This window comes from Ovis aries, chromosome 5, assembly GCF_016772045.2.
Source record: "Ovis aries strain OAR_USU_Benz2616 breed Rambouillet chromosome 5, ARS-UI_Ramb_v3.0, whole genome shotgun sequence".
Classification (NCBI taxonomy): domain Eukaryota; kingdom Metazoa; phylum Chordata; class Mammalia; order Artiodactyla; family Bovidae; genus Ovis; species Ovis aries.
The window spans coordinates 70918734-70990822 of record NC_056058.1 but is presented as its reverse complement, the minus strand read 5'-3'; the positions used below and the strand labels follow the sequence as shown (position 1 = coordinate 70990822).

General features: G+C 38.0%; 1 protein-coding gene and 1 non-coding gene across 4 annotated transcripts; one reads left to right on the top strand and one right to left on the bottom strand.

Annotated features, from left to right (window-relative positions):
- The first annotated feature begins 5171 nt into the window (after positions 1-5171).
- On the top strand, positions 5172-5243 carry TRNAF-GAA (transfer RNA phenylalanine (anticodon GAA)). The gene has a single exon. It is a non-coding gene; the product is annotated as a tRNA-Phe (tRNA).
- Positions 5244-31997: 26754 nt separating this feature from the next.
- Positions 31998-49240, bottom strand: GABRA6 (gamma-aminobutyric acid type A receptor subunit alpha6). 3 transcript variants are annotated; one of them, XM_004009039.6, is made up of 9 exons: positions 48807-49238; positions 48491-48609; positions 47841-47908; positions 45681-45901; positions 45513-45595; positions 45060-45203; positions 44500-44652; positions 43000-43259; positions 31998-33058 (listed from the first exon to the last, which is right to left on the bottom strand). In XM_004009039.6, the coding sequence occupies exons 1-9, from the start codon at positions 48842-48844 to the stop codon at positions 32783-32785; spliced, it is 1362 nt and encodes a 453-aa protein (XP_004009088.1). In that variant the 5' UTR covers positions 48845-49238; the 3' UTR covers positions 31998-32782. The 3 variants fall into 3 exon arrangements, with proteins under 3 accessions (XP_004009088.1, XP_042106642.1, XP_042106643.1); XM_042250708.2 differs by lacking the exon at positions 45060-45203 and having other exon boundaries at positions 48807-49240; XM_042250709.1 differs by lacking the exon at positions 48491-48609 and having other exon boundaries at positions 48807-48924.
- Between the last annotated feature and the right edge of the window lie 22849 nt (positions 49241-72089).

Below are 72089 nucleotides of genomic sequence, written 5' to 3'. Positions count from 1 at the left end.
TTTCTTTGTTTTCCTATTGATTTTATACTCCTCATTTTGTTCATATAACCTTCTGTTCCATAAAGATTGAATACATAGAGATTTTAAATCCTTTAAAATTGTATTCTTGAGAGTCGTTAGTTATCTTGATTCCTTGAATGTAGTGTAAGAAAATCCTTATTGTATACCTAATTTCAGTATTGATATATACATGTAGATATGCCCCTATAATATTTTCAGGAAAAAGATCATGCTTTTTCTTATTCTTTCTTTATAAATAAATATATATATATAAATGTATGTATATATATGTACATATGCATTTTTGAGGAATTTAGAAGGAATTACCTTTGTCTGAAGGTAAAAAATTGATTTTTTTCTACAAAGATGTTATTTATACAATAATCATACATATTGATTTCAGAGCATGAAGTACTATTGATTTTTTATAGTAGTAGGAATAATTTTACCTTGAGGCAACCACATTCTTTTAATCAATTTGTGTTTATGAACACAAAGAAAAAATTATAAGATAGCCATCAACAGAAGTTCAATCTGAAGTCTAAGGAAGAAGATGGATTAACCTGTAAGGGACTAATATTTACACTCTCCTTACAGAACTTCATTTACATGGCAAATTATAATAATTAGCACTGTATTCCATAAATATTTGAATGTTGTATTGATAGTCTGTATTAAATATTTTTTAAAAAAGAAAACCAAGTTGTGGTAAGCACTTGCTAATCCTTGCTACTAAATCTTTAAAATTCTTCTGATGCAGCACAAAGTTTTCTTTCCTCATGTATGTACAATCTATGTACAAAACAACCCAATGAGAGTCAAACACGTTCCTATTTATTCCACTGAAATGAGAAAATAAAATCCTTTAGATGATATCTTTAAGCTTTTGTTACTAGTGTAGGGTTTCCCTAGTGGGTCAGATGGTAAAGAATTCACCTATGACACAGGAGACCAGGTCCCTGGGTCAAGAAGATCCTCTGGAGAAGGAAATGGCAACTCCCTCCAGTATTCTTGCCTGGAGAATCCCATGGACAGAGGAGCCTGGTGGGCTACAGTGCATGGGATCACAAGAGCAGGACACAACTGAGTGACTAACACTTTCACTTTCAGTTCACCAGTGCAGAAGTTTATAACTACACGAAGGATAAATTTTGCCCTGACAAACTAAGTAGGCTTGTTAATAAGCTTTATCCTATCTGCACATAATTTCCTATGTCAGAGATTTCACAGAGAAATCCAGAATGCATAATGAAGCACAAGTGATATTATGTATTTTAAGTTCAGGAATAGAACTGTCAGTTCTCATTTATGCCTGTAAAACGTAACTGCATTTCTGGACTGTTTTAGCTTCAGCAGTTGCCGCAAGTATCATTCACACACAACTACATTGACACACATTCATTAAATCGGTGAATATATTGAGGAAAATGATGTTCTAGTGATTGTGGATACTTGTGACTATAGCAGTGATGAGAATTCTGCAGAGTTCATAATTCAAACTAGGGAAGATATTGTTTAGTCTTTAAGTCATGGTCGACTCTTTGTGACTCAATGGACTACGGCCGGCCAGGCTCCCCTGTCCATGGAATCTCTCAGGCAAAAATACTGGAGTGGGTTGCCATTTCCTTCTCCAGGAGATCTCCCCAAGCCAGGGACTGAACCTACATCACCTGCGTTGCAGGCAGATTCTTTACCACTGAGCCAAAGGGAAAAGTCCTTTATGTTACAGAGATCCTGCTCTATGCTTGAGAGTAAAGTCACAAATGTTATTGATCACTATATCTTGCGTATACTTTGTGTATGGTAGATGCTGGATTCATGCTTGTTGGATGAATCCATTGATGGATGTATAAGGCTGCTATACAGACAAGCTATTAAGAGGATATCACTTTATCTTGGATTATCCACTGGCTACTAATTTAACGAGTTATTCTTGGGGAACTATACACATGAAAATTAAAACTCTTTCTCTTGGATAATAATTTTGAATATACAGGGATAATACTTTTCTCTTCTCTTTACCTCCCCACTACAAGCAGGTGCTTCCTTGAATTGGAGGAGATGGATAATGTGATTTAATAAAAGTATATATACAGTTTGTGAAAAAAGAAAAAGTATATATACAAACTAAAAAAAAAAGTGTTTGAGGGGTTGGTTGACAGCAAGAAAAATGCAAGTTAACCGTGATGTATGGCCAGTATGCCATTTTAGGCTTAATTAACAGAATATGAAATGACATAATGAATCTTCATACTAGATTATAACCTTTTTGAGCATTTATTTTCGGTTCTGAGCCCACTCTTAAAAAAAGATGGCACCTACCTGCTGGAGCAAGACAGAGGGAGACTGCAAAGATGCTCATCCCCAGATAGAATTCTAGTTTCTAAAATGCTATTATGCACCTGGTAAAAACTCATGTGCGTGCATGGTAAAAACTTGCATACGTGGTTTTCTCTAAGTATCTTCGGTCGTGTCCAACTCTTGGCAACTCTATGGACTGTAACTTACTAAATATTTAATTACACTAGCACCTATTGATAATTGTAATCCCGACAGAGATTTCATGCAGGATGGCTGTGTTGAAAATGTTCCATTGTCTTAATTCCTTATCAGTACCTTCAGATTTTTCAGTGATTGTATTTTAATCACATGAATTCAACATTTTTCTTTCTTTCTTTCTTTTTTTTTTTTTGCTGAGAGAAGAGAAAGAAGGAGTAGGGATGTGCAGAGAGACAGGAGGGAGAGAATAAGGGTAGAAGGTGGGGGAGAATGAGAGAGAGAAAAGGAAAAAAGGAGAAAAACATAATGTAAAAAGGATAAAATTTTTTTAAGCTTTATTTTTCTGGGCTCCAAAATCACTGCAGATGGTGATGGCAGCCATGAAATTAAAAGACATTTACTCCTTGGAAGGAAAGTTATGACCAACCTAGACAGCATATTAAAAAGCAGAGACATTACTTTGCCAACAAAGGTCCATCTAGTCAAGGCTATGGTTTTTCCAGTGGTCGTGTATGGATGTGAGAGTTGGACTATAAAGAAAGCTGAGTGTCGAAGAATTGATGCTTTTGAACTGTGGTATTGGAGAAGACTCTTGAGAGTCCCTTGGACTCCAAGGAAATCCAACCAGTCCATCCTAAAGGGGATCACTCCTGGGTGTTCTTTGGATGGACTGATGTTGAAGCTGAAACTCCAATACTTTGGCCACCTGAAGCAAAGAGCTGACTCACTTGAAAAGACCCTGATGCTGGGAAAGATTGACGGCAGGAAGAGAAGGGGACGACAGAGGATGAGATGGTTGGATGGCATCACCAACTCAATGGACATGGGTTTGAGTGGACTCCGCGAGTTGATGATGGACAGGGAGGCCTGGCATGCTGCAATTCATGGGGTTGCAAAGAGTCAGACACAACAGCGACTGAACTGAAGTGAAAAAGGATAAATTATGTTAGTGGCCATTTCTCACTTGAGTATATGGGCTGGAGTGATCTTGAAATGACAGATGTGAATTTCCCATTTTCTCATTCATTTTCTATTACCCAGAATGTATCTTGTGATCTGGGCTTCTAGTATTTACAGACATGTAATTTTCACCACATGATTCTTTTAGTATGTATTGAACAATACTGGACATGCTATCTATTTTATTTTCTACGGGCATTTTCAAGAATTAAAACCTATTTTTGGTAGCATATAATTCTTACCTTACATACTGGCTTTGAAAGCAAATCCCATATGCTATATTTCTCCATTGCATATATCCTAATTTCAGAAATGTTAAATGGGTAACATTTTGTATCACAGATACAGGAAAGTTGTTTTTTTTTTTAAATTAAAGTAGCTGCACAGTAACAAAAGTTACTTTCAGAATTGGCACTTCTCAAAAGGATAAAAGCTAAGATAGCTCTAGTTTTTTTTTGACAAATAAATGTTTATCTTGAAAAAATAATATCTCTTTCTGTCCTGCCCACATTATGATGCCTCCCAGAAGTCTTTTTTAAAAATATGTTTATCCCTCCTTTGTTTGAAAAGAATGTTTGGAAAAGAACAGCATCTTACTAGAATTGTATCAGAATGATAAGCAATAGTTGCTGGGGTTGCAATAGGGAAATCTATATACAAGTAAAAATGGAAAGTCAATTTTTTAAATATTTAATTAAATTATTAAGATACAGGCACTAACTGAGTTTCACATGTTTTTAACTTTAGTCATCATACATAAGGGATGCATACAGCAAACATCTACAAGTCTGACCAATATTTTTAAAGATGTGTGGGGTATTGGGATTGAGCAATTTGATTTCATTTTTTCCTTTTTACACATAACTTAATCTATGGTTGAGAAAGGTGGTTCTTAATAGTTATGGATAATCATATTTAATAAAATGATGAAAACTAAGGTTATCAGCAGAAAAAACAACTTCGTGTCCTGAATTACAATTTTATTATATCTTCAAAGATGGAAATGAAATGTTCACATTATCTCCATGGTAGGACTAGATACTGTAATTTGTATGTGTGTGTGTCTGAGTATGTATTGCAATAGATTTACAGATAAACATACCACTCTTTAGTATTAATAAGAAAAAGACTACTAGAAACTAGAAACATGATGAAGGGAAAATCAACATTTCGGCTAAAAATTAAATTCAGCTCTCTTCGCTAGCATCTTACTGATTATGAAGCTTTCACTTTTATTTGTTTTTCAAGCCATCAAGAAAAGCGTGTTCATGATATTATACTTACTGAATGCCATTACCTGGATGTTAATAAAGCTGCCTTTAAGAGATATGAAATGATAGAAATTCTGGGTGGTTGTTTTTTTACTACCCTTTTGCATTTACGTAGAGATTTTGGTCAATAAAATGTTCAGTCAATTATTAAGGTCAATGCAAATATGAAATGTGGAAAGGTTTTCTCCTTCAGCTCTTCTAGGAAAAATTCTACCCACTGTGAAATCTTTACCCTAGGAATCTCATTATCTCTGAGACTAAAGAGTGGATTAATTTAAGTCATTATTTTGAAATAGTAGATAGCAGTTGAATAAGCAGTATTAACAATTAGAATAGTTCTATCAAGTCCTTGAATATATAAGCTATATATAAGAAAGTAGGAAAAACAACTAGACCATTCAGGTATGACCTAAATCAAATCCCTTATGATTACATGGGGCTTCCCTGGTGGCTCAGAGGATAAAGTGTCTGCCTGAAATGCAGGAGACCCAGGTTCGATCCCTGGGTTGGGAAGATCCCTTGGAGAAGGAAATGGCAACCCACTCCAGTATTCTTGCCTGGAGAATTCCATGGACAGAAGAGCCTGGTGGGCTACAGTCCACGGGGTCGCGAAGAGTTGGAAACGACTGAGCTAGTTCACTCACTCACTATGATTATACAGTGGAAATGAGAAATAGATTTAAGGGTCTAGAACTGATAGAGTGCCTGATGAACTATGGAATGAGGTTCATGACATTGCACAGGAGACAGAGATGAAGACCATCCCGATGGAAAAGAAATGCAAAAAAGCAAAATGGCTGCCTGGGGAGGCCTTACAAATAGCTGTGAAAGAAGAGAAGCAAAAAGCAAAGGAGAAAAGGAAAGATATAAGCATCTGAATTCAGAGTTCCAAAGAATAGCAAGGAGAGATAAGAAAGCCTTCCTCAGTGATCACTGCAGAGAAATAGAGGAAAACAACAGAATGGGAAAGACTAGAGATCGCTTCAAGAAAATTAGAGATACCAAGGGAATATTTCATGCAAACATGGGATCGATAAAGGACAGAAACAGTCTGGACCTAACAGAAGCAGAAGGTATTAAGAAGAGGTGGCAAGAATACACAGAACTGTACAGAAAAGATCTTCAAGACCAAGATAATCATGATGGTGTGATCACTCACCTAGAGCCAGACATCTGGAATGTGAAGTCAAGTGGGCCTTAGAAAGCATTACTATGAACAAAGCTAGTGGAGGTGATGGAATTCCAGTTGAGCTATTTCAACTCCTGAAAGATGATGCTGTGAAAGTGCGGCACTCAATATGTCAGCAAATTTGGAAAACTCAGCAGTGGCCACAGGACTGGAAAAGATCAGTTTTCATTCCAATCCCAAAGAAAGGCAATGCCAAAGAATGCTCAAACTACTGCACAATTGCACTCATCTTACACGCTAGTAAAGTAATGCTCAAAATTCTCCACGCCAGGCTTCAGCAATATGTGAACCGTGAACTTCCAGATGTTCAAGCTGGTTTTAGAAAAGGCAGAGGAACCAGAGATCAAATGGCCAACATATGCTGGATCATGGAAAAAGCAAGAGAGTTCCAGAAAACATCTCTTTCTGCTTTACTGACTATGCCAAAGCCTTTGACTGTGTGGATCACAATAAACTGTGGAAAATTCTTCAGGAGATGGGAATACCAGACCACCTGACCTGCCTCTTGAGAAACCTATATGCAGGTCAAGAAGCAACACTTAGAACTGGACATGGAACAACAGACTGGTTCCAAATAGGAAAAGGAGTATGTCAAGGCTGTATATTGTCACCCTGCTTATTTAACTTATATGCAGAGTACATCATGAGAAACGCTGGACTGGAAAAAGCACAAGCTGGAATCAAGATTTCCGGGAGAAGTATCAATAACCTCAGATATGCAGATGACACCACCTTTATGGCAGAAAGTGAAGAGGAGCTAAAAGCCTCTTGATGAAAGTGAAAGAGGAGAGTGAAAACGTTGGCTTAAAGCTCAACATTCAGAAAACGAAGATCATGGCATCTGGTCCCATCGCTTCATGGAAAATAGATGGGGAAACAGCAGAAACAGTGTCAGACTTTATTATTTTGGGCTCCAAAATCACTGCAGATGGTGACTGCAGCTGTGAAATTAAAAGACGCTTACTCCTTGGAAGAAAGGTTATGACCAACCTAGACAGCATATTCAAAAGCAGAGACATTACTTTGCCAACAAAGGTTCATCTAGTCAAGGCTATGGTTTTTCCTGTGGTCATGTATGGATGTGAGAGTTGGATTGTGAAGAAAGCTGAGCGCTGAAGAATTGATGCTTTTGAACTGTGGTGTTGGAGAAGACTCTGAGAGTCCCGTGGACTGCAAGGAGATCCAACCAGTCCATTCTGGGGGAGATCAGCCCCAGGATTTCTTTGGAAGGAATGATGCTGAAGCTGAAACTCCAGTACTTTGGCCATCTTATGCGAAGAGTTGACTCATTGGGAAAGACTTTGATACTGGGAGGGATTGGGGGCAGGAGGAGAAGGGGACGACCGAGGATGAGATGGCTGGATGGCATCACTGACTCGATGGACATGAATCTGAGTGAACTCCGGAAGTTGGTGATGGACAGGGAGGCCTGGCGTGCTGCGATTCACTGGACGTGGAGTTGGACACAACTGAGTGACTGAACTGAACTGAACGGATCCACATAATGCCTCTCAAGAAAATAAAATAACAAACTTTAAGATGCCTGCAATATAAATAGAAAAGGAAGATTGGAACATCATATCTATAGATAACAGATTTTTTCTCAAATGTCCCTTGTTTTAAACTATAGTTTAAACTACTTCATCATTTCTTTCAGTATTTTCGGCAATTTTAAGATTTTATCCAACCGCACAGTGTATAATCTCGAAAATATATAAATAAATAAAAGCGGCATAAACTCTTTTAAAGCTTTTATCTTCCCTCCCCAGTTTTCTACTATGGCCCAAGAAACACATCAAAAAAGCTTTGAACAATAGCTCTAAATCTGTCTCATACTGCCATAAACGGAGTTTCACATAAATTATTACCTCGGTTTAGGTTTACAGAAGACATAGAGTAACTATCACACTATAAATTTATCTATGAAGAAATACCCCGTAAGAGTTTTTAAAATGTAAAGGAAGGATGAGATAATATGTGTTCCCTTTCTTTCTTCAAAGAAACCTTAAAATGTTTCCAGTATTTGGGAGATAAGAAAAATCTTGTATAAAGGGAGCTCTCTGAAGTTTTACCTTTCTAGCATGTTCATGTTGTTGTCAGTAAAATGGAGATTTGAGTGAAAATTTTCCTTCTATTCAAATAAAACCAATTCCCAGACTAGAGCTTATTGAACCTTAAAAAGTAATACTCCCTCCCCGTGTATGTTTAACAAAAGATCTGGGAAATACTGCCATAAGTTATTATAGTTTGAGACATATTATCATATTTTATATATTTGCTATTCAGTTATAATGTCATCAATTAGAATGCTATAAAGTTAACCAAACTTTGAGAGACACAAAGTTCAGTTCTACACAAATCCCTACTGACTCCCTATGGAAACTTCAGAAAATCACTTGACCACTTGTGCCCTCGATTTTCTTATCCATAAAATGAGAATAATGCTACTGTGAATTTCACTGAGGTTCTAAGAGGATCAACTCAAAAAATCAATTTCAAGTGCTTAGAAATGTTTAAAACATGAGGACAGTGATAAAATATTATCAATAAAATGATGAGCAGAGTGAAATAACATGCAATGAATAAACCCACAAGTAGAGGTCTATGTTATTTCACTTTCATCATTAAACTTAGGAAAATTTTCCATTTTTTCTTACGTTTCATTGACATCAGGTACATGTACATTGAAATATATCAAAAAGAGATCTTTAAATTTGTTTAAATATGAACATTTTAACAGACACCACCCTTACGGCAGAAAGCGAAGGAGAACTAAAGAGCCTCTTGATGAAAGTGAAAGAGGAGAGTGAAAAAGTTGGCTTAAAACTCAACATTCACAAAACTAAGATCATGGCATCTGGTCTCATCACTTCATGGCAAACAAATAGGGAAACAATGGAAACAGTGACAGACCTTGTTTTGGGGGCTGCAAAACCACTGCAGATGGTGACTGCAGCCATGAAATTAAAAGATGCTTGCTCCTTAGAAGAAAAGTTATGATCAACCTAGACAGCATATTCAAAAGCAGAGACATTTCTTTGCCAACAAAGGTCCATCTAGTCAAAGCTTTGGTTTTTCCAGCAGTCACATATGGATGTGAGAGTTGGACTATAAAGAAAGCTGAGCGCTGAAGCATTGATGCTTTTGAACCGTGGTATTGGAGAAGAATCTTTAGAGTCCCTTGGACTGCAAGGAGATCCAACCAGTCCATCCTAAAGGAAATCAGTCCTGAATATTCATTGGAAGGACTGATGCTGAAGCTGAAACTCCAATACTTTGGCCACCTTATGCGAAGAATTGACTCATTTGAAAAGACCCTGATGCTCAGAATGATTGAAGGCGGTAGGAGAAGGGGACGACAGAGGATGAGATGGTTGGATGGCATTACCGACTCAATGGACATGATTTTGAGTAAGCTCTAGGAGTTGGTGATGGACAGGGAAGCCTGGCATACTGCAATCCATGGGGTTGCAAAGAATTGGACACGACTGAGTTACTGAACTGAACAGTATTATCTTCCAATCCATGGGCATGGATGTCTTTCCATTTGTGTGGTTTTTTTTTTTTTTTAATCAATATATTATAGTTTCAGGATATAGGTCTGTCACCTCTTTGGTTAAGTTTATTTCTAAGTATTTTTTTCCTTTTTATACTATTGTAAATGGAATTATTTTCTTAATTTCCTTTTCAGATATATCATTGTTAGTGTATGGAAATACAACTGATTTTTGGTAGGTTGATTTTGTGTTCTGCAACTTTGCAACATAAATGTCTATTAATAAATGGATAAAGAATATGGTATGTACATACACTATAATATTATTTGGCCTTAAGAACAACATGTATGAACTGGAAGATATGGTGCAATAAGTGTGAAAGGTCAGTCACAGAAGGGCAAATAGCTGCATAATTCTGTATATATGAGTTAAAAGAAATATTCAAACTTACAGAAGCAGATAATAGAATAGTGGTTGCCAGGAGATGGGAAGAGAGGGAAATAAGGTGTTCAGTGGGTATAAAGTTATAGTTATAAAAGGTAAATACGTTCTAGAGATCTGCTGCACAACAGAGTGCCTAGAGGTGACAGTTCGGTACTGTGCACTTAAGAATTGTTAAGTGGGGAGGTCTCATGTTAAGTGTTCTTATCCAACAAAGAATAAATAAAGAAAAGGGACACTAGAAAACTTTTGGAGGCAATGGATATGTTTATAAAGTTGACTATAGTGATGATGGGCTGGAGGCTCAATCAGTAAAGAATTCGCCAGCAGTGCAGGAGAGCTGGATTCAATCCCTGGGTTGGGAAGATCCCCTGTAGTAGAGCATGGCGACCCACTCCAGTATTCTTGCCTGGAGAATCCCCAAGAACAGAGGGCCCTGGTGAGCTGTAGCCCATGGGGTCACAAAGAGTAGGACACACCAAGTGACTAAGCACACGGTGATACGGTGATGATATCACTGTTGTATGCATGTATCTAAACTCATCAAGTTGTATATATTAAATATGTGTAGTATTTTGGCATCCAGATTATACCTAAAAGATGCAAAAAGCATTTTAAGTTAAACTAAAGTACACGCACAGACACAGAGAAATATACACACACAAATATACTAAAGGATAAACTGTGGATCTGTTGAATGATGCAAACATAAATAAACCACTATTGCAAATTATTGATGTTAAATTCCAAACCTCCTTCCAAATAATCTGAGAATATCATTTATTTTCAAAAAGGAAGAAGAGTAAAATAAATTAAAAGGAGCTTTTAACGAAACTTGTAGGAAAAGTCATTTTATTGTTCATTCCTTTTCCTACAGAAGCAAATAATTTGAATTGGGTAGATATGAGCTTATAGCCATGATTGTTTGAAAGCAATAGTCTGCACCGCATTATTTAGGCTTGTTTGCTGACTTTGTTAGTTTAAAATTAGTCCTTTTTAAATTATTTGAACTTCATGGGCTTACCTTGTGATAAATAGACTCCATAGATAAATCTTTGATTGATTTAAAAAGGAGATTAGATAGGCACAATTACAATGTTTCACAGGAATCTAGGATTTATATAAAACAAAAAGGAAATAAAGTTGCCACTTAAAAAATGGAGATACATTTTCATTCATTGATTGACCCTCCTAAAAGCAGTTTAAACATTTATCTTCTAAAGGTGACATCATTGTAAATATGAAATATGGACTTCAATTTCTTTCATTATTTAAAGGAGAAATAGTTGATATCACTGATGTTCTGAGCTCCAAGCAGTGAGTTAGCTACATCAGTTATAACCTGAGGACATTTCCTTTTCCCAAGGAACTATATTCTCTATTTTTCTACCAGAGTCCGGAGTGGTTTTTACATTGCTGAGGGTAGAATCACGATTGGCAACCTCTTGTTGTAATTCTAATTATGAACTGTTCTGATAAGGAGCTATCAGCTGAGCAATCTCCATGCTGTAGATAAGCAGTCAAGTCAGTTAGCTGTCACACATATCTCACCACTAATCTAAATGGTATTTGTTTTTGGATGTTGGAAACAGTATCTGATCCAGAAAAAAAATTCTCCTTATGTATTGTAAGGGAGACATAACCTGATGCCTCTATGTGTGTCCGTACCCAAAATGCCCACAGACAGAAGAGAGAAACATTGAACAATAGAAGAGAGAGAGATTGTATTCAAGTCAGGGGTGTATTAAGCAATAGCATTAGACGGGGCAAATCACTTTCCTATTCCTGCTTTCAATTGTTGTTGTTGTTGTTGTTTTTAAATATAAAATGGAGATGTCAGACTAATTGCTCTCTGTCCTTCCCTCCTGCATGATCATTCCATAATGGGTCTAAAACATCACTGAATCCTTTGAGATGCAGCTGCCAAACAGCAGAAATTTGATTTCTTACAGGGTTGTTTTGAAGCATCAAGTTGCACAAAGTATTAACTAAAGTCTGCCTCTTCTTATCCTTTACATAACCTCTTAAAAGAGAGTGTGCCTCTGGCATTGGGTGATTTTTATGCTTTCAATTTTCCAATAAAATTGAAATTTAAGTCAAGAAAGGGTAGAAATTGGAGATAACTGCGGTGAAATCAGATTAATAATTTTGAGTACTAAGGTGTTTTTTTTTTTTTTCCCAAAAACTACTCTCTAGCCATGATCCAATTAATCGTCACAGTATCTTCTTGAGGGACTTAAGCAGATGAATAAAGATGCCCCTTTTTACTTTAAGAATTGCCTTCCCCAGGTTTTTAACACTAATTACCTCTTTACTTAGAGAATGATGAAGTACTCCATTAACACATATGTTCTTTTCATGTGGCCAAAAATATATTCCTACAGATTTATTTTATGGGTTTGATGACTCTGTGCAATCCCACAGATGGCAGCCTACCAGGCTCCCCCGTCCCTGGGATTCTCCAGGCAAGAACACTGGAGTGGGTTGCCATTTCTCTCTCCAATGCAGGAAAGTGAAAAGTCAAAGTGAAGTCACTCAATCGTGTCCGACTCTTAGCAACCCCCTGGACTGCAGCCTACCAGGCTCCTCTGTCCATGGGAGTTTCCAGGCAAGAGTACTGGAGTGGGATGCCATGCAGTGGTTGCCGTTTCCTCCTCTAGGAGATCTGCCCAACCTAAGGATCAAAACCAAGTCTCCTGTGTCTCCTACATTGGCAGGCAGATTCCTTACTACTAGCACCACTTGGGAAACCCAAATTCATAGATAATTGTACACATACACAACACTGTAGCTCAGATGGTAAAGCATCTGTCTACAATGCGGGAGACCTGGGTTCAATCCCTGTGTTGGGAAGATCCCCTGGAGAAGGAAATGGCAATCCACTCCAGGATTATTGCCTGGAAAATCCCATGGACAGAGGAGCCTGGTAGGCTACAGTCCACGGGGTCGCGAAGAGTCAGACATGACTGAGCGACTTCACTTCACTTCACACATACGGTAGTGTTTCTTTCTCCAAGTGACTTTAAGATGACCTGCTAATTAATTTCAAAATGGCCTGATTTAAATATGTTTTTGCTAGTAACAGTGAGAAAAGAGCCAAAAGTTGGAGAATTACTAGAAAGACAAAAGGATAGGAATAATGCACAGACTGGATAATTGACCCACTTGACATGTCTGTGGGACAGTGTCAAGAGCACTCCACCCTCATTTATCCTAAATGTTGATTCTCAATCTCTAAGGTACACTTGTAGCAGGTAAAGAGAATCCATAGTTCACAGAGGAGAAAGCTCAGTTAAGAGAACTGCTACAAACTGGATGGTATATGCAAATACATTATAAGGGCATAAGACCTTTCTCATAACCTAGCTCATGAGAGACAAACAACAAGCATCCTGGTTCAGACACAAGACACACCTGAATTCAAATTCTGGCTCTGCTTTTTTTGCTAACTAAACAAGTTATGGGAGCTCTTCCCTTGTCTATAGAATATGGAGAAAAAATCATAGAAGATTTTATAAAAATGAACTATGTAGCATACTCCATGACCCACAGTAATCCTTTCAGGTAGGCAAAGCTGATTTTTGGCCCATTAGAGATGAAAATTGATTCATGGACCTAACATTCCGGGTTCCTATGCGATATTGCTCTTTACAGCATAAGACTTTACTTCTATCACCAGTCACATCCACACCTGGATGTTGTTTTTGCTTTGGCTCTGTCTCTTCATTCTCTCTGGAGTTATTTCTCCACTGATCTCCAGTAGCATACTGGGCACCTACTGACCTGGGAAGTTCATGTTTCAGTGTCCTATCTTTTTGCCTTTCATACTGTTCATGGGGTTCTCAAGGCAAGAATACTGAAGTGGCCATTCCCTGCTCCAGTGGACCACATTCTGTCAGAACTCTCCACCATGATCCATCCATCTTGTGTGGCCCTACATGGCACAGTTCATAGTTTCATTGAGTTACACAGAGCTGTGGTCCATGTGATTAGACCAGTTAGTTTTCTGTGATTGTTGATTTCAGTCTCTCTGCCATCTGATGAAGAAGGATAAGAGGCTTATTATGGAAGCTTCCTGATGGGAGAGACTGACTGAGGGATAAAGGGAGTCTTGTTCTGATGGGCAGGGCCATGCTCAGTAAACTTTAATCCAATTTTCTGTTGAAGGGTGGGGCTGTGCTCCCTCCCTGTTATTTGACCTGAGGCCAAACTATGGTGGAGGTAATAAAGATAATGGAAATCTCTTTCAAAAGGTCCCCTGCATTGGAGAAATGTCTATTTAGTTCTTTGGCCCATTTTTTGATTGGGTCGTTTATTTTTCTGGAATTGAGCTGCATAAGTTGCTTGTAGATTTTTGAGATTAGTTGTTTGTCAGTTGCTTCATTTGCTATTATTTTCTCCCATTCAGAAGGCTGTCTTTTCACCTTGCTTATATTTTCCTTTGTTGTGCAGAAGCTTTTAATTTTAATTAGATCCCATTTGTTTATTTTTGCTTTTATTTCCAGAATTCTGGGAGGTGGATCATAGAGGATCCTGCTGTGATTTATGTCTGAGAGTGTTTTGCCTATGTTCTCCTCTAGGAGTTTTATAGTTTCTGATCTTACATTTAGATCTTTAATCCATTTTGAGTTTATTTTTGTGTACGGTGTTAGAAAGTGATCAATACAGTATACTAACACATATATATGGAATTTAGGAAGATGGCAATGACGACCCTGTATGCAAGACAGGGAAAGAGACACAGATGTGTATAACGGACTTTTGGACTCAGAGGGAGAGGGAGAGGGTGGGATGATTTGGGAGAATGACATTCTAACATGTATACTATCATGTGAATTGAATCGCCAGTCTATGTCTGATGCAGGATGCAGCATGCTTGGGGCTGGTGCATGGGGATGACCCAGAAAGATGTTATGGGGAGGGAGGTGGGAGGGGGGTTCATGTTTGGGAATGCATGTAAGAATTAAAGATTTTAAAATTTAAAAAATAAAAAACTAAAATTAAAAAAAAAAAAGAGAGAATAATGTTTGCTGTAGGCTTATCATATAAAGCCTTTACTATGTTGAGGTAGGTTCCTTCTATGCCCATTTTTTGAAGAGTTTTAATCATAAATGGGTGCTGAATTTTGTCAAAGTCTTTTTCTGCAGATAATGATATGATCATATGGTTTTTATCTTTCAGTTTGTTAGTATGGTATATTCCTTTGATTGATTTGCATATATGGAAGAATCCTTGCATTCCTGGAATAAACTCAATTTGATCATGTAAAAAAAAAAAAAAAAAAAGGTCCCCTGCAGCACTGCTGCACTCAGTGTCCCCAACTCTGAAGCAGGCCACTGCCGACCCATGCCTCCAGCATAGATTCCTGGTCACTCACAGGCAAGTCTGGGTCAGTCTCTTGTGGGGTCATTGCTCCTTTCTCTTGGATCGTGGTGCATACAAGGTTATGTGCAGCAAATTAAAATGGACTGGAACGGGTGAATTTAACTCAGATGACCATTATATCCACTACTGTGGGCAAGAATCCCTTAAAAGAAATGGAGTAGCCATCACAGTCAACAAAAGAGTCCAAAATGCAGTACTTGGATGCAATCTCAAAAATGACAGAATGATCTCTGTTCATTTCCAAGGCAAACCATTCAATATCTCAGTAATCCAAAACTATGCTCCGACCAACAATGCTGAAGAAGCTGAGGTTGAACAGTTCTATGAAGACCTACAAGACTTTCTAGAACCAACACCCAAAAATGATGTCCTTTTCATTATAGGGGACTGAAATTCAAACCGGCAAAACTGGCCTTGGAGTACCGAATGAAGCAGGGCAAGATTTAACAGAGTTTTGCCAAGAGAACACACTGGTCATAGCAAACACCCTCTTCCAACAACACAAGAGAAGACTGTACACATGGACATCACCAGATGGTCAGTACCAAAATCAGATTGATTAGAAGCTCTATACAGTCAGCTAAAACAAGACCTGTGGGAGCTGACTGTGGCTCAGATCATGAACTCCTTATTGCCAAATTCAGACTTCAATTGAAGAAAGTAGGGAAAACCACTAGACCATTCAGGTATGACCTAAATCAAATCCCCATACAATGGAAGTGACAAATAGATTTGAGGGATTAGATCTGATAGACAGGGTGCCTGAAGAACTATGGATGGAGTTTTGGGACATTGTACAGGAGACAGGGATCAAGACCATCCTCAAGAAAAAGAAATCCAAAAAGGCAAAATGGTTGTCTGAGAAGCCCTTACAAACATCTGAGAAAAGATGAGAAGTGAAAGGCAAAGGAGAAAAGCAAAGATACACCCATTTGAATGCAGAGTTCCAAAGAATAGCAAGGAGAGAGAAGAAAGCCTTTCTCAGTGCAAAGAAATAGAGGAAAACAATAGAATGGGAAAGACTAGAGAGCTCTTCAACAAAAGTAGAGATACCAAGGGAACATTTCATGCAAAGAGGGGCACAATAAAGGACAGAAATGGTATGGACCTAACAGAAGCAGAAGATATTAAGAAGAGGTGGCAAGAATACACAGAAGAACTATACAAAAAGATCTTCACAACCCAGATAATCATGATGGTGTGATCACTCACCTAGAGCGAGACATCTGGAATGTGAAGTCAAGTGGGCTTTAGGAAGCATCATTACAAACAAAGCTAGTGGAGGTGATGAAATTCCAATCGAGCTCTTTCAAATCCTGAAAGATGATACTGTGAAAGTGCTGCACTCAATATGCCAGCAAATTTAGATAACTCAGCAGTGGCCACAGGACTGGAAAAGGTCAGTTTTCATTCCAACCCCAATACTGAACAATTGCGCTTGTCTCACATGCTAGTAAAGTAATGCTCAAAATTCTCCAATCCAGGCTTCAACAGTCCATGGACCATAAAATTTCAGATGTTCAAGCTGGATTTAGAAAAGGCAGAGGAACCAGAGATCAAATTGCCTACATCTGTTGGATCATCAAAAAAGCAAGAGAGTTCCAGAAATTCATCTACTTCTGCTTTATTGACTGTACCAATGCCTTTGACTGTGTGGATCACAATAACCTGTGGAAAATTCTTCAAGAGATGGGAATACCAGCCTACCTGACCTGCCTCCTGAGAAATTTGTATTCAGGTCAAGAAGCACCAGTTAGAACTGGACATGGAAAAACAGACTGGTTCCAAATTGGGAAAGGAGTATGTCAAAGATGTATATTGTCACCCTGCTTATTTAACTTATATGCAGATTGCATCATGAGAAATGATGGGCTGGATGAAGCACAAGCTTGAATCAAGATTTCCAAGAGAAATATCAATAACCTCAGATATGCAGATGACATCACCCTTATGGCAGAAACCTTATGGCAAAAGAAGCGTCTTAATGAAAGTGAAAGGAGAACGTGAAAAAGTTGTCTTAAAGTTCAACATTCAGAAAACTCAGATCATGGCACCCAGTCCCATCACTTCATGGCAAATAGATGGAGAAACAGTGGAAATAGTGGCTGACTTTATTTTTGGGGGCTCCAAAATCACTGCAGATGGTGACTGCAGCCATGAAATTAAAAGATGCTTGCTCCTTGGAAGAAAAGCTATGACCAATCTAGACAACTTATTAAAAAGCAGAGACATTACTTTGCCAACAAAGGTCCGTCTAGTCAAAGCTATGGTTTTTCAGGGAGTCATATATGGATGTGAGAGTTGGACTATAAAGAAAGCTGAGCACCGAAGAATTGATGCTTTTGAACTGTGGTGTTGGAGAAGACTCTCAAGAGTCCCTTGGACTGCAAGGAGATCAAACCAGTCAATCCTAAAGGAAATCAGTCCTGAATGTTTACTGAAAGGACTGATGCTAAAGCTGAAACTCCAGTGCTTTGGCCACCTAATGCAACTCATTTGAAAAGACCCTAATGTTGGGAAAGATTGAAGGCAGGAGGAGAAGGGGATGACAGAGGATGAGATGGTTGGATGGCATCACCAACTCAATGGACATGAGTTTGGGAAACTCTGGGAGTTGGTGATGGACAGGGAGGCCTGGCATGCTACAGTCCGTGGGCTCACAGAGTTGGACACGACTTGAGTGACTGAAATGAACTGAACTGAGAGATGAAAAAAATTACAACCTAGAGAATCATGGAAAAAGCAAGAGAGTTCCAGAAAAACATCTATTTCTGCTTTATTGACTATGCCAAAGCCTTTGACTGTGTGGATCACAATAAACTACAGAAAATTCTGAAAGAGATGGGAATACCAGACCACCTGACCTGCCTCTTGAGAAATCCGTATGCAGGTCAGGAAGAAACACTTAGAACTGGACATGGAACAACAGACTGGTTCCAAATAGGAAAAGGAGTACATCAAGGCTGTATATTGTCACCCTGCTTATTTAACTTCTATGCAGAGTACATCATGAGAAATGCTGGGTTGGAAGAAACACAAGCTGGAATCAAGATTACTGGGAGAAATATCAGTAACCTCAGATATGCAGATGACACCACCCTTATGGCAGAAAGTGAAGAGGAACTAAAAGGCCTCTTGATGAAAGTGAAAGAGGAGAGTGAAAAAGTTGGCTTAAAGCTCAACATTCAGAAAACGAAGATCATGGCATCTGGTCCCATCACTTCATGGGAAATAGATGGGGAGACAGTAGAAACAGTGTCAGACTTTATTTTTTTGGGCTCCAAAATCACTGCAGATGGTGACTGCAGCCATGAAATTAAAAGACGCTGACTCCTTGGAAGAAAAGTTATGACCAACCTAGATAGTATATTCAAAAGCAGAGACATTACTTTGCCGACTAAGGTCCATCTAGTCAAGGCTATGGTTTTCCCTGTGGTCATGTATAAATGTGAGAGTTGGACTGTGAAGAAGGCTGAGCGCCGAAGAATTGATGCTTTTGAACTGTGGTGTTGGAGAAGACTCTTGAGAGTCCCTTGGACTGCAAGGAGATCCAACCAGTCCATTCTGAAGATCAGCCCTGGGATTTCTTTTTTTTTTTTCTGGCTGTCCAAATTCAGATTTCATCAGTTGTCCTTTTTTTTTTTTAATTTTTAATTTTTACTTTATTTTACTTTTACAATACTGTATTGGTTTTGCCATACATTGACATGAATCTACCACAGGTGTACATGTGATCCCAAACATGAACCCTCCTCCCACCTCCCTCCCCACAACCTCCCTCTGGGTCATCCCCGTGCACCAGCCCCAAGCACGCTGTATCCTGCATTGGACATAGACTGGTGATTTGATTCTTACATGATAGTATACATGTTTCAATGCCATTCTCCCAAATCATCCCACCCTCTCCCTCTCCCTCTGAGAAGGAGATCAGCCCTGGGATTTCTTTGGAAGGAATGATGCTAAAGCTGAAGCTCCAGTACTTTGGCCACCTCATGTGAAGAGTTGATTCATTGGAAAAGACTCTGATGCTGGGAGGGATTGGAGGCAGGAGGAGAAGAGGACGACCGAGGATGAGATGGCTGGATGGCATCACTGACTCGATGGACGTGAGTCTGAGTGAACTCTTGGAGTTGGTGATGGACACGGAGGCCTGGCGTGCTGTGATTCATGGGGTAGCAAAGAGTCGGACATGACTGAGCGACTGAACTGAACTGACTGAACTGAAGAGAAATAAATGACATGGATTCAAAAATTTATGGAGCCTCTAAAAGGAGTGCTTTATTCTCCTTTGATTTATGGAGCACTAAGAGGGGCTTCCTGGGTGGCCCTAGTGGTAAATAACCCGCCTGCCAATGCAGGAGACCATCAGAAGTACGGATTCAGTCTCTGGGTCTGGAGCATCCTTTGGCGTAGGAAATGGCAACCCACTCCACTATTCCTGACTGGAGAGTTCCATGGACAGAGGAGCCTGGAGGGCTTCATACAGTGCATGGGGTTGTAAAGAGTCTGATACAACCTATCATCTGAGCATGCATGCACTGCACTAGGAACTGCGGAATTGAAATAGAGCCTCAATATAGCCTTCAGGTGTTTCCAATTATCAGTAGGCTTGTTAAGTAATGGTTCTGAGGCAGCTAATAGTATCTCATGTGTTTTTTACAGATGCTGTTTTACATACATAATCTTTTGATCTTCACAGCAACCTTTTAAACTAAGAACTATTATTATCACCAGTTTTAGATGATAAAATTAAGTGTATGATCAGGTCACCCAAGATGGCTGTTCTGTTTCTCTCTTACATTCCCTGCTTGACCAGTCTCTGCTTCAGCTCCTTCCTACTCACATGACCTACCCACCTACGTGTTCACCCCCATCCCAGGCAGAGATCATTCTAACTTCTAGATCAGACATCTCACCAAAGGGGTGGGTGAGGGGCCTGCACCTCTCCTGGTCTCCCTGGTAACAGATGAGTCCACGTGATGTCAATTACCCTTGTTACTTCTAACCTCCCCCTCCCCCTGGAACCAAAGACTGATGCAAGACCTACCCATGTTTGCTACACATGGTGGGGTATCACTTTAGGACCTTGCTTCAGAACAGTAAGTTCCCCTATCCTTTAAACAACTGATGTTTCTGTCGCTGATTCTGGGCCCGACACTTTCTTCCATTTGGAAGCTGGGCAGGCCCTGCAGGCCTGTGTGGTGCAGCCCAACCATTGGCAGAGCAGCCAGGAGATGGAGGAGACTCTCTCTGGCACTGAGATGTCTGGAAATAAGGACAGTGGATTGAAAGTTTTGAAGCTTCAAATACATGGGGCCCTAAATTTGCAGGGTGATTTTATGTGGCTGAACTCGTATGTGGGGCCCTTTTTTGACTGCCCCAGATAAATAGGGGCCACCCAGGGACTATGAGGAACTGAGACAACCCTAAGGCTGTTGGGGAAATAATTGGCTGTCTTTCCAATGGGGAAAAAAGAAGGCCACAGTTTTGGGCTGTCTGTTGCTTTTTGTATTGAGAAAGGCCATAAGGGGCTGAGCTGACAACTCAGGTGAAGGTGAGCTTGAATGCTGATTGTGGTTCCTCTGGAACTGAGACGTGAATATGAGTGAATGACTTATAGCTTGTTGCTGTTATTTGTGTAAACTGTATTGGCAATTGGGAAACTGGAAAAAAAAAATCCCTGACATTCTAAAACTGGGTTTTGCTTATGCCCTCGGAGGAAGTTAGCTTTCTATATAGCTGCTAAGTCACTTCAGTCGTATCCGACTCTGTGCGACCCCATGGACTGCAGCCTACCAGGCTCCTTCGTCCATGGGATTTTCCAGACAAGAGTACTGGAGTGGGGTGCCATTGCCTTCTCCTTTCTATATAGAAGGAACTGGTATTTCTTTTTTCATGCCTTTCAGATGTAAATGAGATAAGAGATTGTAGGTAAACTCTATAGGAATAACTATGTTTGGGGAATAGCTATCTAAAATAGTCTTTCCAGCTTTTGGTAACTTGAAAACAAACTGAGTTAAATCAAGAGAATTCATTGACTGTCTCAGTTCAGTTCAGTTCAGTCACTCAGTCGTGTCCAACTCTTTGCCACCCCATGAATTGCAGCACGCCAGACCTCCCTGTCCATCACCATCACCCGGAGTTCACTCAGACTCATGTCCATTGAGTCAGTGATGCCATCCATCCATCTCATCCTCTGTCAGCCCCTTCTCCTCCTGCCCCCAATCCCTCCCAGCATCAGAGTCTTTTCCAATGAGTCAACTCTTTGCATGAGGTGGCCAAAGTACTGGAGTTTCAGCTTTAGCATCATTCCTTCCAAAGAAATCCCAAGGTTGATCTCCTTCAGAATAGACTGGTTGGATCTCCTTGCAGTCCAAGGGACTCTCAAGAGTCTTCTCCAACACCACAGTTCAAAAGCATCAATTCTTCGGTGCTCAGCCTTCTTCACAGTCCAACTCTCACATCCATGCATGACCCCTGGAAAAACCATAGCTTGACTAGATGGACCTTAGTCATTTCAAATACGGTAAAATACTGGAACATTAATTACTGAGTGGGTCTAAGTTTACCTACTTTTGCCTTGTTTGGAGAAGAAGACTAAGCATAAGATTTCCAATCAGGAAATGCTGATATGACAAACATTTATAATTACTTGTTGCTTGGTTTTTACCAGAGATTAGGATTTTAAGAGTTAAAATTATAATCAGTCATAATTCTGGTTATTGTAACCAAGTTTCTTTGTCAATTACATTTAAGTGTTTAACTGTGACTTTTTAAAAGTTTGTTTTTTATAAACAGTTGTTGTACCTGATGCTTTTGTAAAAGTGCTTCATCTTTAAGAAGGTACATAGAAAGGAACTTTTAGCAAGTTAAGTATAATAAGTTTCATATTGTGTCATTCAACTGGGTAAGAAATTAAAGAATCCTAGTGGAAAACCTAATGGCTTCATAAAAGGCTTAAAAAAGAGAATTGTTTAGAGTAAACTGGTGAATATGGTTATAATTTTTAAGGTCTTATCTGGATTACTGGTTTTGATCTGTGTTTTCCAAATAGGAAAGCTGTTCCACTTCAGTTAGTTTAGACTTACAGCAATTTGGTAAATTACACTTGTGAGTAGATTTGAAAAATTTCGTTCTCTCTGCCTGGTCCCTCAAGGAAATGAGACACTTGGGTTCCAAGCAGGCTTATCAGGTGACTAGGAAAGACTATCTCCTGTTCTACTGCAGGAATCTTGATTTGGGGGTACATCTAGATGAGAGAAATACACTGATGCAGAGCCAGATGGCAGGTGCTTGGCATGGCTTTACTGACCTTCAGAGGTCTTTTGAGAAGTCAGTGTCAGGTTCCTTCTGAGGAATCCTACCAGAATCAATATGGAGGAGCGTATGTAGTCAATTGACCAGAATTATTTTGCAAATGAATTAGTCTTGATTTGGCTGTGTTTTGTGGAGATAAGGGAAATTTACAGAGAAAAATACTATGTTTCAGTGAATATTAAATTCCATTCCTGTTAATTGAGGTCTGTGTTTCTGAAAGTTATTGTGTTAGCCTCACTTTTGTCCCGATAATGAGGATGGAAAGACAATTATCTAGTGAAGCTGTCACAGAGTATAACTACTCAGGATGTATGACTACTTGCTTTCAGTCTGTTGCTAAAAGCACATGTACAGTGTTTGTGTAATATTTTGGTATAAGTGATAAAATGTATAGCCTATGTTTTCTCTTTAACATATCTCTGAACTGATTCACAATATCTGATCAGTTTCCCCTCAGTATGGATAACTAGGCCAATATGAAGGAGGCCTAGCACAGAGGGACATGATCTGGACCCAGGGCAGACAGGCAGCATTCACACTGGCTTCCTGTGAATATTGATCTATTGAAAGATTTGCAATCAGAAGGGGAAATTATTGGAAAATCTTCACATATAGAGGTATCGGGAAGGCATTCTGTCTTATCACGGTTTAACTTAAACTTTATTGACCAGAGTGGCCTGTTTTTTCCCTACTGAGCAGATTTTCTACATCTGTTTTGGTCATTGTGAGGGGAAATGCATCTCAAAGTCAAACTGGTATAGCTGTGGTTCAGACATCCAAGATAAAACTCAGTGGCCATTGTAAATGTGATTATGGACATGTTCCTATATTACTGAAAACTTGAGTTTTTCTGAACCATGGAAGACCAGGACAAAAACCAAAGGTATTATCTCAGAATGCCAGTAATGCTTGTATTTTGCTTTGTGGTCATGATTTTCTCTGTATTGTGCCTATTAGATGTCTTACATTTCATCATTAGCCTGAGTGAAGGAAATCTGTTTGAGGACTGGGAAGCAGCGGCAACCTTACTATAAAATGAGTCTAATTGTAGGGTCTACAGTGAAATGCCACTGTAGGCTTCATCTAGATTTCCATGAAAATGAGCCCAGCTAATGTGATTCTGTGTGGGTGACTAACAGTGGGGGCAAAGACTCTTGCCATATTCCGTTCCCATATACCATTAAGTCAGAAGGGCCCCCATTGTTAAATGGTACTGTACAACTAATTCCCGATAAACACCCCAGAGCTATGCTGTGTGGAATGGAATAAACTGGCTTCTGGACACACATGAGTCCAATTATTGGGATTAACTTCTTTTTGTTAGGAAAGACTAAATGGATCCACCCCTAATGGCACTCAACATAACGTGGAGTGAGCAGACTGGCACTTTGACTACTGGTTAGGCCACCGAAATGCTTCATTTAGAGCTAGGGCCTTCCCTTCTCCATGAGGATGGCTCTGGGTTTGTGAAAATCAGGGTGACCTACCTTTCTCTTAACTGGATAGGATGCTGCCACCACTGACTCCCTCTCCATTGACTCACTGAGTGCTTGGTTCCAAAATTTGCCCAAATCCTGGTGAATGACTGTTCTGAGCATGCTAGGTAACTTACTCCTGATACTCTTTAGCTTCTGGAATCTGTATTGTATGTGTGGTCTCTGGTTGCAGTGCCGTTCTCCATACCTGACTCCAGGGATGTGCAGGAGAGGGGCAGACTCACATTTAAGGGCCAAACAGGGTATTGTAGGAGTGAGGAGTGGAGTGTGTGATCTGGCCACTCGAGAAAGCTGTTACTCTCTTACTCTCTACATCCCATTTGACCAGTGCTTTGTTCTCCTATACCTCTATTCACATGACTGACCTTCCTACAGACTTGTCCCTGCCCTAGTTAGTGATTTATATCAGAACGTCTCCACCAGGACAGCGTATCAAAGGGTTCATGAGAGATACAACTCTCTGCTACTTTCCCTAGTAAGGGATGAGACAAGCTGAGGCCAATTCCCCCTATAACTGGTAACCACCCCTTGCACCTGGGAGCGAGGACAGCTGCCATTTCCTGCCCACTGTCTGTATCACATGTTGGGGTGTCACTCCAGGACCTTGCTTTAGGCATGTAATATCCTCCATCTATTAAACTATGGATGTCTCTTTCACCACCCTGGACTCTTCTTCAGTCTCACAGATAGGCAAGCCCAGAGCTTGTGGGCCTGTGGGGTGCAGCCCTACATCAAGGTTGAGAGAGTTTAAGCACATTTGCCTAAGATGGTATAAAGTGGTTTGCTGTCCCAGAGAGCCTTCACAACCCCATGTTCTCACCTGTGACCTGTTGCCTCCGGCATATTATTTCCATTGTTAGAGAAAGGGCACAATGACTTCTAATAAAATTGTTACAGGAAGATATTTATGCATACTTGAAGAATTAATGTTTTTGAACTGTGGTGTTGGAGAAGACTGTTGAGAGTCCCTTGGACTGCAAGGAGGTTCAACCAGTCCATCCTAAAGGAGATCAGTCCTGGGTGTTCATTGGAAGGACTGATGCTAAAGCTGAAACTCCAGTACTTTGGCCACCTCATGTGAAGAGTTGACTCATTGGGAAAGACCCTGATGCTGGGATGGACTGGGGGTGTGAAGAGAAGGGGACGACAGAGGATGAAATGGCTGGATGGCATCACTGACTCGATGGACATGAGTCTGAGTGAACTCCGGGAGATGGTGATGGACAGGGAGGCCTGGCGTGCTGCGATTCATGGGGTCGCAAAGACTCAGACATGACTGAGCGACTGAACTGAACTGACTGATTTGCCTCACTTACACAGAAATGACAGATTTTTTAAATAGATAAATGGCTATTTAGACATAGTCAAAAAGAAATCTTTCCATGTATCATCAGTCTCTTAGGGATAAATTAGTGTTCAAGTCATATGGGGACACAGCAGTGAGAATCATATTTAATCACTTAAATGTTCTTGATGTAGGTTGTTATAGCACGGGATCAATGGCTGCATGCAGCCAGGGGCCATTCTCTTTATCAATGAGATATAATTGGGTTAGCACAAATTATTTGTTTACCCTTGTGAATCAAAACCTTGCTAGTGGTCTGTGACTCAGGAATAAAGCAGAAGCACCTTTCTAAGTACTTGGAACTTACATGTGAGTCTTGGGAAGGAGTATAAAGTTTTGCAAATGATAAAAATGGACATTGAATCCTGAATGATCATGAGATACTGTGCAATTAATGCCATCTGTGTAAACCTAAGTTTTTTCAATTATGCAATGTGCATAAATAGAATTGACTTTACTGAATGGTTGTCGAGCTTATATAAAAATATATGTAACTACTTATAAAAAGGTTTCACTTCTGCTAAATAACAAGTATTTACTACAATTAAAACCAAACCACATTTACTTCCTTTAACTGTGTTTGGAAGAAATATTTTAAAAGGTATCCCATACCCTTCTGATATTTTAAATGGAGGTCATGGGAAACTCATTTTAAAATAGTTATAAAACAGACATTTAGGTTGTTTAAGGATTTTGAAAATCATCTAATTAAACCCCCATTTATAAAGATGTAGGAATAAAGGCCCAGAGAAGTAACAGACATGTCCATGGTTTCACCTCTCCTAATGCAGGAGCGTGTTCCAGTGCACTTATACCAGGGCATTGAGACTGCACTACTTTCCTTTATAATGGAGGGCTGTGTGCCCCAAAGCACTGTGAGTTCACAATTTTAAAGCTGACATATATTCTTCTCTCTAACCACTTTCCCTCTGCTGTCATCTCTACTGTTGATATATCCGATTCTAATGCGCCTCCCTCCACTCCCTCTCTCTACACATTACTTCTCTCATCCACATTGGGCTAAGAAACAAATTCACTAGTGGAACTAGGTTTAAAATATAAATGTGTAGGCTTTGAGTGAGGGTGGAGTGACTCTGCTGTGAGCAAAATATGTGGCTTTCAGTACCTTTATTTTGGTTTATTTATTCGGACTATTTCACAGTTGTGGATGATGGTGGGAGTCCAGAAGACTTCTGGGCTGAGCACCAGGTGACTAGTTTTCCAAAGAACTGAAATCCCAGAAAATGACCTACTGATAAATGTGAGCCATTGTTGCATTACCATTTGGATATATGTGAACATTAGACATTGACAATGAATTCATGACCCTGCATTGCCACCAACAAAAAATATTGCATGAACGATAACTAAATTTGAAGACACTCATGTGCTGAATTAGAACAAACATACAAAATTTAAAGAGAGAAGGTAGTCTGTCAGTATAATTTGTATTAATTGACAAACAAGCAAATTAATTTAAGAAATATAAGAAAAGTTTATTTGTAGAGTCTTTCTGACTCTACATAAGTCATCCAGTCTGTAAGAATCCCCATTCCAAGGAATGGTATGTTACCATAGTGGTAGTCTCCAGTTTCACCCACATGCTCACTAACCCATGCTTCAGAAAAATGAGTGTAGCTCAGGTTCTGGAGGATTTAAGACAATAATTATCACTGATTTTTCCGGGACAGAAAGTATTAGACTGCCAAAATCATGGGTTAAGAACATCATTAAACCATAACACACAATCAAATAGCCAAACTTTATAGGAAGCTCTTAGAAAATTTACCCTTTGGGGCATCACTCAAACTTTTCAACAGTTATGTGTGACTATTTTTTTGTTTGGTTGGTTGGTTGGTTTTAGTGTAATAGCACACACCAACAGCACACACCGTTCTCAGGTATGGAGAACGGCACTGCAACCAGACATTTTTGTACCTGCTAATATCTGTTATCAGGAAGTTCATGATTACACATTTCATAACCCGACATAAAATGCTTTTAACCTTAATTAGCACATAGTAAGATACTATGATGATGATGATACTATTACTACTATAAACAGTCACTTATTATGGTGCTTTAAGTATGCCAGTCACTGTTCTGAGCAATTTACAGAAAAAAATTCATTTGATTTTAACATATGGAACTGAGTTTTTATCAGTAAGTGTTTCTGATATGTCTCCTTGTTCCAATGTGGGTCCCCCACCAGCTCATTGTGGCTTTTGGAATTCAACCATTAAAGAAGAATTTTCAAGAGCTTACACTGGACACCAAAATAGTTTACATCTCAGACTCTGTTTGTGTCTAAGTTATTGTCTCTTAGTTGCAAATCTACCTTTCTGTACTTGCGAACACTGGCATTAAACTGCACAAATTTCATTTCTCCTTTTAAGGTGCTTCCCACTGGATTCTGAGAATAGGAGGCACTATAGGGAGATGTGAAGACAAAAGGAAAAGTAAGAAGGGACTTTCTTAGTCTGTACACGTCTCTTGTATAAGGAGTGTCCTCACGTTGGCCTTCTACTTTGGCAGACCTAGACTTGGTTCTTACTGCATTCCCAGGAATAGCTTCATCACGCTCCAGGCATTGACCCCTTCTTAAAGGTCTGAGCCCCAGCCCTTGGGAATATTATCCTAAGATGTCACCATGCAAATTTCAGCCTCACTTTCCCTGTTAATATCCTCACTTTTTCCTGATAGACATAGCAAGTGTAAGATTTTTGACTTACATTGTAATTCTGAAATCAGTATAATTAAAATATTCATCTACTCATGGTGACATCAGAGTGGACCTGAACAATGCTGAGAATCTTAGAACTCCAAGGCTTTCTAAGAGTTCTTAGTAGTGGAAGCAATTTGTCTGCCTGGATGTGAAAAAACTCTCCTGCTCTGGGATTAAGACCCTTCAGTAATTCTGTGAGATAAAGAACTCCAGACCATCCATCTGGGATGCCAATAACAGAAAAGGATAGTATCAATAAATAAAAAAGAAGTTATTTATATCAACTCCAGTCATTAATAACTAGTTACAGAAATGGGGACTCTAGGAGCTATACATAGCTTATCCCTTGCCTGGTATTATTTGGAGAGAGATAGATATATCTCTGTCTATCTATAAAGACCACATAGACATTTAGACATTAATATATTATGTGCTTTCTTTTGACCTCCTCTATCCTATCCTCTTACTATTTTGTATAAAGGTGGTTTCATCATAGATAGGTTTACAATTGAGTCTCTAGGAAACAGAATATTTAGGTAGGACTGCAGTTGTAATAGAAGATTAAATATCATCATAAATGGATGCTGTGATTGTTACTTAGAAATGAACATGATGGATGTTTGGATTTTGCATATCTCCTTTTTCAACAAATGAAGAGAGCACTTTTTGTTTGTATAAAGAGTCATTGTATCTTATTGTGAAATTGTATGAATATGTACAGAAGTGTGTATATGGTACCAAATAACCAGAGCAGTGAATTATTTCAGTTATTAAGCACTTTTCTATCAGTTCAAAATCCAACCTTCTATACTCTTAAAAAGTTTGTGATGCTTCAGCTAAACTGCTTAGTTTTCATTTTTCCTCTGCCACTAGGGTTTCTATCAGCTTCTTCCAGTAGGAGGAACTCAAGAGAGACTAGAACGCAGATGAAAGGGGAAAGGAATAGTCTTCCAGTTAAGTCTGTTACAGTCTTAACTTTGTCTTTTAATGTCACCCTTCACCTTGAGACAGCAGCTGATTCCAGTCTCCAGTTAGGGTTCTCTGTGAATAAGCTCCGTTTTGCTCTCCCAAAGGCAACAGCTTCAATCAAGCAGTCCCTCCTCCCTGTGAGGGAGTCTGCTCTCAAATGTGTAAGTGTCCTCTCACAAGCTCCTGAGATGCTATTAATAGCAGTACATAAGAAGGCCTCAGAGGTCTGAGACCTCACTCTGAGGAACCTCATCCCTGATTACCCAAGATAATCCCATAGCTAGGTGGTGATCTGTTCTTAGAGGTCTGATTCCCAGCTTTGGGGTTCTCTTCTTTGAGCTGCTGAACTACCATCCCCATTCAGGGGATGTCCTCTGTACAGATGATTGAGTCCAGCTCTAAAAGGCCTCTTGTGTAAGTTTTTAGGTTCTCTTAACGCTATCTTGTTAAGTTGTGATGTGAGATGTGAGAGTTGGATGTGAGATATGGATGTGAGAGTTGGAGTATAAAGAAAGCTGAGCGCCGAAGAATTGATGCTTTTGAACTGTGGTGTTGGAAAAGACTCTTGAGAGTCCCTTGGACTGCAAGGAGATCCAACCAGTCCATCCTAAAGGAGATCACTCCTGGGTGTTCATTGGAAGGGCTGATGTTGAAGCTGAAACTCTAATACTATGGCCACTTGAAGCGAAGAGCTGACTAATTTGAAAAGACCCTGATGCTGGGAAAGATTGAGGGCAGGAGGAGAAGGGGACGACAGAGGATGAGATGGTTGGATGGCATCATCGACTTAATAGACATGGGTTTGGATAGGCTCTGGGAGTTGGTGATGGACAGGGAGGCCTGGCATGCTGTGGTTCATGGGGTCGCAGAGTCAGACATGACTGAGCGACTGAACTGAACTGAACTAACACTATCTTTCTCCCTTTGGTGTCTGACTCCTTTACTATCTCTGTTATTCATTTAACAGTTTTTTCTGTATTAAATTCTCTCTGTTGAAATATCTTGTCTGGTTTTTATTTTATGCAGTCTTAATTTGATCTCTAAGAGTTGTATGAACTAGGATAAGTCATCTTCCCATTCAAACACTCAGTCCCGTGTCTGTTTAACTAGGGGGTGGGGGTTACAGAAGGAGGGGTATAAATAATACCTGGCTTTCACAACTTGTTTTCTGAGAAATGCTAGTCAAGCATTTCCTTCTTGCAAGATAATACTTATGGCCATGTGGACTTGGGAAATGTTAACTACCCTAGAAAACTGTGAGAGAATCACATTGCACATAAGCATTATCAAGGCTCTGAGAAGCCCACCAGAAAAGAAACCTATTTTACTTTGATTTAATAGCTCCCCTCAAATTCTTTAACTCAGGAAACTCTTTTCTTTTCAGTTAACCTTTCTTACCGCTTTATGACATACACTGAGAAATTCTTAGCAGTTCAAAAGTTATGCAAATTTTTTTCAAGATACTTTCATTGAGGAGAAATCTAATGCCTGTAATATATAATAGTTTTAATGGGTTTTATTTATCTTTTTCAGCTCTAAGCATAGATGTTGACTGATAGTAATGTGCTTTGTAGTGAAATGTATAGTAAATGCTGAGGCAGGGCAGGAAGAATGTTAGAACACCAGGAAAATTATTTCAGGAAATGAAAGGCAAAGTGAGAGAATTTTGGAGGGGATTATAGGACAGACTCACATATGGTTAAGTGAACAAGCTATGGATTCAGCTGCTTAGGTATGACTCTCAGCTCTAGCACTTGAGTACCACTTGATTCTGAACAAAGTCATTCGTCTTCACTGTCCCTGGGTTTCTCATCTTTAAATGGAGCTAACAGTAGTATATATTTCACAGGTTTGTGAAGGAATTAAGTATAACATAGTATAAAATGTGATTAACACCAAATTGCACTTAATTATTTCATGTAGTCTCAAAAACAGGAAAAGGCCTTGTATAATGACTTAATGTAGAAAATAAAAAAATTAGTAATGAAATGAATATAAGCTGTTCAAAATGGAAGGAAATTCAGAGGATGTCTATTCCATCCCCCTTATCCTATAGAACTACATCTCCCAGAGTCTAAGAGATTTGGTCATGGAGCTAATTGATAGGGAAGTTAGATGGAGATTAGCTTCCTCACCCTCAGTAGAGCTATTTCAATTAAACTTTAATTTGTTTGACCATAGAATTTTTTTTTTTTTTTTGGTATTTTCCTGGTAAAAGGCAAGAGTAGTAATTCCAGAATATTTCTTTCTGGGTTCAGAGGTCTGGCTGATCTCAGTGATTTTTAAGACCCAGCTATGGTTAGTGAGGAATTTATTATCTGCACAAACCATACCACATGCCTTCTCCTGCTTCTAGTTCCTGTTTCCCTAACATCATTCTGTGTGGGAGAAATATGGGTAGAGTTAGCATCAGGAGGAGCTGAAATAGAAAGGGATAAAAAGAGTCTTATTCATTTTTTTTTCAGCTTGATTGAGGTACAATTGATAAATAAAGTTGTAAGATAATTAAAGTGTACAATGGGATGATTTAATATATGTATACATTGTGAAATGATTTCCTCTTTCAAGTTAATTAACATATCCATCATCTCATGTATTTACTTTTTTGATGAAAACATTTAATTTCTGCTCTCTAAGCAAATTTCAATTGTACTATACAATGTTACCAACTATAGTCACCATTCAGACCCTATTTATCTTATAACAGAAAGCGTGTTGAATGAGCAGAAAAGAGATGAAGGATTGACTACTGGAATACAAACTCATTTTCTTTTAGAACTCGATGACCGAGTCTGCTACTCATTTTTTCTACCTCTCAGAATCCCGAGGGACACTAACACTGGGGAGCTAACTATTTCACTTCCCCATACTTGAGGCAACTCTTCTGAGCTTTATCAAACAGATCCAGAGAACCATGTTTATTATTGTTTTGTTTAGTGATACACTTAGAAAGATAAAGAATATGATATATAAGAACAGTCATAATATACAAGCCGTCATGGAATTATGATGAACATATTATTTTAAAAGAAGAGCTTAATGAGATACAACATGTACTGCAGTCCAGCTGAAGCTATATACAATGCATATATAGTTTATGATCTATATATAATCCATATGTATAAAAACAACATACTTTATTGATGTAAAATAGCACAGCAAGGTTTAAAACAAATGGCTAAGCTCAATGCAGACTTTACAGTGCCCTGAAAGCCATTTTACTAGCATAAAGGCCTCCAACATGCTGGTATTAACCTACTGATAAATATTTAGACTATTTATATGTTGTTCTCTTCAGAACTAAGCCAAAATAAATATATTTTAAGGCAACCTTTAGAAGTGTCAGCATTTCTTATTTTATCTGCTTTGTGGCAAATGTTATTCACAGTGACAATTAAAATATTGAACAATGAAGGACAAAGATTGACAAATTCATCCTGAATCCATTGTATCCTTTTATAAATTTTTCTCTAATGTACAGAAAAGTCATATTCTTTAGCAACTTTCACCTTCCAATTGTGAAGAGTAATATTATTGCTTTTCTGCCCATACAGGCTTACTAAAAGTTATATGTTGGAGATGTCAATTTTGATTTCATGTTCAGAAAAGCATCTATACAAGTCTCATTGCTATTTTTAAAAATTCAGAAAACAAGAACTTACTGAATACAGGTTATTATGGCTGCAAGCTATTCCACACTGCTGCTCACTTCCATTGTATCTTTGGATAGATAAACTATCCAATATACAAGGTTGAATCCTGCAAATGCAACTGGGAAGAGAATCCGAGAATACTGGTCTATTTTACTGGTACCTCCAAAGGTTGGAGAGAGGGGTGGGGGGGTTACAGGCGTTGACTGTAAGATGGGAGCTCTTGTGAGGACTTTGCTGGCCTCAGGGGATGGAACTATTGGCAATGTCAGAGATGTGATTCTTTTCTTCAGATGGTACTTGGAATCAGGATGCTGTAGAGGAAAATATACATATATATTCTGCTTAGGTAAAGGAACAGACATTACTCATTCATTTTATCATCATTGACACATGTTTGCTGACACTTTATTATATAAGTTGAGCTTCCCTGTGGCTCAGATGGTAAAGAGTCTGCCTGCAATGTGGGAGACCGGGGTTCAATCCCTGGGTCAGGAAGATCCCCTGGAGAAGGAAATGGCAACCCACTCCAGTACTCTTGCCTGGAAAATCTTATGGATGGAGGAGCCTGGAAGGCTACAGTCCATGGGGTCACGAAGAGTCAGACACAACTGAGCAACTTCACTTTCTTTCTCTTTCTTTCTATCATATAAGTTAAAGTACCAGCAATTTTTTTTCTTTTTTTGAAGTAGACCATTTTAAAAGTCTTTATTGAATTTGTTATACTATCGCTGCTGTTTTATGTTTAGATTTTTTGGCCATGAGGCATGTGGGATCTTAGCTTCCTGATTAGGGGTTGAACCTGCACCCCCTGCACCTGCAATGAATTGGAAGGCAGAGTCCCAACCACTGGATCACCAGGGCAGTGTCATCAAATTCTTAATAATATTTGATAGTGCTACTTCTCCAAGAAAGTGGTAAAACAAATTCTAAAAACATTGATTTACTAACAGCCACTGATAGCTCAGTTGGTAAAGAACCTGCCTGTAATTCAGCAGACCCTGGTTGGATTCCTGGGTCAGGAAGATCCCCTGGAGAAGGGATAGGCTACCCACTCCAGTATTCTTGCCTGGAGAATTCCATGGACTATATAGTCCATGGAGTCTCAAAGAGTCATACATGACTGAGCGAATTTCACTTAATATCCTATAATTTAATACATCAGCAATTGATGCCAAGCATGATCCATGTCCCAGGAACTGTGTTGAGTATTGTACTATTAGGAAGAGATAAGCCAGGTTATAAGAGTTTATCCTCTCACCACCCCAGTTATGCATAAACCTATATGGCAATGTGTATAGGCAGTGAAAGGGAATGTCACGATGATAGGGAATTTCATTTTGGAGTATGTGGGCAATTAGTCAATACTGTAAAATAATAGCTCAGTTAAACGAGAGCATTCTTCTAGACACGTTCCCAGCCTAATCTTCACACATTCATAAATCTGAACCGACTGAGGTATGAACAATACATAAAAATTTTTAATTGCTCATGTACATCAAAAGCCAGGCACAAAGTAGAAATACCCTTACTATTTTCCCCTTGAAATGTGACTGCCTCTTGGTCCAGAGTTCTGTATTGTGAGCTTTCTGCTTCCTATTCAGAATTTCTCTACTGTCTCCTTCCATCTTAAGTTACCAAAAATGATACATTTACTAACCTCAGAATTATTATATGTTCTTTTCTATCATTAGCTTTTCTGTTCCACTGAAATCAGAGGACAACCAATCCTAGTCTTGAGAGGGATATTCGGTGCATTAAGTAACAGATGAGAGGCTGAGATCTAGATGTGGGAAATGCTTCACCGACGCTTTCACAGCCAGTAATAAACCAGCCTGGTTAATCTCAGTGCTTGCTATATCCCAGCATCTTCTTTACTCTATAGTATCGAGCTTGCTTCAGAGACTCTGTTTGCTTTAGACACCTTTCAAAAGGGTGGAGACTAGGGGGACTTCTGATTCCTACTTTTTCTTTTCTACAGCCTGTAATAATCACTCTCCTTGTGGCTAGGTTGTCCTTGCTGAGTCCCTGCCTTAACACACATGCTGTACATTATCCCTGCTCTTGTAAAACTGCCTTGTTTCCTCTCTGGCAGCAAAATCACCACTTTGCTGCCTGGCAGGGTGTGTTATTCACATGGACAGACTCCCATGGTTTTAGACAGCAGCCCCATGGCAACAGCATGAGGTGGCCGCCTCCCCGGTGCCCGTGGAACCGCAGGACCGGAACAGCCCACCGATGCGGTGACACTTGGACTCTGGGAAAACAACAACCCTGAGAACCTCTTCTCCCTCTACTCATGAATTTTGCTTTTGATTTGTCATGGATGTTGCTGAACATCTAAATAGTAATAGCCATCATAGAGAATTCAAGCCCACTGTGCTTTGGGGGGCCATAGTAAACCCTATTTCTTTACCAAAAGCAAGGATAAATCACTGTAAAGTCTGATTTGACTTGACCATGGTGAATTTCAAGCAAAGAATATGTTTACCTGTTATCTGTTGACCAGATATTGGGCTAGGCACGGGTGGACAGAAGTAAATAAATCAAAGGTGTTGGAGGCAGAAGAGAGTTTAGAATAGAAGATTGCCCAGTCTACCTATCTTGCATAGGAAATAAGTGATATTTTCTATCAAAAATATGTGGCAACCTTCTTTGATTCTTTGCTTTATAAACCACTGTCACTCACTATTCATTCCTCAAAGTCAATTTTAAGCTTCACTTTCTTACTGGAGCCTCCTTTCTTTTCTAATGCCCTCATTGATTATTGTTTCTTTTTCAGTGCCTACATCTGTAATATACAATTTTCAATCTAGATATTGATATATGGGTATAATATCTGGCATTGTACACAGCTGTCTTGTGTATTAGTCTGATTTACAAATAAACTGTTAAACAACTGAAAAAACTGACAACTGAGGACAACTGTGCCTAGGGTCACCGATAGTGTGAGGATAGGACCAGTGTAGTGGTATTCCAATCTCAACATGCCTGTCTTAGAAGATAAGCATAGCATTGTTGGCAAAAGCTTTCTATCATGTTTCCCAAATTCTAATTTGAATTTTCAACTATTATATATGTGATCAAAATGTTCTTCATCTGAAAGAGAAAAATGTGTCACAGTTTAATCCTTTAAAAAGAGTTCTCCTCCTTCCAGATATACAGAATATTAAAATATTTTACTCTAAGAAATTTTCTAAGTATCTTAATGGAGAATAAAGAGGGCAAGGCTTTAGAGCAGATCTTTCTAAACCTGTCTTGATTTTTAATAGTATGCATTGTCTGTCTGTCACCTATGTTTCTTTCTTTTTAAGGGAGAAAGAGGGCAGGCATGAACAAGTTCATTGAAATGGAAAAGTGTAAATTATAATCCAGCATAAATATATAATGTATTGTTTTATCTCCCTCTCTCTTTTGGAGATGTGGGGAGAAGTTATTTGTCAATCTCTTGGCATGTCACAGTGTCACAAATGACTTAATGAGAATTGCCAAATAGCCCTTGTTCAGAGTTAAGCAAGATCGTTCGAGACCTAATGCATGAAAAATTTATGCATAATAGTATTAGCTTGGAATTAAACATCTCCTATGATAGGATCCTTCTTTTCCTCATCTGCTTCCCTAGGTAGTCTCTATGGAGTGTTGCTTAGGAGTTAGAGGGCAATAGAGTCAGAAAGCCCTAGTCTGTAATTCCACATTTACTACTTATCTGCTGTATGACTTTACACATGGCAAAGGAGTCATAGATTCTCCCTAAGCTTAAAGTTTCCATCTTTAAAGATAGAGACAATAATTATTTCATCTGTAAGGATTTTTTCCCTCTCTTTAAGAACTCGAGAAAGAAAATGTCTCTTTATCATATGCTTCCTGCCTACTTAGCTGTTACAGTTCTTGCTAGCATATCTTCCCTGTAAACATTACTTCTGTTGTGCTTCATCCCCCTTCCTGACTTGAAATCTCCTTAATGTAGAAATCTCTCTTAATGGTAGAGGGCATATTATTTTCATGTGTAAATACTCCAAACTACCTAGCCAGTGCATAGAACACAGTGAATGCTTCATAAGCATATGCTAAATCAATAAATGAATGAAAATCTAAACATTTCCTGAGATTTATAAGAGTTTTCAGACAAAGAGAAGGGAACAAAATATTCATGATTGTTTTATATTTTAGCATATTGTTTATATTACACTATATTAAGTTACCATGCTTCCCAGGTGGCACTAGTGGTAAAGAACTTGCCTGCCAATGTAGGAGATATAAGAGACATGGGTTTGATCCCTGCATCAGGAAGATCCCCTGGAGGAGGGCATAGCAACTCACTCCAATATTCTTGCCTACAGTCCAAAGGGTCACAAAGAGTTGGACAGAACTGAAGCAACTTAGCACACAGGCATGCACATAGGTACCATATCTAAGCACTTACCATTTGCAAGCACTACCTGGCACTCTGCCTGCATTATTCTGCTTATTCCTAGAGTCTCTAATGTAATAATATTTTGTTTTAGAGATGAGCTAATGAAGGTATAAGCAGGAAGCTGACACAAGTAATAAGTGGTAGCACCTGAGTTCAATCCCTCTTAGATGCCTAAAAGCAGGGGTGCCCAAGCTCTGGGCCACAGAGAGCTGTGGGACCTCTGTCAGATGAGAGGCAGCAATAGATTAGAAATAAAGTGCACATTGAATGTAATGTGCTTGAATCTTTCCAAAACCATCCCCCAGCCCCGGTTCATGGAAAAATTATCTTCCATGAAATCGATTCCTGGTGCCAAAAATGTTGGGGACCACTGCTAAGAGCATAATCATAATAAATACTGTTTTTCTTTTCCATCAGCTTTAGGGTTTAGGGCACAGTTGTTTCTCAGCCACAAAGTTACTGACATATTGATACTTCTTAGTTGTGGGGACTGTCCTGTACATCATGGGGTCTTGAGTAGCATCCTTGTCCTCTATCCATATGATACCTGTAGCACCCACATCCTCAGAGTTTTGACAACCAAAACTGTCCTTGTAGCATGACATACGTCCTCTGGGGACAGCCACCATTGAGCATCACTGGTTTAGAATTACACTGCCTCATTGTATAGCGATGGCTAGGGGTTTTCTGTGCTAAGTCACTTCAGTCATGTCCAGCTCTTTGTGACCCTATGGACTGTAGCCTGCCAGGCTTCTCTGTCCATGGGGATCTCCAGGCAAGAACACTGGAGTGGGTTGTCATGCCCTCCTCCAGGGGATCTTCCTGATCCAGGGGCTGAACCCACATCTCTTATGTCTCCTGCATTGGCGGGCAGGTTTTTTTTTACCACTAGTGCCACCTGGGAGGTTTCTAGCAGTCAACGAACACAAGGTTCTCAAGGAAATGCCAGAGAGCTGAATAACCCACACGCTGGATAATCAGTTCCTGGATAATGAGAAATCGGCAGTATAGAGACTGGACATCTAAAATTTAGAAGAATCACATTGAGTTTCTGAAATGAAAAGAAAGCCAATTTTGCAAGCCATTCAAGCTACAGGTTTGCATCAGATTCTGCCTGCCCTATTGTAAGCTCAGCAGCTTCAGTTGATGGTAAAATAGGCTTTTGTCAGAGTCCAGATGAGGGCTCAGCTTGGGGCTGTCACTGTTTTGAGTGGAACACCTGTGGTTTTGAATTTTTCCAGGGCTCCCCTGCTGCTCAGTGCCATCCTGCCTTTGGTATTTTTAGAGCATGGCTTTGTTTTAGGTAACGCCATATTGCAAAGGTACTTGGAGTCACACTGGACGTTGTGACAGTCAGTTATTTGGTATAGGGATAAGGCATTTGGGAAGCACTAAGAGCAATTTTGATACCATATTCACTGAGTCTAACATATTAAAGAGGCGGGAGCAATGGGTTACCTCCTAGGGGAGATGTTCCAACCAGGGCTGCATTACTCTAGGGCAAACAAAGCATCTGCTTTTAACCAGGGCACCAAAAACAAGAGAACATATTTTTGAAAACATTTAGTATTTGACAATTTTTTAAATGATAGTATTATTAATTATGGAGAAAACAAACTCTGGGAGCAGAGACAATTCCAGAATATCTACAGAGAAGCCGCTTATTGGTAGCAATCGGGTAGGTCAGTGGTGCTAGAGACATGTCTGAATACCACACTGAAATGTTTGGAGGGTCCTGGAAGGAATACTGGATGGGGATTTGATGGAAGGTATAGGGAAAGAGCTAATTGCCTACACTTCTCATCTGACCCACCCCACCCTCTCTATAAGTCATATGATGGTGCTACTATAGGAAAGGGGCATCATGGTCTTCCTGGTGCTCAGAGTCTCTGATGGTCTTAACTCAATTGCTAATTCTTTGGAGTAATGATAGTACTCAAAGAAATCTCAGCAATGTTAGGGACACGGGAGGTAAATCTGTGCTTCATATTTCTCTACATAGGTGAAGGGCAACATGGTTATGGCCCAGCAGATGTTTCAGCCTTGAAAAGAGTACAGAAAGGACAACATGTCTTACTTCCCTCTCTGTGCCCAAGTTGCTAATAACTGACTTAGTGTCTCTAGATCAGGGCCAGGCTCATCTTTCTATTCCCAACATAGGCACCACTTCCTCCAGAATCACCCCCTCTAGACTGAGCGAATACTCTTGCATGGTCCTTCTTCAGCCTCCTATACATCTATAACCACAACCTTTATCACAGCGCATTGTCAGGGCTCCTTGATTTCCCTCTCTTCCTGCTTGATGGGCAGTTCCATCACAGAAGAGGCTCTATCGATGTTGCTTACTAATCAATTCTCAATGTTCTACGGAAGGTCTGCATGTAAAGGCACTTAACAAATGCTTCTGGTATGAATCATTTTAACACATAGGTACTCAATAAATTGGTGGCAGGTGACAAAAAAAATAAACCATGTAATCAGTATAAACACAGTTATTCTCTCAACTAATTAAATTTTGGTCAGCTTATAGATAATTTGTGAAAAACATCACACCTTGCATGAAAAAGAGAAGTCACATTGGATGTGTTGAGTAGTGGTGCAGAGGATTCGTTCTTAAGAACTTGGTGGTGAGGACTTAGATATTTAAAATAAAAAGAATACTAGGAAAACATTCCAGAAGAGATCAGAGTCTAAACTCAGTCTTATCTACAAAATAAGTACACCCTAGACAAATAATAAGTTCTGAAACATAAATACAGGAGTACTTTCTAATGCCTGAATAGCATACCATAGAAAAACAATATGGAAAGACACCATATAAGCGGGAAAGAAGCACTGGACAATTTCTTCTCAAAATCTAAAAATATAAAGTCTCCACTTCCAAATGCCTTAAAAACAGAAAGATTATTAATCTGTAGAACACTTCTGAAGATTTAGATTTAGTCTCTTCAGGTATGAGCACTAGATTTCTAATGTCTGAATTTCTTTATCATTATTATAAATTTCAAGGTCAAATTCAAAGTGATAAAGTTTTCACATTCATTCTAACCAGTTTCCTGTGAAAAACAATGTGCACTTTAAAACATACAATTTAGAATCACATGAAATATCCAAGCACTGAATCTCATTTCAACTTTGCCATATTGGTTTGCTATTTCAATGTCCAACTTACCCAAATAATGTTATTTTGATTACAACTGAATAGGCATTTTTAAATGTCATGGTATTTGAAAGAAAAAATGACCTTGTAATCATAATATACCATTGTGCTATATAAATTCCAAATATGTAATTTATGTTTGTTCCTCTATATTATAAAAGGCAATTGCCAAGTTTTGACATAAAGAAATAAAATGTACATGTTCTATGCAATCATCTGTATTTATTTCTTGATGCTTACAAGGTTTATATTGTTAGGTTTGGTTACTTTTGGTTTTTATTTTTATACTTTGATTTAGCCTTTCAGAAACAAAAGTCTCCTTTTCATTGCCTTGAAATATTATAAGTGGAGCCAGGTTTAGAAATATAATTTTTCATAGGAAAAAAAAGTCAACTTGCAAGGAAAAAAGTACTTTGAGATGATTTGAATCCAGTTTTTTTATACAAGTTCCAAAGGACAGGCTAATTATATGCTAGTATATTAGAACTATTAGAAGATAGTCTATATGAAGACCTGAGATCTTAAATTCCATCTTATTAATAAATTATACTTTTAAAATAATAGATGCAGGGAATGATAACTCTTTCTCCAAGGATTTGAAATCATATCCTTCTCAGTAATCCATATTTTTAAAAAGTTGAAGTAAGGAAGTTGGTCTTTCCTTTTGTCTCGATATCAGATCAATGACTATATTCAAAATCACTTTTCTTCTCTTTTTCTCTTGAATTTCTCCTTTTATTTTTACTGTATTTGTCAAATAAGACAGTTAAATGGTTTTTGATAAATATCAGTTCTTCTTCCTTTCTAGATATATGTTAATATATGACCTTTGGGCAATATAATAATTATGTGTCTATATAAGTACAGACAGGTTGTAACATAATCACAAGGTTTTGTAACATAATCACAAACAAAATTCTCAAAAATACTTAAATTTATCTTTTGTGAAAAATATAATTTTCAACTCATTTGAACTAGGTCTTCAGACTAACATATTGTAAATTTATATTTTTGTGACCTTTGAAAACACATGTGTGGGGGTGTGTGCATGCTCAATCATGTCCAATTCTTCGAGACTTCATGGACTGTAGCCTGCCAGGCTCCTCTGTCCATAAGATTTCCCAAGGAAGAATACTTGAGTGGGGTGCCACTTGCTCCTCCAGGGGATCTTCCCAGCCCAGGGATCAAACCCACATCTCTGGAGTCTCCTGCATTGGCAGGTGGTTTCTTTACCACTACTGCTACCCAAACATCATTAAATAAAGAATTTTGGAAATCACCTTACCTACATTCAGAAAAGGTTTTTTTTTTTTTTTTTTTTCACCCCATGGTATGTACTCTTTCATAGTTCAGTCTCTGAGAAAGTGCTGGGAGGTTAGGGCATATAGTTGTGAATATTAGGATTTCTGGAATCAATTCTTAGTTTTTCTGAGTGATTAATGTTTCCCTTCTCCGAGCCTCTGTTTTTTATTTTCAAGTGTAATTTGACTGGATCATTGGATGGCAGACCTCTTTTTTAATGAGGTCTAATTTAAGGAAAAACTCTTTAAATGATTAATTGCCACTTATCATGGACTGGTCTTGTCCTTTGGAGAAAATGCAAATTCTCAAACAAGTTTCTTAGTTTAATCAAAGAGAAAAGTTTCAATAAAAATCATCTTTTAAAGCCAATAAATAGCTCAGTAGTTGGAAAATAAAACACATATAGTGTTATAATTCTTACTGTAAAATTTAAGCAAAGATTAACTGGTTTTGTGATTTGGAAATATTCATGAGAATTAAACAATTATAAACATATTTCCAATTCAAATTGTCTGCATTACTTGATTTTGCTCTTTTTTCAAGACCTACAGTTTAGAGTTTGTATTGAAGTAAAAATGTATAATTGTCAATCAATTCTACAATCCTTTTTTAAGAAGTACATGCAATTTAATTGTGAGAATTTATTCATATACATAATTTAAATTTGAGGGCACATTTATGACCCTTGAATTATTAATGCCATCATTTATTTTTTATTAAAAAATGCTTTGGGGACCAGCATTTAGTCACCACAAATCTAAACTTAATTTTATAGGTATTTTTCACTGATTAAGTCTTTGCAAAAATTAATATGTATAAAATATGCATATTATATACATATAACATAAATGTGAACATGAGAATGTTTTCATGTGAATCAAAAACTTGGCTTATGACTCAGCATTCACAGAATCTAATATACACATCTTGCCCCTCTGGATTAAAGCAACAAGCGGATTTCTAACAAAAATTGTTCATAGGAGTCCCTGTTGGTTTCCTTCAGACTCTGGAGCCTCATTAGGAATGTTTTTTTTCTCCCTGGTTGGTATATGGGAGAACGTTATTCTCCCTGGTTGGTATATGGGAACCCGTTCAAAGGAAGCACCTAAAGGCTGAGAACTTTCTCGTCTCCTCTGAGCGCTTGGAATCTGCCAGTGCTAGTGAGGATGATGAAAGAGGAATACCAAAAGTTTAGAGCAAAGATAAATGAAGGATTGTTGCTTGGCTTTTTCCTGTGAGGTTGGAGAAGTTGACCTTGGAACCAAAGTTACATAACTGTATTACTAATATTACTTTGGGACTGTCTACTTGTTTGCAATAACTATTTGGGCTGCCTTTTCCTATGCAGTGTGGGTAACATTAGAAAAGTAAACAATTACCAAAACAATCTCAGCTTCCAGGGGTTCAGTCGCTTTTGCTATTGTCACTGGGGGTGAGGCTGCAATCTGTGCCTTCCTTTTGGCCTTTTGTGTCTGAAGATTGGTAAAGTAGTTGACAGCAGCAAACTCAATAAGAGCAGAGAAGACGAAAGCAAAGCAAACAGCTATGAACCAATCCATGGCAGTTGCATAAGACACTTTTGGCAAGGAGTGCCGGGCACTGATGCTTAAAGTGGTCATGGTTAAAACAGTGGTGATTCCTAAAATGAGACAGAATAAGAAATGCAGCATTAGCATTTATAATCAAATAACAGGCTCAAATGGGAACTTGTTGGAGAAGATTTCAGTTACAAATGTAATTTTTGTTATTTATTTTTAATTGTTCACAATTATAGGCATTCATATTTTTGTATCCTTCAATACCTTGCATACATTGTAGTTGCTCAAAAAGTTATTTTTTGAAGTGATTTAGTTTAACAATAATAATATAATAGTAAATTATTAGTATATGAGTAATACAATCTTGAACTTCTGATCATATTTATTGCTGATATAAAATTTCATCATATTAATAAGTATTTATATAAATGATAAATATAAAATTAGATTTCACAATATTTTAATTTCTAGATTGGTTTTAAGATAAAATATTCAATCATGAGAAAATAATTTCATCACTCATCTTGCAGAGGTTTTCTGTCTTGGAGGATTTATATAATCCAAAGATGGTTAGCATCATATATATATTCTTTTATAATTTGCAGAAAGAGATATGTTTTAGTATGGTAAATTAAAAGGTCAAAATTCATCTGAGATTTCAATTAAACTCAGGTCTTCCCTATGAACTACTAAACCTATAATCATGAAAGCTGAGGAAAAAATTGGGTTTAGCTACATAAGATATTTTCTGTTACAGCTCTTTTTCTTATTTCATTTTGTTCTATCACACTGTTAGTGATTCTATATAGCATAAATGTAACTAAATATTTAGGCTGAACAATAGGAAATGTGATATTTAACTGCGATTCATGGGGTCGCAAAGAGTTAGACACAACTGAGTAACTGAACTGAACTGAACTGAACTGAAGACCTAAAAAATGGCAAATTTTTTTATGATCCTCCCTAATGAAAGGGAGATATATTTTGTGTATTCATGGGTTCAATATCTTAAATTTTGTTTTCATTGAATTACATGTCATTTTAAATTTTCTACTTTTTCTAGCTATGAAAAAGCAAATTGAGATAAATTCTCCAAAATAGGGCACTTGAAAGTCATAGGAAACCAGCAGGAATTCTTGCTGAGACAAATCTTTTGTTGATTTACCACACAAATTGTGATAAGATGAAGGTTACTTCATATGAAACATGCGTCTGAACGAGATAGGAGTTTATTTCCTTTGTGGACTGAAAAAGTTCACTGGTGTGAATATTCCCCTTAAAATACACAAGCAGTGTGAGCTGGAGGATGATGGAAAGAGGAGCCCAGAGAGTGAAGCGTACCAAAGACAGTTCTGGCTGGAACAGACTCCTTATTAATCCAGAAAGACACCTGGGAAAGAATGACTGTCATAATGCAAGGAGTGTAGATCTGTATCATGAAGTAGCCCATCTTCCTTTGCAAATGGAAATAAACTGTCATTATTACGTATTCACCTGTTGGAAGACAGGTATGTCAGTATTATTGCTGTTGACAATGTGCTAAAAGTGTGCAGTTAGAAATAAATCTTACAGATCCTTAAATTAAGAGGTATAGGAAGAAAATACCAAAGACATTTTTCAATGCATTACAAAGTTAGTCAATCAGCAGATGATAAAGGCACCAGCTCATTGTTTTCTGTGAAGTTCTTTGTGTCGCATACATACAAAACTACTCACTCCAAGGCTATACAAATCTTTATATATGCACATGGTTGCAAAATCCATCTTAAAGCTACTCATCACTTTAAAACTGCAAGTTTTGCTGAGAATGGCTAATGCAGAGGAAAAACAAATAGATATTTTGAAAATGTGCACTGGAGTCATCTTGTAGGATTCTATTCACATGTTGGTTAAATTCTTACCTGTGTTAGATTTAATCGTCTCACTAGATACTGTTTGTCCAATCAGATCATACTGAAGAAGGCTTGAGGATTCTTCTGGGACTTCCACTGAGTAAAGTGGTCCTTTTTTCCATGTATATATGATTTCACTTTTGGGGTAAGCATCTGAATTTTTTAAACAAATTGCAGTAAATCTGGCTAGTTGTGTGTTTGGTTTTTTTTCTTTCAAAGCAAATCTTGTCCATTATGAAAAGAAAATACAAGCATAAATTTAAAAAAATATATTTTTCTTTAATCCTGGTGACCAAAACCTCTATATATAAGATTGACAGACATGATTAAGTAAGTTAATTCCAAGAATTATACAGAGAATATCAGAGTAGTAATTCTCTTTTGCTTTCCAGCCTGACTAAAAACAAATAATTATGTATTTTGAATATATTATTTAACTCTCAGAAGTATTTTGTCACTTACAACTGCCAAATTTGAGTGGACAAGCATGCCCATCCATAGGAAAGTTGACCAGTTTCATAGGACAGTCAGCGTTGATGGTAAGCCTAAGGAACATTGAAATAAATGGTTCTGAGTCAGTATGATGGACAAATCCTTTGAGCAGAGGACAAAGAACTGAGGAAGCCTCACCTCATGGTGTATAGAATGGTTCCATTCTGCATTATTCTGAAGAGTTTATTAGGAGTTGTCATGTTGTGAGCAATTGATTTTTTGCCATTCCTGAAAAAAGTGTCAGGTGTCCAGATTTTACTGACCATCAGGTTATTCAAGCTCAAAATCTCAGTTGGCCCCCCAAACTTCAACCTCTCATCTGTCCAAGTCTGGCGGAAAAAAACGTCCATCGTGTACTCCTAAGAGAAAGCAAGATATTCACGCATGCTGGGTAGATGGTTCATTAAGAATAGTTTATTCACTAGCTTACATACTCAATACTAAAATTTAAGAAATAAAGCAACTTTTTATGACAATAGCCTATCAGGAGAACTATAACCAGTGAATTATTATTTTTCACACTGTAAGATTGTAATACTATTATAGACGATCGTGTTGATATTGTATAAACCTCCCTTCTCCACCTTCACCTTCAACATTCTTCCTTTTTTCTATCAGTAATCCATGTCTCTATCTACTGACCTCCTGATTTCTCCTTATTTAATTTAGAATAAAAATATAAGATTTAATCTAGGTTTTGTTTTGGCCTTCCTACCATCAATTAGTAATATCATTCCTCTTAGCAACTTGTTTACCTTCAAAAATATATCTGAGCAACACAGTGCCACTTAGTACAGTTCCAAGGATAGAGAAACTTTACTTGATAAGCATACTTTGTCTGTACATCATAATTATTTTATATAGTTCTCAGAGAACATAAAAGCAAATATTACCATGATTACTCAAACAGAGCCTCATTTAAGCATGCATAATCAAAATTATGTTTTAATTTGTGGCTTTTATAAGATAACATTAAGAACTTAAGTATTATGATAAAGGCCTTTGCTAAAGTCAATGATAAATAGCAACTTATAATTATGTCAAAATATTGCCAAGAATTGCTTTGTATCCTTTATGTGTTCCTTTATGAGACCTATTACTGCAAGTGGTGATTATATTTTAAAAATATAATTTGACATACAGTATATCCATATAATGGTGATCCAGGCTTTAACAAGCCTCTCTTGTATAAATACACTTAAAAAAGACACACATAAAATAAAGTTCTAAGTGTCCCCAGATTTCAATGCTACAGTAGAATATAGTTGTGATTATTTATTCTTGGTGTGAGTCATACTCAAATGAAAAAAATGGATAGTTAAATTGTTGAGGATTCTGAAGAAATGCTGACTCTTTTCTCTCAACTCTTAAGACATTTATCTCGTAAAGTGCTCCTTGGTCTCTGCCCCTCTTCCTTGTTATTTTCTTTTTACTCTTTTCTCCTTTCCTTTCTCTTCCCCTTTTTACTCCTTTCCCCCTTTTTACATTTCTATTCCTTTTTTTTCTGCTTATATTCTCAGCTCAAAAAGCAGAAAATGAAAGTCTCTAATAACTGTTAATCTAGAATTACATCCCCCTAGTACATTTAATGCACCACTTTCAAGAGTTATGTTTTTCTTCAGTTTTCATATTTATATTTTATTTTTAGGGGGGACACACTCCCGGAGAAACATGAAAGAATATCATGATACACTTTGTTCTAAAAAACTGGTTCAGTTTTTCCCTGCCACTTACTATAAATACCCTCTTACGAATCCTACAGCCATCTGTACCTGGAACAGAGTTCCCAGAACACCTACTGGTCCATTTGCAAACATAAAAGGTGGACTGTGTTGTCTTTCCAAAGGACTCCCTTTACTGGTCTAATAACATGTACTGAGAATGGTGCACTGCCAAAACAGCCAAGTTTTATGTTTAATAGATCTTCTCAATATACTCTTACATGGCATTCCATCTTTGTTATTTTTTTTTCCTCCTCCATAAATTTCCTAAAACTTCATAAAGATGGGGGAGAATCTTCTCTTTGTAAGGAAGAATCGGCACTTGATATGTGAGCAGAAGAGAGGGTATCATCATCTTAAAAGTCTCCTCAGATTCATGTTCAAGCAGAGCCTTTAGTGAAATGTGAAGGAGATTTGGCCAATAATCTGCTCTAACGGCCATTCCTTCCCAGCATAAGCGCATATATTGCTTTTAGATCTGGAGCCAAGTTTGTTAACAATGTCCATTATCATTCATTCTGGGACTCAGTCCGTTCCTCCTTTAAGCAAAATTACTCTCCTCACTCAGCTCACTCACCATCTCCACGTCTGACACGGGCCCAAAACTTGTCACGTAAATGTCTGTTTTGACTTCAGTGACAGCACCTGAAATTAGCCCAAAGGGACATTTATCATCAATGACGTTAAGGGGACTAAACGGAACGACTGTTTCATAAAGTCCCTTCTCTCAGCCAGAATCTACAACCCATCCTAAAGTAATTCTAGTAGCAAGTGTCCTTTGGTTTTTCAGCTCTTAAAAACTCAGATTAGTTGCATTGTTTTGAATTTATTCCTGCCAAATTGCAAAGTTTAAGGAATGAAAGAAAACTGGGTTAGTAGTCTAACAACTACAGTAATAATTAATGTTTCATGATAGCTTTAATGGAACAAATACTTAAAAATGTGTTTTATATGAAGAATCTCATTTACATTCACACACCCTATGAGACAAGCACTGTTTATACACCCCGCCACTGTGGAGAAAGTGGAGGCTTAGAGAGTTCAAATGACTCACATATAAGGTCAGGAATTGAGGGAGGGACACAGACTGGATGGCCCCCCGCCCCAACCCCAGTGCCCTGCAACTTCCCGCTCTGCTATCCTGAGGCCTCTGGGCCTCGGACTGGCGCTAAGGGGGAAGAAGGGCACGTATGCCACATAGAGTCTGGGAAGGACTTTGCCTCTTACCTCCAAATCCCGGTCGCAGACGATTGTCGTAGCCTTCAAGCAAGTTGTCCAGGATCCGACTGATGTTTTTGGAATAGAAGTTTCCTTCATCTTCAAGTTTCCCTAGAGCATTTTCTACCCTGTGAGTAAACAGTCAATGATCCTCCCTCCCAGCCTCAGAGAAAATAGGCTGTTCATTCCAGCCTCGTCTACCCCACCATAGAGATGAGCCATGCCATCCAGGTTGCTTCTATGATTTGGTATAGAAGTCACCCAGTGGATGTATGCTTGCCCTTTCCTTGGAACTAAAAGGAAAAGTCAGAAAACAAAGTCTTACCAGAGAACAATGCACAGACAGGGCAGAGGCGACACCATCCTGCGGTGCACTGAGATGCCTGGCTCGCCCTCCGCCTGCCAGCTCCCCTTTTCCAGTTAACTAGAGCGCTCTCCAGGACCACTCATAGCCCTTCTTGTGTCCAGCCAGTAATCCAGTAGGTGAAGACGAAAAGGTTGCCAGCTAAACGTGGAGGGCTCCCCTTGATCTCTTCCCTCTCCGTTCTGTCCTTTCACGTGGAACAAGGTGGTTTGGGGTCTTAGAGTATGTCCCAGTGGACATTTATCCTCCTCTGACTGACTCGGTTGGGGAATGAGAGTCTGGAGGGACAGTGCATGGTCAGAGAGCAGTGACAATAATCAAATAAGGCATTAGGGGAGATTAGAAGGGAGAAATTCACTGCTAGTTTTGGCATGGACTTAGCAGGGCCCTGTGAGGAAATCTGGACGACAGTGGCATCTTGCTGATTGAGATTATGTTCCAATGGGCTCAGCATTTATTATTTCTATGGTTCACAGAAGGATTTCTACATAGCTCTCACTGCTTAAAAAGTCTAACAATATTGAGGTCTTCTTGGATGCTCTTTCTGATTTCACCAGCTTTATTACATCAGCTACCCCTTTCTTCTCTATTTAAATACTGGTTCTCATTCTTCTTTGAAAAAGCACTTAGAACACATCAGAACAACTCCTGACTATCTTGCTGTTGGATTAGTGTTTTTTTTTTTTTTTGCAAGTACTTTGCTGATCCTTCTTGTGAAATGTATGGCATCTCGAGCAAAGTTATAAAGTCCAATGCTGCCTGTAAGAGACAATGTCTGGAAAGAGCTTACTAAGATCTCCATGTAGAAATGCTATAAGAGTAAAGTATCCATAAACATGGTCGATGATGATGTTGCTGGCACTATTAGGCTTGCCATAGGTCAAAAGTGGAATGTTTGAAACCAAGGAACAGCATTCTCCCCCTAGTCTGGGAAAGTTGGAGTAATAAAAGTCTCTTTAAGCCTTATAATTTTAATCTTTAAATAAAAATAATAAAGTATTGTGAGTGTGTGTGTGTGTGTATATATATATGCATATATATATATACATATATATACACACATATATATATATTTAATTCAGGAACATAAGAGCCAGAAGCAAATGTCTTCTTCACTATCCTCCTGCCAGATCCACCCCCTATCTACCTAGTTCATAGTCTGTATTTTCAGCACCTAAATTCTACACAAGTGATGGTAACTTGAAGCTATATAGCACAGTCGTAAGCATTATTTCTGAAGACGTGACATAAATAATTTGAGAAACATTTCAAGAAATTAGCTATAAACAAAACAATGACAACAATAGAAATAGGAAAACTCCAAAATTTCTTATGATTTTTTTAAAAATTACTGAATCTGTTACATGGAATTTTCTAGTTACTCATCAAAAACCTGAATTCCCTCCAGCATCCCTGGCAAGTGGTATTCAGCATCTGATTTCTCACTTTGCTTTACTTGTGTTGGGCTGAAATCTGCACCCTGGTCCTAGTTCTCACCTTTGAAGCTACACAAAATAATATTATTTCAGAGCAAACTACATAGCAATCACATAAACAAAGATATCTATCGTGTCCTCTCTAATTTAAGCTAAGACTCCAAAAATCATTTTTTATTGATTACAGAACCTGGTTTTCATATTTCTTCTTATTCTTTTCACTTTATTTTAAACATAATACAACTAATCACCATAGCATTTTCAATTCCATTGATTGCACTAAATCCTAAGTATCTAATGCTATTAAATAATTCTTTGATCATTTTTACTTCAATGTAGTTTTTATTCATCACAGGACTCTACATTTACCCCTGCAACTTTGTATCATTTTTACCCATCATTTTGTTTACTATCCATCTCTGATTTGTATCACCCTCAAGGAGAAAGCAATGGCACCCCACTCCAGTACTCTTGCCTGGAAAATCCCATGGATGGAGGAGTCTGGTAGGCTGCAGTCCATGGGGTCGCTAAGAGTCAGACACAACTGAGCGTCTTCACTTTCACTTTTCACTTCCATGCATTGGAGAAGGCAATGGCAACTCACTCCAGTATTCTTGCCTGGAGAATCCCAGGGACGAGGGAGCCTGGTGGGCTGCCATCCATGGGGTCACACAGAGTTGGACACGACTGAAGCGACTTAGCAGCAGCAGCAGCAGCAACCTTAGTGAGGTGTCTAGACTGATCTTTTTTTTCATGTGTTAAAAAGATGATCATTGGTGAGATGTTACATTTATATACATATTCTTTTTGAATAGGCATGTTTTCCTCCTGAAAAGTATTTATTGAAAAAAGAAATAGTTATTATTATATTTATCTCTAAAGAGAAGATTAACATATTTGATTCTATTTTCTGAAGAGTTTTAATTAGTAGTTTAATGAAGGAGAAGAAATCCATTTTCTACTCTAAATAGGAAAAAAAAATCCTAAATCTGGAAGGATAATAGGAGTATGTAATCTTAGCCATCTCACTTTGCAAATCTCACCTTTAAATGAATGTGCTGGACCTAAGGGACTCAAATTCTATAATTCTGTTGATCTGATTTATGTGTTGGTGACTACAGAAGGAAGTCACCTCTTTACACATCCCTGTCAGAATGGGCAGACAAGCTCTAATAACAACTTTGTTGTTTGATTACAGTTATTATTTTCCTATGGAACTAGCCATAAAGGAGTTCAAAAACATGACTCTTTGAGAAATTATTTTGAGAAATGCATGGTAATTCTGTCTATGCAAACCAAGCATTTAGGAATTCCCCCTATTTAGTGAATTACTTTCTTCTGGGAAATTAGAGAACATTTGTCTCACACCCATCTATTTCACAGCTGTTTTTCCTAAATATGTTTTTAAATCACCTTGGATGACCACTGGCTTGCTTTGCTTTTCCTCTCCACTAGAAAGCCTACAACTACCATCCTCTCCAATAATACTGTTATTAATATGCTGCACTTTGCAAAAGGACAATGTGAAAAAATCTATCTCCCTTCTTTGTCCTAAACTTTGAACTCCTGGTACCCCGGGTTTGTGTGCATGAAATTAATCAAAGACTCAGAGATGATTGGAGGAGGTTATTGCACAGAAAAAGCAAACTTGGCACCAGATGCTAAATAGTACTTTCCATGATAAAAAAGAACAAATACATGTATTTATGCATTTATACATTGTTTGTGAAGTTGCTCAGTCGTGTCCAACTCTTTGCAACCCCACGGGGCGTAGCCTACCAGGTTCCACCATCCATGGGATTTTCCAGGCAAGAATACTGGAGTGGGTTGCCATTTCCTTCTCCAGGAGATCTTCCCTCCCCAGGGATTGAACCTGGGTCTCTTGCATTGTAGGCAGACACTTTACCATCTGAGCCACCAGGGAAGGCATTTATACCTAAGTAAATAGAAACAATCAAAATCTTCAAGATCAGTATGGAATTGTCTCTTGAATAAAACATGATTGTATTTTCTCACTGCAAATCTCCACTGGGCTTAAAAAAAAAATTAGAATTGAGACTCAGAAACCCAGTAGCTCTTTTTTTGTCAAATAATAACTTCAACAAGTAACTTTATTATTTGAGCATTAATGTTCTTATGTTGAGGAACTTGAACCAAAGGATTTCAGTGTTTGTATAACTACTTCCCACCTAATACTAGAGGACTTGAAATATTTTCCCTGTTTGTTTTAGAAACTGTTATGGAAAGCCAGTCAGTCAGTCAATAAATGCAATTTAAGACTGTAAGTGGAACTTGTGCTTAGTCGCTCAGTCATGTCCAACTCTTTGTGACCCCATGGACTGTGGCCCATCAGGCTCCTCTGTCCATGGGGATTCTCTAGGCAAGAATACTTCAGTGGGTTGCCAAGCCCTCCTTCAAGGGATCTTTCCAACCCAGGGATTGAACCCAGGTTTCCCACATTGCAGGCAGACTTTTTTTTTTAACTGTCTGAGCCACCAGGGAAACCCCAGAATACAGGAGTCGGTAGCCTATCCCTGGGCTTCCCTGGTGGCTCAGATGGTAAAGAACACACCTGCGTGGCGGGAGACCTGGCTTCCATCCCTGGGTTGGGAGGATTCCCCTGGAGGAGGGCATGGCAACTCATTCCAGTATTCTGGCCTGGAGAATCCCCATGGATAGAGGAGCCTGGCCGACTACAGCCCATGTGGTCACAAGGAATTGGACATGACTGAGTGACTAAGGAAGCACAGCACAGTCTATCCCTTCTCCAGGGGATCTTCCCAACCCAGGAATTGAACCAGGCTCTCATGAATTGCAGGCAGATTCTTTACCAGTTGAGCTACTAGGGAAGCCCAAGTGGAAATTAACATACTATTAATAATAGCTACCAAATATTTAACATTTACCATGTGCCAAGAATTATGTTAAGAACTCCACATACTCCAATTTATTCACTGCTAACACAAAAATCTATGAGCTGCCTCTAAGTGAGTCATTTTGTAGATCAGTAAGTACTTAACTTGTTTAATCTCACAAATAGTAAATGCAGAATTACAATTTAAAACCAGTTTGTCTAAATCAAAAGCAAGAAGGGACAAACTAATGCTGGGGGACAGAATCCAATGAAATATAAGTTTCAGTTCTATTACAAGACCAACTTCTATCATATTTATCCAAAGATGGAATGGAGTACCATAGAAGAAAAAAATTTTTCTTTTTTTGTTAATGAAAGTGTTCTTATGGCCTGGAATACCACAAATGGGTTTATGAATGTTTGTTTCATGAGGAAATTACATGGTCCCTAAGAATACCTAAGAGCATTTAGCAAAATCTTGAGGTTATCTGGGTACATCCTAAATAAGAACTGTTTGATAGAGACTTTGAATGAATATTTGGGTTCAAAGAATCAGGTATGGAGTTTTTCTGGAATGAAGTGAGGCGGAGAATGTTTAAAGAGGATCTTGGTGGTAAAATGTACTTTGGAGGAACATTGGAAGAGAAAAATGGAGAGGTCCTACTAAGCTATACTAAAGGAGGAAGGTAAGTAGTAGATAATATAAAATAATAGTTAATATCTATTGAACATATACTAGATGGCAACTATATACATTGATATTATCTCTAATATGGGTAACTGCCTTATAAAGCAGCCATTTTTATCATCATTGCACAAAAGAGTAAAATGAGGCTCACAAAGGTATGTGCATTAGGTATATACCTACCTAATGTTCCAAAGCTAGTTCCAAATCTCTAATTCAAAAGTAACACTCTTATACACTGTGCTTACATATGACAGATCTGGCATAATTGTCTTTTTTTTTAATTGAAACATGTTTGATTTACAATGTTATGTTGGTTTCTGGTTCATAGGAAAGTAATTCAGTTATTTACCCACAAACACATATATTCTTTTTATTTTCCATTATAGTTTATTGAAAGCTATTAAATATAGTTCTCTGAACTGTACAGTATGACTTTGTTGTTTTTCTGTTTTATTTATTTTAGCTTGTATCTGCTAATCCCAAACTCCTAATTTTTCTTTTCCCCCTTTCCTCTTTGGTAATCTTAAATTTGAATTTTATGTCTGTGAGTCTGTTTCTCTTTTGTAAATAAGTTCATTTGTATCATCTTTTAGATTCCACATACAAATGATATGGCTTCCCAGGTGGGTGCTGGTGGTAAAGAACCTGCGTGCCGATGCAGGAGACATGAGGCCTGGGTTTGATCGCTGGGTTGAGAAGATCCCCTGGAGGAGGAAATGGCAACCCACTCCAGTATTCTTGCCCAGGAAATCCCATGGACAGAGGAGCATGGCGGGCTATAGTTCATGGGATCACAAAGAATTGGACAAGCCTAAAGTGACTTCACACACACACACACACACACACACACACACACACACACACACAAATGATATTTGTCTTTCTCTGTCTGACTTCACTTAGTGTAATAACCTCTAAGTCTCTCCATGTTACTGCAAATGGCAGTATTTCATTTTTTTTTTATCAATATTCCATTATGTGTCTGTGTGTGTGCACACGTGTGTTTGTGTGTGTGCACACATGTGTTTGTGTGTGTGTGTGTGTTAGCCACTCAGTCATGTCTGACTCTATGGGACCCTATGGGCTGTAACCCACCAGGTTTCTCTGTCTATGGGATTCTCCAGGCATGAATATTGGAATGGATTACCATGCTCCCCTCCAAAGGATCTTCCTGATCCAGGGATCAAATCCAGGTTTCCTGCATTGCAGGCAGACACACACACACACACACACATATACACACACACACACACACACACTCTTTATTCATCTGTGGTTGATGAACACATAAGGTTGTTTCCTTGGGTGTTGTAAACTGTGCTGCTATGAACATAGGGGTGCATGTATATTTTTGAAATAGAATTTTCTTTGGATGTATTCCCAGGAGTGAAATTGCTGGATCATATATTAACTCTAATTTTAGTTTTTAAAGAATCTTCCATACCATTTAGCATAGTGGCTGTAGCAATTTCCATTCCCCTCGACAATGTAAGAAGGTTCCATTTTCTCCACATCCTCCCCAGTATTTTTATTTGTAGACTTTTTAATGATGGCCATTCTGACTAGTGTGAGGTGATACCTCACTGTAGTTTTGATTTGCATTTCTCTAATAATTAGCCATGTTGAGTGTCTTTTTATGTGTCTATTAGCCTTCTATTTTGATATCATTTTCTAAAGTTAGGACTCAGACTCTCTGGACCAACAATATATATATATTTTTTACATTTTTGTTATGGTATAAGTGACCTCTCAGTGGACATTGTAGGAAATCCCCATGCAGTACCTCTTGGGAATTTAGTGCAATAAAGATAATATTGCTCTGGGAAACGAAGGACAATAAAGAGCAATTTTCTGTACTGCAGCTTTAAATTGTTCTGGCTTGGTTAGGAATAGAATGTTGAACATATTACAGGGCATTTTGATGCCCCCAGAAGGATAGGCAGGAAATACTGATTTCAAACCTCAAGATACAAATATAGAAGGACCAAAATGTCATACCTAAAAGAGCACGGGATATGAATTCATGATTTCTGCCTGTTTAACCAGTACCAGTTCAGTTTAACCCTTTTTTTTTATGTTTGTCATATGTTGAGAATATAGGAATTTTTAAAAATGCTTACCCTCAGGAAGTTCACATGGTAGATATTTGTAATCAGTTTAATTGGGCAGACAAGATGCTGAGTGCAAAAATATATAATTTACTGACTGTGCTTCTGGAAACAGAGTGGGGAGGCATCTGTGTAGAGAAGGAGAGGTCAGTAATTATTTCATGAAAAATTATTTCATAACATTTTTACTGAATTTCAGCAGTTGAATGAACTTAGTAGGTTAGAAGTGGACCTCCCTGGCTGCATGATGAGCTCAGAGGCATGGTAATTGACATTGTTTATAAACAAAAAATAGCTCTGAGAAATAGGAATATAGGAAACAAGGAAGAATGTAATGGATGAAAACACGAGAAGAGAAAACTGAGTCCAGTAGAGAAAGATGTCCCTTCTCCTCACTGAAGGACGTGAGACAAGGCAAGGACATCTCTACTATACCACAATGGGGTTGTCTAAACAATTCATAAGAGCACTTTTTCTCTGAGAATTGCCCTGATATTTCATAGAGTGGAGCCTTATTCATCATGCTTGTACTATGGGACCCCATATCAACCCTCCCTTGAGGAATTAGGTAACGGGTTCATTAGCAGGCAAGTTACCTTGCCAAATTATTTATCATCTCTAGGCATCGTCTTCATCACCTATAAAATGGTGTTATAGAATCTCCGTGAGAATTAAGTGAAAAGTATATGAAGGTGTATATCATGGAGAATTGTCCACAGTAAATGAGAAAAAAACTTCCATCAACAGCGTTTCCACTCTCATCACCATATTCACTGCTGTCATCATTGGCTTTGGTCAAATTAAGTTTTCTATTTCCATTATTTAGAAGTGGAGTCAAAAATTACCCCCACATCTGAGAGAGCAGCTACCTAAATTTCTGATGGCCTCTTTGATTTCATTCCTTAGTTATCTAGGTGTCTTTCTGCCCTTGAGTTCCTCCTGAAAGCATTGTATCCTTCTTATAAAGTCCTCTTTTTAGGCTTCAGGTAAGTAGGTTACTGTCACTAGCTCCTAAAAGGAACCTTTTAACTCAGGAGACTGTATGCCAAACTTGACAGTAGAATTTCAGATTGTGATGACACAGTATGGCATTTTGATGGACTGCACAACCCACTAGGAAGTAAATGTAGACAATGTATTAAATCGATTCTCAAGTGTACTTGCCAGACCTTCTGGAAAGGAATGTACTAATTGGCAATTACTTAATGGTCTTGCTGTTTCATAAATCTCTCACACCTCCACGGAGTAGAATAAGCATTTTAGTACATGCATGAACTCTTTCAGGCCACTAGGGGACTGCTGAGCATCGTCTTCTGGCAGTGCTACCCAGGGCCTAGGATCTGTTTGCCTATTTATCAGATGGTTGGAGTATGGGAACGACAGGACAGAATTTTGGGTTTAAGCCCAGTGATGCGCTCTTGGGAAACATTATGGAAGAGCAAGCAGAATGGAAGTCTATTAGCATGGTTTCTGTTGGACTTGGATAAGGTATAAATTCCAAACTTACTGCCTCCTAAAGGGATATTCTCAAAGCAAGTGATAAAAATAAATATTTGAAAGTGCCATGGAAAGGTCAGAGGCCTGGATGGGAACGATTGTGTCCTTCATGGTGTTATATTAAATGACTTAATGTTTCTTAAAATAAAATGTAGAAGATTTCCATTTATATTTGAATGATTTAATCTGAGAGAGGGAAAAAATAAGTGATGGGGGTGGGAGACTCTTCATAGAAGTAGCTAAGAAGTGTTTAACACAGTTTTGAGCTAATGACTCATCAGTGACTGATGATATTGCACCAAAAAAAAAAAAAAAAAGTAAAGGCTCTCTAACAAGCTTTGACCATCAGAGAAACAGAAGGGTTATTTTTACATAAACTTTTACCAGGATTTGAAGAGAGCATGCTAGGAGTTGAGTATCTGATACGTCAGAATTAAGAGAGCTACATAGCTCTGTGGACTTCGTGGGGCTTTACTGTTGTCATTGCTGCCTGTTTTATTATTATAGCACTGTATCAGGAAGGAATGCAGTATATGTAACAATAGAAAACCCAACCTGTAGTGACATAAAAATATGTGGCTTATTTTTTTCTTACAGCAGAAAAAGAATGGAGGTAGGAAGCCCTGGCTTTGGCAGCAAAGTAATGCCAGTGCTGATGCTGATTTCATGTCACCCTAGCAATATGGTTACTTGTGTTTTAGTCATCATATCTCCATTCAACAGAAGTAAAGGACTGAGTGTTAGGGCCACCTCTACTAAAGAGGCAGTTGAGAAAGTTGTGAGAAATCCCTGGCTACAGGTGAATGTTCAGATGAATCCCACAAGAAGTTTGTTCCAAGGAATGAGCTAATTCTAACAACAAGGGATATTCTCATATAGTTTTGTTTTCCTTTATAAGGTAAGTGGCCAAGGAAGATGAATGAATGTTAAATTGCCTTCTAAGAGGGCTTTCACAGGCAGGGAACCCCCATAGGTAAATTAATTACAGCAAGATGCCCCTTACTCTGAGCTGTAGGCATAGAGAGTAGAGTGCTGGCTGTTTCTGTTGCCACTGGCACATTCAGCTTCCAGACCAGGCACAATCTGCACAAATACATGCAGATGCTTGTGACAGGCTCCAAGATTTGAGAAATATTGGATTGGCCAAAAACGTTGTTTGGTTTTCTATAACATATTATGGAAAAACCCAAATGAATTTTTTGCCAACTAATATTTTTCTTATTATGTTTCTTAATATTTTAAGATATTCTGCTAAATTCCATTATCATCTAATATGATTAATCCAGCCACTATCCAAGAGCTAATAGAGACCTGACATTCAATTAAAGCAGCTGGCCCATCAAAGGCCTAAGTAGTTGAACCACCATAGTTTAGCTCCTCTCAGAATTACACTTCCTGGTTGCATTGCTATATTACAAAGGGATTTGTTTATGTTTCCTACAGGAAATAATCAAAATAAATTATACCTATTACATCAATTAGTATCCATTATATTAAGTCCCATCTGGGACATCTCTTATAAAACTAAATGACAGGAAGATCTTTGTCTTGATGAGAAATTGACATATTCATTCTTTCACAGACTATGTAAGGGATCATGTTCCTTCTTTTGAACTTGCTGTCTGGAAATTCAAAGACAAAACTGAATTATAACTGACTTTTTGTGTGCCCATCCTGTCTTCTTCCTGTATCTGTTTTTCTATTTCTAATTCTATACTTTTCCTTTTTCTTGTGAGACTGCTCAAAACTTTCAGGGAAGAAGATAGGATATAAATAAATATCACTCAATGAAACAATTATTGATGATTTTCACTTAGTCATTTGGATCGACTTTATTCACTGGATCAAGTATCCATTGCTTACTTCATTTGAACTAGTGTTTGAGCTAAAACCTAAGATAAAATGGAATACTACAGAATAGAGAAGGCATTAATTATCAGAGGAAAGTCGATTTAGTTGATTCTAGCAAAACTAGAAATCAGACACTAAATTGGAGATAATATGTTTTACAGGAAAGAGGCAGTTACTGGGAAGCTCTGGCCAATTTATACTTTGAAACTACATTAGCAAAATGCTACATATATTCTTATTTTTCTAATTTTATTGCAATACAGTTGAATTGCAATACTGTGTGAATTTCCACTGTATAGCAAAATGATTTAGTTATATATATATATATATATATATATATATATATATATATACATATATCCTCTTTTTCATATTCTTTTCCATTATGGTTTACCATAAGATATTGAATATGGTAACCTGTGCAATAGGACACTGTTCATCTGTCCTATATATAATAGTTTGCATGTGTTAATCCCAGACTGCCAATACTTCTCTCCCCCACACCTCCCCTTTGGCAACCATAAGTCTGTTCACTGCAGCTGACTCTGTTTCTATTTTATAGATAAGTTCATTCCTGTCATATTTTAGATTCCACATATAAGTGATATCATATGGTATGACTTATTTTACTTCATATGATAATCTCTATGTCTATCCATGTTGCTGCAAATGGCATTATTTCATTCTCTTTTAGGGATAAGTAGTAGTCCTTTGTGTATACATACTACATCTCCTTTATCCATTGATCTGTTGATGGACATTTAGGTGGCTTCCATGTCTTAGCTATCGTAAATAGTGCTGCTGTGAACATAGAGATGCATGTATCTTTTTGAATTCTATTGTAATTTTGTCTGCATATATGCCCAGGAGTGAGGTTGTTGGATAGCTTCTTACTTTTAAGATAAGAAGGAAATAATGTTCATATATTATTTATGTGGTAAAAATGTTACACCTTTTAACTGCACTTTGTAAGAGAAGTTTTACTTTCACACCAAAATTAAGAAGAACATACAAGATTGGACACATATCCCCAACTCCCACACATTCACAGCCTCCTCAGTTATGAGCTTTTCCTATCTAGGCTTCTCAATCTAGGCTTCAGCAGTACATGAACCAAGGACTTCCAGATGAAGAAGATGGGTTTAGAAATGGTAACAGAACCAGAGATCAAATTGCCGACATCCATTGGATCATAGAAAAAGCAAGGGAATTCTGGAAAAATATCTACTTCTGATTCACTGACAAAGCTAAAACCTTTGACTGTGTGGATCACAACAAGCTGTGGAAAATTCTTAAAGAGATGGAAATACCATACCACCTTACCTGTCTCCTCAGAAACTTGTATGTAGGTCAAGAAGCAACAATCAGAACCAGACATGGAACAATGGACTAGTTCAAAATTAGGAAAGGAGTGTGTCAAGGCTGTATATTGTCACCCTGCTTATTTAACTTGTATGCGGAGTACATCATGCAAAATGCCGGGCTGCATTAATCACAGGATGGAATCAAGATTGCCGGGGAAAATATCAGTAACCTCTAACATGCAGATGATACCACTCTAATCGCAGAAAGAGAAGAGGAACTAAAGAGTCCCTTGATGAGGGTGAAAGAGGAGAGTGAAAGAGTTGGCTTGAAATTCAACATTCAAAAGACTAAGATCATGGCGTTGAGCAATATCAGTTTATGCCAAATAGATGGAGAAAAATGGAAACATGACAGACTTTATTTTCTTGGGCTCCCAAATCACTGCAGAAAGTGACTGCAGCCATGAAATTGAAAGATGCTTGCTCCTTAAGCTATGACAAAACTAGACAGCATATTACATAGCAGAGACATCACTTTTGCTGACAAAGATCTGTTAGTCAAAGCTATGGTTTTTCCAGTAGTTACATATAGATATGAGAGTTGGACCATACAGAAGGCTGAGCCCCAAAGAATTGGTGCTTTCAAATTGTGGTGCTGAAGAAGACTCTTGAAAGCCTCTTGGACAGCAAGGAGATGAGACCAGTCAAGACCAAAGGAAATCAGCCCTGAATATTCACTGGAAGGACTGATGCTGAAGCTGAAGCTCCAATACTATGGGCACCTGATGCAAAGAGCTGACTCATTGGAAAAGACCCTCATTCTGGGAAAGATGAAGGGAAAGAGGAGAAGAGGGCAACAAAGGATGAGATAGTTGGATTGACATCCCTGGCTCAATGGATATGAGTTTGAGCAAACTCCAGGAGTTAGTGATGGACAGGGAAGCTTGGCATGCTGCAGTCCATGGGTCTGCAGAGTCAGACATGATTTAGCAAATGAATGTCAACAATGAACTACCTACCAGAGAGATCCATTTGTTAAAACTGAAGAACCTACATGAACACATCACTGTTACTCAAAGTTCACAGTTTTCTTGGGTTTCTTGCATGGTTTTGTACATTCTCTGAGTTTGTATTTGCCATTATAATATCATACAGATAATTTTCATGGCATCCGGTCCCATCACTTCATGGTAAATAGATGGGGAAACAGTGGAAACAGTGTCAGACCTTATTTTTTGGGGGGCTCCAAAGTCACTGCAGATGGTGACTGTAGCCATGAAATTAAAAGACGCTTACTCCTTGGAAGAAAAGTTATGACCAACCTAGATAGCATATTGAAAAGCAGAGACATTACTTTGCCGACTAAGGTCCATCTAGTCAAGGCTATGGTTTTTCCTGTGGTCATGTATGGATGTGAGAGTTGGACTGTGAAGAAGGCTGAGCACTGAAGAATTGATGCTTTTGAACTGTGGTGTTGGAGAAGACTCTTGAGAGTCCCTTGGACTGCAAGGAGATCCAACCAGTCCATTCTGAAGGAGATCAACCCTGGGATTTCTTTGGAAGGAATGATGCTGAAGCTGAAACTCCAGTACTTTGGCCACCTCATGCAAAGAGTTGACTCACTGGAAAAGACTCTGATGCTGGGAGGGATTGGGGGCAGGAGGAGAAGGGGACGACCGAAGATGAGATGGCTAGATGGCATCACGGACTCGATGGACGCAAGTCTGAGTGAACTCTGGGAGATGGTGATGGACAGGGAGGCCTGGCATGCTGTGATTAATCGGGTCGCAAAGAGTAGGACACGACTGAGCAACTGAACTGAAAAACTACTGTGCTCCACATATTCAATCCTCCTCAGCACAACTCTTGGAAATTACTGATATTTTTATTCTTTACATAGTTTTCCCTTTTCCAGAATGTCTTATATTTGGAATCGTATAGTGTATAACTCTTCAGATTGCTTCCTGTAACTTCACTTTAAAATCGCAATGTATTTGGCAATTAAATGTTCACTTTTAAATGATGGGGGTATTTAAGAAGCCATAGCAAGGAAAATTAGAAAATATTTGTAACAGAATAAAAATGAAAAAATAATTTATCAGAATTTGTTGCATGCAGCTGAAGGTGTTCTAAATGCAACTAAATACAATGTGGAATCTTGATAAGGTATGAAAACAAATAATGGACACTGGCATAAACTTTTGTGAAATTTGAACAAAATCTATATTTTAGTTAATAATATTGTATCCCACGTTTGGGGAAAGCAATGGCACTCCACTCCAGTACTCTTGCCTGGAAAATCCCATGGACAGAGGAGCCTGGTAGGCTGCAGTCCATGGGGTCGCTAAGAGTTGGACACGACTGAGAGACTTCACTTTCACTTTTCACTTTCATGCATTGCAGAAGGAAATGGCAACCCACTCCAATGTTCTTGCCTGGAGAATCCCAGGGACGGGGGAACCTGGTGGGCTGCCGTCTATGGGGTTGCACAGAGTCGGACACGACTGAAGTGGCTTAGCAGCAGCATTGTATCCCACGTTAATTTCCTGTTGCTTTTTTTTTTTTTTAGCATATTTTTTCCTTATTTTCTCAGAATTGAATTTGAAGTTTCAGGCCTCATTCAATTTTTTTTTTAATCATTAAGATAATAAGATTTCTAGACTTTTAGTAGTAATACTAGTGAGAATAAATGGAACAATATCAAGTTTTGAGTGAATATAAGTTAGAAATATCGCATTTTATTCATCCTTAGTCAAACAAGTAGAATCAAAATGTCATAAATTTTTTAGCTAGGCAGAAAATCACAAGTTTTCTAAAATATACAGATTATATTATACATACATTGTGTATATATATGTATACCAAAGCTTTTCTACTACACTTGATAAAGGCTTGAGAAAGAACAATAACAAAAAAGAGAAGCAGAAATTGGAAAACATAAATTAATGAGATGGTAAGACTGAATATGAAGTAGAAAAAGTGAAATGAACTAATAAAAGAAAAAGATCATCATATAGTCCAGTTGTTTCTAAACATAGTTGCTCATTACAATCACATCTGGAACATTGGAGATAAAAATAATAACTGGGAATTTTTATTTTTCAAAAAATTCCAAGAAAATTCTAATATCATCTGGATTTTAAAAAGTGATTACAAGTTTTTCTATTAAATGGTGATTTTAGTGACATAGAATTCTATTATTTTCTTTTGACCAATCAGGATACAATAATATTAAACATAATAATTACATAATCACAATAGTAAAAGATCTTTATCAGTTTTTACAATCAATAGCCAGACAAAAAATAAAAGATAACTACAATTTCAGGGCTTCCCTTCTGACTCAGCTGGGAAAGAATCCGCCGATTCTTCTGCAATGCAGAAGACCTGGGTTCAATGCCTGGGTTGGGAAGAACCCCTGAAAAAGGAAAAGGTACCCATTCCAGTATTCTGGCCTAGAGAATTCTAAGGTGAAGTCCATGGGGTCGAAAAGAGTTGGACATGACTGAGCGACTTTCACTCACAATTGCCAGCCGTAATGAAACATGGTTAATGTAACAAAATAAAATAATGACATACACTTTGAAGGGTTAAATAGAGTGATGTGGTAAGTGGAAGTACCTCATGCATGTGTTTTCATCTGCCCAGCCAGTCTGTGTTTTTTCATTGGTACATTTAAGCCATTTACATTTAAGGTAATTATCAGTATATATGATCCTATTACCACTTTCTTGATTGTTTTGAGTTTATTTTTTGTTGGTCTTTTCCTTTTCTTGTTTCTTGCCTGGAGAAGTTTCTTTAGCATTTGTTGTATGGCTGGTTTGGTGATGCTGAATTCTCTTAACTTTTCTGGAAAGACTTGGATTTCTCCACCAGATGTGAATGAGAGTCTTGCTGGGTAGAATATTCTTGGTTGCAGTTTCTTCCCTCTCATCTTTAAATATAACATGTCATCCCTTAGGGCTTATAGAGTTTCTGTTGAAAAGTCAGCTGATAACCTTATGGGAGTTCCCTTGTATGTTATTTGTCATTTTTCCCTAATTGCTTTTAATATTTTATCTTTGTCTTTAATTTTTGTCACTTTAATTACTATGTGTCTCATTGTATTCCTCATTGGATTTATCCTACCTGGGATTCTGTGCTTTCTGGAGTTTGTAGATTATTTCCTTTCCCATGTCAGGGAATTTTTCAGCTATTATCTCTTCAAATATTTTCTCAGGTCCTTTCTCTCTCTTCTCCTTCTGGGACATCTATAATGCGAATGTTGGTGCATTTAATGTTGTCCCAGTGGTCTCTTAGGCTGTCTTCACTTTTTTTTTTTTTCATTCTATTTCTAGTACATTTCTTATCATTTTGAATTATTTTTTCATTAAAATCCTTATCTGGAATATATTTTTGTGAGTGTGTAGTATTAAGGATCTTTTTTTCTTGTTATAATTATAATGCAATTATTCTAGCACCAAGTATAAGATGGCTTATATTTTCTTCACTGATTTATAATATCCCCTCTATTATATAACAACTTCCCACTTTTGCCTGGGGATATATTTGGGTTCTCAATTCTGTTCCATTTACTTGCTTATATGCCCGCCATTGTTTTTCATTTCCTTTCCTTAATACTGTTTTTTATGGATGTCATGGTTTGCCTCTTCCTACAGATCTTCTTTTAAGAATGAAGCACATATTTCTTTACCTGCTAGAAGTGCTAGAGTCCTTTTCCAAATTCCTTCAGCTAACAAGTTTTGTTGCTAAGCACAAATATTGGAGCAGCCAACATTCAATAGCATGGATACAAATATCTAGTCCCCTCCCCACAACCTGGGACAATAGAGAAGGACCTCAGCTTCAGAGCTCCCATGGGGCTTGCTGGGACCATTGTTGAGTCTGCATATTCTGTAGTCCAATCCTCCCATTCCACAGGCGTAATTCCAATAGTATTTCTTAATAAACTGCCTGCCTGCTAACCTCTGGTTCAGAATCTGCTTTCTAGGGGAGGCAACCAATGACTCAAAGCAGATTAATTGGCAGTGTGCCAGTCTGTGACATTTTGCACAAACTTTTCCACATACATGAACTTTGGTATTGTATATTTCTAAGTTGTAAGCTTAGAGGCTTCTCAAGCTTAATTCTTGAGAAGATCTGTAGGTATAACATAATAAGGCCATATATGTAATTTCAGAAATACCACTAAGGAGCATTTTGGAAGATTATAAAAATATACTTACTACAGTTTTTGGAAAATTCTGACAAGCATTTAGATCTATTAGTACTAGACTTTACATGAATATCAGAGATCAAATAAAAAGGCTCAGCACTGTCATTCATGAAACTCTTTCCTCAGCTTTTGATTACTTTTTTAAGTACCGTGTCAATATTTCTTTTGAACTTCATGTATTTGAAATGCTGTGGTTAAAAATATTCCCTTCTATATTCAGTTATTTATTCAGGAAATAGTGGGAAGTTATATGTAAAATATTGAAGTAGTTTTTAAGGAAGAAAAGACAATAAAAGTAAGAGGCTGCATCTGTCTCAAGGAAGAACTTAAGTATGCAAGGACCGTATTGCAAACAGGCTATTACCAGAGAAATGCAGACGTGCAGAAGACAGTGGAAATTTAGATTTGAGGCTGTACTTGAAGGCTCAGCTTCATCTCACTTATCACTGGATTATCTATTTTTATTTCATTTTTAAGTATCTCTTTTAGACCATACATTCCTTACTTACTTGGGAAATATTTTGAAATCTTTATGTTTCATTTCTTCCTCTTCATTTTACCTTTATATTTCCCCCAGTAAAGCAGGCAGCAAATTCTATGCTCCCTTACTGCAGGTCAGAAAGTAATGAACACACTTTAGTTTCTAGCTTTTGTTTCCAAAATTTCTGATGGTGGTAGGCTTAAACAAGGTGGCTTTAAGAATCATGAAAAAAGAGATTTCACTCAGACTACAAGTAGATCTCCCATGGTACACGCGTAGAGAAATATGGAAATGTATGTAGACTGGGGAAGAGCAAGGGAGCTGTGCCATGCTTCCCAGCTCCACCACCTGGGAGGCAAAGCACCAAGATTGAAATGCTGGCCTGGTCAATTATACGAATGAGACTACAAGCAGATGTCTGTCCCCCAGGAAGAGCGCAGAAGCCATGGAGAACCACTAGATCCTGCAGGACTTGCAGGCAGGGACAGTGAAATTCCATTGTCAATTCTGTGAACTGATTCTGGAGAACAGATGTCCTGTCCCCAGTCCATGTCTTGGCACCAAACTAGACCCTATTGCTATAGCATCAGGAAGAAAGAATTTTTGTATTTTGTTGGCCAGATTTGTCAACAGAGATTTATGTCTGCAACAAAGGTATAATATTCTGTTTTTCTGTTTATTATTTGTCTTTTGTTCATATCCTGCTTCTTTCACTATTTCATAATCCTTTTTCAGGACTCTCTTGGGGGTCAAAATGAAAAAAGGGTTTATGAAGAAAATAGGATCAGAAACAGAGAAATAAAAGCAGTAAACTAGTTTTCGTCTCAAAAACATTTTTTTGGCCTCAGTCTTCAGCTGAAAAATGATATTTCATCTGTAATGATGGTAGGGGTATTGGTAAGTATTCACAGACTTGCTGCCAGCTTTTTTAGTCTTTTTCACTGAGGCATATCCCTCAGAGATTTCTGAATTTATAATCTAAGGAATAGGTCTATTATGATAGATATCAGTTGGTAATTCACTTGGCCTTGCATTTCATACTCCAAGTTGCAATTAAAAGTCAGTTTCACAGTTACCTATTTCCAACTTTCTCATCCAAATATATAGTTTTGATTCTTCAGGTATATATTCTTACAGAACATAGTATGTCTATTGCTCACTAATCATAATAATAAATATTTTATATAATTTTTGTTTAATCATATCTTTCCCTGATGAATCAGTGGTAAAGAATCCACATGCCAGTGCAGAAAATGTAGGTTCAATCCTTGGGTCAGGAAAAAGAGAATGATAACCCACTCCACTATTCTTGCCAGGGAAAATCCATGGACAGATGGCCTGGTGGGCTACAGTCCATGGGTTCGCAAAGAGTTGGACACAACTTAGCAACAAAAAAATAACAACAATCCTTCCTCCTACTTAAGAAGAAAGCTAATGTTTAAAGGATTCCTTCCATAGTACTTAGTACAATGTTTGACACAGAAAATATATATAATTCCTATTGTTTGACTGAGCATGTGAATGAACAAACTTCATCTTATAAACTTCCATTCTTTCCAACAATGTATACACACACACTTGTGTGCGTGTGTGTATACACATGCATATAGTCTGTGAAAACAAAACTTTTAATAACTGTCATTTTATAATGAATAGGAAAAACTCAAATGGTAATATTTCATATGAGATTAGTGAAAAGCTGCAAAATGAGTAAAGGGTTTTTAGCATTTATTTCTGCAGCTTCTGCTGTTGGATCAAGCTTGAATAGCACTCCAATAATGCATATTCAGGGAGATCTATGTGACATAGATAAGAACTATGCTGTGATGACCAATTCAAGGTTGTTATTCAGTTATATTTCTCTTTGGAGTGCTCTCTATGTATTTGCACATCTGAAGGATATTTATGAGGTGGACCACAATAAACTGTGGAAAATTCTTCAAGAGATGGGAATACCAGACCACCTGACCTGCCTCTTGAGAAATCTGTATGCAGGTCAGGAAGCGACAGTTAGAACTGGACATGGAACAACAGACTGGTTCCAAATAGGAAAAGGAGTATGTCAAGGCTGTATATTGTCACCCTGCTTATTTAACTTATATGCAGAGTACATCATGAGAAACGCTGGGCTGGATGAAGCACAAGCTGGAATCAAGATTGCCGGGAGAAATATCAATAACCTCAGATATGCAGATGACACCACCCTTATGGCAGAAAGTGAAGAGGAACTAAAAGAGCCTCTTGATGAAAGTGAAAGAGGAGAGTGAAAAAGTTAAGCTTAAAGGTCAACATTCAGAAAACTAACATCATGGCATCCGGTCCCATCACTTCATGGGAAATAGATGGGGAAATAGATGGGGAAACAGTGGAAACAGTGGCTGACTTTATTTTGGGGGGCTTCAAAATCACTGCAGATGGTGATAGCAGCCATGAAATTAAAAGAGGCTTACTCCTTGGAAGGAAAGATATGACCAACCTAGATAGCATATTCAAAAGCAGAGACATTACTTTGCCAACAAAAGTCCATCTAGTCAAGGCAATTGTTTTTCCAGTGGTCATGTACGCATGTTAGAGTTGGACTATAAAGAAAGCTGAATGCCAAAGAATTGATGCTTTTGAACTGTGGTGTTGGAGAAGACTCTTGAGAGTCCCTTGGACTGCAAGGAGATCCAACCAGTCCATTCTAAAGGAGGTCAGCCCTGGGTGTTCTTTGGAAGGAATGATGCTAAAGCTGAAACTCCAGGACTTTGGCCACCTGATATGAAGAGATGACTCATTGGAAAAGACCCTGATGCTGGGAAAGATTGAGGGCTGGAGAAGAAGGGGACGACAGAGTATGAGATGGTTGGAAGGCATCACTGACTCAATGGACGTGGGTTTGGGTGAACTCCAGGAGTTGGTGATGGACAGGGCGGCCTGGCATGCTGAGGTTCATGGGGTCGCAAAGAATCAGACACGACTGAGCGACTGAACTGACTGACTGAACTGATATTAGCTTTTTATGCCAAAAAAGTCATTGATAAAAATTTAATTTTGTACCTTGAACACACAAAATGTATGCTGGTTGGCAGAATCTGAATGCCAGAAAGCATCTTCAAATGATGGAAAATGAATACAGCAAAAGAAAAATGCAGTTCCCACAGTGTCCCAATCAAACCACTAAAAACTACATGTAATTTGTGACATCACATTAATCAGGTATATTTCACCTCTTATAAACACAAGTCCCTTTAGACTGTGAATGATGAAAGAGAAAGATGACCTCACTTTTGCCCAAATACATTGTTCAAGGGTGGTGCCTTCATTTTAGTCACTAATAAAAAATATTATTCTAGGTATGAAACCCAATAACAGTTCATTTCTATGTAGCATGACTTGGATCCAAAACTCTGAAATTATCCTCAAGATGTTGTCTTAGTAACTGTAAAATAATCATTAAGCTAACCCTTGTTGTTTCTATTTTATTTATTTCTGATGCACAAAACTAAGAAACAACTTTTAAAAGGTGCTCACGTTGACTTATATTTTGATATACTTCATTTAGATCTTACTTTTATTTATTATTTACATTAGGGAAATAGCATGATGATAGTGTTTGACTTGATTATTTAATTTAAAATATATTTAAGAGCTATAAAAATGTTTACACAGTTACAAATAATGTTATTCAAACATACTAATAAGTGCCAGGTGAGATAAGAATACAAGTGTATATGGATATTTTAAGGAAATAAGATACTTTATACATATTTTCCCTATAATAGAAATATGGATATAAATGTATACCTACTTGTCATGTTCTTCACTTGGGGTATTTGTAAGGACATCTCAGTGGGCATTAAAGTATTGCTTTGTCAAAAAAGTGTTTATTTTATTTAGTGTGAATTCCTGTTTTTAGGTAAATGTGTAGATGAATTAGTCATGAAATGTAGAAGCTTCCCGGAAATCTATAGACAGTGTTAAATTAAAGTTGAAAAAAAAAATCAATCCTCAAGCATTCTTATTAAATTATCATCTTGGTTAGTGCCCACTGAGTATCCTCTGATAGATCAGAAGTTCAGTGGAACAAATAAGGATGTTCTGAGAATTTGTATGAAGACAAAAAGGGGAATGAATAGGATAGATATCAATACTGGAGACAAAAATACCTACCAAAATTTTGTTAATTCCTTGTGTTGATCAGGGTTCTCTAGAGAAATAGAGCCAATAATGTATAAAGTTATTGTTAGGTATTGGCTCACAGGATTATGGAGGCTGAAAAGTACCAGGACCTACAGTCAGCAAGCTGCAGACACAGAGAGGGAGTCAGGCAGAGAAGGTCAAATATTAGTTGCATAGAGAAATGAGAGGAAACCTAAAGTTAACCACTCTGCTCAGAGTCACTTGGCCTTATTCATTTAGAAACATGATGTACAGCTTTTACCTCCACAAAAACAACTACCATAAATATAATATATTTATAGGTCATGTAACTGGCTCCTTTTGGCTCAACTGACAAGCTTGATTGTCTCACCTGTTTTACCCAGTAGCCCATTTGATAGCATACTTTTTTACTAATATATTTGGCAGGAGAAACAAAAAACTGTGATCTAAACATCAAACATCTTCTCATGCTGCCTACTATTGAAGAAAAGAGTTTAACCATTATGATGATAAACACACTAAATCCACAGTGTCCAAAATTCCCATAATTTTCTGTGCATTCATCACTCATTTGACTTATTCTTGGTCAGCTTGAGCCCCAGTGTTCTCTAATACCTAAGTGTTCATCTCTGAGCCAGTTAATAAGGACCATCCTCTTTCTGTGCTATGATTCCACAGGAAATATTTCAGCAGTAAAGATTCAGGAGATTTTATTGATACCGTCAAAGCTAATAAAACAGATGAGCAAGGAGATTTTATCAATTTCAACCATTTGTCAATTGCTCTACTTCTAATGAAATATGTCCCTTAAAGCATTATTGAACTAAGACCATGTTTCTGTATATGGATTTCAAATTACACAACTTCCCAAATAAAATGAGTGAAAAGTGAAAGTAAAAGTGTTAGTCGCTCAGTCGTGTCTGACTCTTTGTGATCCCATGGACAGTAGCCCACCAGGCTCCTCTGTCAATGGAATTCTCCAGGCAATCATACTGGAGTTGGTTGCCATTCCCTTTCTGGGATATTCCCTACCCAGGGATCAAACCCAGATCTCCTGCATTGCAGGTAGAGTCTTTACAATACGAAGTCAAAGAAACATTTTATTATCTTTTTATTTATGACAGCTTTTGTGGTTTTTAAAGCATATCCTACATGAAATTATTTCAATAATTTTATGACTTTTGTGCCCTTATTTTGCTAGAATCTATGTAGATTTTTAATTTATCCAATAGACAGTACAGAACTGAACACCAGAAGCACCCACATGCAAAAGGGGAAGGAAAGGTAAAGAAAAATATTGGGAAAATTTGCAACTTTAATTCTTTGTACTCAGAAATCTTTTCTCATTCTTTAATATTTTAAAATAACTCATTCATAGATTCCTTAGCATGTCATGCTTCGCCTAAAAAAATCCAAATATCTGTGGTTATTGCATCAGATGGAGACATGGAGCAATACAGACTTTTTAAGCCTTTCCCACCTTAGCCCGTGTTCACAGAAGACTGTAAATATGTCCAAGGAACAGAACTTGTTTGTTTAATAGAGGTATTCTTACTCAGATTGCTGTAAAGAAATAAAAGAAAGTAACTTTTTAGATGTTTGTACATTGAAAACCACCCACATAAAAAAATTTGGGGGCTGGTGCACTGGGACAACCCAGAGGGATG

Bases quoted from the DNA above. Each gene is read 5' to 3' on its own strand.
- GABRA6 (XM_004009039.6), bottom strand. From the start codon at position 48,844: ATGGTGTCGCCTCTGCCCTGTCTGTGCATTGTTCTCTG. The intron at 47,909-48,490 runs GTAAGAGGCAAA...GGCTAATTTCAG, and splicing joins TCTGCGACCGGGATTTGGAG to GTGCTGTCACTGAAGTCAAA. The intron at 44,653-45,059 runs GTAAGAATTTAA...GTCTTCCAACAG, and splicing joins GACGATTAAATCTAACACAG to GTGAATACGTAATAATGACA.